General features: G+C 44.8%; 1 protein-coding gene across 1 annotated transcript; it reads right to left on the bottom strand.

The window, feature by feature from the left end:
- Nucleotides 1-32351: 32351 nt before the first annotated feature.
- LOC129344860 (arylacetamide deacetylase-like 4) lies at nucleotides 32352-49653 on the bottom strand. Its single transcript, XM_055001769.1, has 4 exons — nucleotides 49502-49653; nucleotides 42452-42668; nucleotides 39620-39683; nucleotides 32352-33186 (listed from the first exon to the last, which is right to left on the bottom strand). Exons 1-4 carry the CDS (start codon nucleotides 49577-49579, stop codon nucleotides 32412-32414), a joined length of 1134 nt encoding a protein of 377 aa, XP_054857744.1. The 5' UTR covers nucleotides 49580-49653; the 3' UTR covers nucleotides 32352-32411.
- Nucleotides 49654-72089: the final 22436 nt, after the last annotated feature.

Genomic DNA, 72089 nt, shown 5'->3' with positions numbered 1-72089 from the left:
CTGATTTTTTAAAAAAAATCAAAGATGTTGCAGGTTTTCATGTTTCACAACTTTTTGAAGAAAATGAGTCTTCAGAGCATGGCTGCAGTCCATCATTTTGTACTCTGTGTTTGCAATAAGACATTTTGTGTAGCTTGGAACATTCTTAAGGACTGATAGGAATAATCAGAGGGTGTGCAGTGCTTTCAAATATTCTAATCACTTTACACATTTTATCTTTTAACATCTCTGTAAAAGAGATTAGTACAACGTGATAGTATTAAAAAGCTGTGGATTGCCAACCAGATGCACATCGTCATGCTGCTGGTATGCTTTTGTACAAGTTCCAGCACACAGCCTGATTGAAGATAGATCTTTCTAGCTGACTGCAGCTTGTCTCAGTCAAGCAGTTGCACTTCTAGAATAGAAATCTGGCATTTTAACTTTCAGTAATCCTTTGCTAGCTACCCCCCCCATTACATATACTACTCTTCAGAATAAAATAACAATGTGTAAGAGTGAAACAGACATAGAAGTCATACATATTTGTACCAATATAGCTCCCTCCTGAAAACTAGAGCGAACAATAACAAATAAAATGGGTCATCTGTTTCATCAAGCTGTTTCTCAGCTTATAAGAGCAGGTTGCATCTTTCCTTTCCTTTCTTTCCTTTTCCTTTCTTTTTCTTAGAAGCATATTGATTCATAAATCTTTTTTTAAAAATAAATTTTATTCAATGAAAAGATATGAGAATAGAAAGTGCATAAAAAGATTATACAAGATTATATTTGAAGTTGAATTGAGACTTACACAAACTTATAGAAACAGTACATTTGGAATTGGTTTAACACTTATACAGGCACTGCATTTAAAATTACATTGAACTAATGGAAAAAATATATTCAAAATTTCCCAGGACTAAATATAATTGTATATTGGCTCTCCTTCCCCCTCCTTTTGAGTCATAAGTCTTGAACAGCAGAAAAAAAAACTTATTTCCTACCTTTTTTGGATGCAAGGGCTAAAAAGACATAGAGCAGAATCACAAGTGACGAAAGGCACAGATTGGACACTTGTCAGCTTCCCTCAAGTTTTGATGGGAAATGTAGGCATCCTGGTCTTGCTGCTTGGCTCTCCGACTGCTGTCCAATGGACTTTTCAACTGTCACTTGTCCAACATTCCGCCAAGCTGCCTACATTTCCCATCAAAACTTGAGGGAAGCTGACAAGTGTCCAAGCTGTGCCTTTTGTCACTTGTGGTTCTGCCCTGAGACATACCTTGCAATTGCTAAGGTAAATGTAGGATCCTTATTGCTAAGCAAAAGAGCCAGGGTTTCTGGAATATAAGGGGACGGTTGGTTAATTAAGGGTTTAATATAATAATCTCATATATTTTTGAAGAACCTACATTTGAGCTGGGCATGAAAGGACGTATCAATCGTATTAAGGCCACAAGGGCAAACTCTGTCAGAATAGGGCCTATTTAGAAATCTTCCCTGGGTATAATATTCAGTCTGGCAAACAAGAAAGCTCTGCAGTATCGTGGGATGCAGGTTGTATCTAAGGCTCATGATGAACATTTTGGGCAACTCCATCTTATCCCTAAACTTGGTCAGGATTATGCCTGGCCTTGTTTGTTTGTCTTAAACTGCTCACCAACTGTGCCAAGAGTCTTATCTTTTTTTACCAAAACACTGTTCAAGCAATTCTCATTGAGTATTATGAAGTGTCCAGATTGGATCTGGGTTCTCACTCTATGTCCCAGTTCCTGTGGAGGCTGTACTGATTTGGTTTGTTGCTGTGGCACACATGGAGGACTTCGTAGGCATCACAGCACCTAAGCAAAAGAGAGCAGCAGCAAAAGGCCACTGAATTGGCATGAACCAGATCCATATTCCTGGGATCTCCTCAGAAGAGATGGGCACGAACAGCAATACAAACTAAAAAAAGCCACAAACAGCCCAATCAGCTGTTTGCAAACAAGCTGTTGGTGAGGCCCCATTCTAAATGAACAGGTGGTTATTGCAAGCCTTGTTTGTTACTGGTTCGTTGCTGTTCGTCAGGCCAGACAATCTGGCACCTGCAATCAATTCCCTTGGCAACTGGAGGCAGGGACTGCCTGAACTCTGTCTGAACTCCTGCTGTTGCCTTGGAAACCCCAATCTAAGCCCCATTTAGCTTGATAGGCAGGTCTTCCTTTCAAGTGTGGATGTCATGGCCCAGTCTGGGCTCAGTGAGAGCGAGGACTCCTCCTCAGGAGAAGAGGAGCTCCATGTAGCCAGCCCTGACTCAGCAGAGGCTGGTAATCAGGAGCCACAGCTGCTGGCTAATCGGAGCCTACAGCCAGCAGCTGAAGCAGAGCCATCAGTACTCTCCACCCCCAGCACCACAGGGGAAGCTCAGCTAGGGACTTCCACAGGGGAAGCTCAGCCAGGGACTGCCAGCACCACAGGGGAAGCTCAGCCAGGGACTTCCACAGGGGAAGCTCAGTCAGAGACTGCCAGCACCACAGGGGAAGCCCAGGCAGGGCTTCCACCCCCCCAGGTTCGCCGACGCGTAAAGAACGCCGCAGACAAAGGCTGAGGCTGGAACTGCAGGAGAGATGGCACAGTGCTCATCTCCTGAGCCGATGCCAGCTGCTGGAGAGCAACTATGAGTAGCATCAGGATGGAGCCCCAGCAGCTGGCTGAAAACCACGCCTGGCTATAAAAGCCAGTCAGGAGCGATAGCCAGGCGTGGAAGCAATGTGTCTATTGTTTGCAACCACTCTGTGTTCCGTGGACCTTGCCCATGCCTGCTTTTGGACCTGACACTTGGTAACTGACCTTGGACTGTGCTTGACCTTGCTCTTGGACTCTGGACTCACTTCTGGCATTAGCTTGTGCTCTGACCTCTGCTTTGACTTGGCTTTTGGCTCCTGAAACTCCCCTGGACTTGGTGTTGAGGTTTGGACTTGAACCACCCTGCTTGGGCTGGCCCAGCCTGTGACAGAGGAGCTCCAAATTTGTTACAAGGAAGCAAAGAGCAGGGGGGAGGGGGGCTTCCAGCGCTGGTTTTGCAGTCAGTGAAGGAGAGACAGTTGCTGTTGGCATTTTGAGAGAGAGACAGGGAGAGTGCATTGGAGCTTGAATTTTCTTTGTGTGTGGTGGGATAGGGATCTACGTCTTCAAGTTTCAGGGCTGCTGCCAGGCTCTGGGCCAAGCTATTATTTATCACTGGTACCTTTCCTGCTGCCTGCTCAGGTAAGGTTTCTGGGAGTGGTGCGGTAGAGATCTTGATGGCTGGAGGAGGTCTGCTGGACCCCACGAACAATGAACAACGAACATGTTCATGAACAAGTCATGTTTGTCAATGTTCATTATTCATTGTTCGTGGATGGCAACAAACAACGAACACCATGTTTGGTTTTTTTTCCCTGTTAATGCCCATGTCTACTCCTCAGTGCAGCTTTCTCTTAATAATTGCTTTTTCTTTCCAATTTTACCCTAGTCTGCATAACATAAGCCTTTGCAGCAGCTGGGGGCTCAGAGGCTGCAGGAGACCCCTCTCTTCACAAATCCTTTTCATACAACACATTAATTTCTATGTAATTTTCTTAAGCATTCCATTACGAGAAGTATCCAGTTATCTATATCCCACATCATGATTCTATTGATGTTGCCAACTATTATTATATCCCCTTCTGTACAATCAATTTCTGCTTTTGACCCCCCCCCCCCGCCCAAAGATCTTTGCCTTTATTTGGTGCATGACTTCACACATATACCATCTTAAGTAAGCTTCCAGTAATTTACCTGTCCTCTTAGAAATACATGTTATCTCTCCTTGTTTTTCAAGTGTTTTAAATCCACTTCCAGATGCTTATGAAAAGCAATCATCACTCTCCTTTTTTTTTGTTTTTAATTTTCTGCTGCTCCATGGTAAATTGCCTATTAAAAATTGTTTTAAGGTAATTTTCATGTTCAGACTTTAATATGGGTTTCTTGAAGTCATAATATATACGGCTTATCTTTTGGAATGTGTTATGCAACCAGTGTCTTTCTAAAGCACTATGTCATTTTCTTCAAAAATAGCATGCATGAAGTATTTCATAGAATCATGCTATGCTTTGCTGATAAAGGAATGTAAAGCAATTTTCAACTCCCTCCTATCACAAATATATTCAAACCCAAAGATAATCTGCAACCAGCAATGAGGTCGGAAAAGGGCGGGGGGTGTTCAGATGAATATAGCAAATGCTTCTTGCATTTTTAATATTCGTACCTGTGTTTTTTTAAAAGAAAAATCTTTATCTTGTATTCTGAATTTCTTTCCATACTCTTTGAAGCTGACTTTCTAAGTCTTAAGTCTTTCTAAGAGTCTCTCTACACAAGACATGTTTCATGAGAATGTTCAAGGGCAGGGAGATGCAATGTTAGCCAAGAAGCATAGTTTAATTTCACCTTGCTACACAGAGCCGGCAGAGATTGCCTCCCCAAAGGTTCTGTCAATTTCACCTTTGGGAGGTGAAATATTGTATATTTGAATATTTGACACAATATGTTTTGCCAAGCAATCCCCTTTTACCAAAAATGGTTATTCTTTTGATTTGGCTAATGATTGTTCAATCTGTGTTAAATGATTGCTTTATACTTTATGTTGTCTTCATTGGTAAGTAGTTCATAATAATTTAATTGATGTTTTAGATATTTATGAACTGATAGTGATTTTTAGTTTTATTAAACCCATGGATTAATAACTGTGTTATGTTTGTTTGTCCAAATTTATTATATCTGTATTTTACAGGTAGGATAAATAAAATTTATTTTAAAAACAAACAAACAAACAAACCTGCTTTGAATGGTACTGCCAATCTGCTTTAGAGTTCTTGTAAATCAAAAAACATAGACACTGTAATACAGCGGTATAAAAAAGTACCTAAACAAGAGTTATATATGCCGTGTTTTTGAAGAATAATACAAAATCTGCCCTGCCCTGATCTCATCTGAAAGCCTGATCTCATTTGATTTCGGAAACTAAGCAGGGCCACCCTTGTAGCAATTGGAAGGGAGCTCTCCAAAGAAGATGATGCAGAGGCACCTCTGATAGTCTCTTGCCTGGAAAACCCCAGCAGGGATCTCCATATGTGAGCTATGATTGGCACTCTTCCCTGCCAATATAAAATATGCAAGTTCAAATTATTTTGCTTAAGTATTATATGAATAATTTTCTACTAAAACAGGAATCCAGTAATTTTATCCTACTAATACATATTAAAAATTCACTCCTAATAATTGAAGACTGTAGAAAAAGGCAGGGAATACAAAAGCACAGAGCATTTGAATTTTTTCAAAAGGTTGTTTTCAAACAAACAGCCGTAACTTTTGTTTGAGTTGCTGCCAGCCAACGACTTGCCAAAACCCTGATCAAATCCACCCAGACTCCAAACATGGCCAGCATTACTATGGCCTTCATTCAGCTTGGTAGTGGAGAGTGCCCTCAAGTCTTAACTGACTTATGGCAACCCCTGGTGGGGTTTTCAAGGCAAGATACCAACAGAGGTGGTTTGCCATTGCTTGCCGCTGCAGCCGTGGTCTTCATTGGGGAGCTGTAGATGTAGCTAGACCAATCGTCTGACCCAGTATAAAGCAGCTTCACGTGTTCAAATATTAATAGTGGCAGGTTTTATATAAGCACTTCTTTGAAACAATTTGAAACCAAACCATTGTGCTGGAAATGAAGTATCCAACAAAATAGGAAACAATATAATATTAATAAAATTATTCTCAACATTAACAACAACAATAACAACATTTGATTTATATACTGCCCTTCACAGCTTGTTAATACCCACTCAAAGTGATTTACAATGTATGTAATTATTCTCCTCACGATCACCCTATGAGGTGAGTGCAGCTGAGAGAGCTCTGGAAAAGCTGTGACTAAGGTTGCCAGTCCCCTGCTGGTGGCAGGGGATCCCCTGCTCCCACCCTCCACCCCCTCCCCCGCTTACCTGGTCAGTAGGGGAGGCACAGTCCTCCCAGAGGAACACTCCTGGGTGGCACAGCGCACTCTTGCAGACCAATATGGCTGGATCTGACCTGGTCCAGGTCTGATCTGGGCCAGATCAGGCCCAAATCAGGCTGGACTGGGCCAGTGCAGAGTGGGGAGGGTGCTCCCGCGCTCCCCAGTGGCTTGATCTGGGCTTATTTGGGCCCAATCTGGGCCGATTTGAGCCTGAATCATTCCTGATTTGGCCTCCCTGCAGAGTGCATGAGTGTGCCCAGGGTAGCTGCAGCCCATGTGATGACATCACTTCCAGAAAGTGACATCATCGTATGAGCCTGGGAGCGCGCGTGTGAAGAACAACAGACCAGGTTGGTGCCAGGTCCCCTAGCTCCCACCGGGACGGCAGAGGGACCTGGCAAATCTAGCTAACCCAAGGTTACCCAGCTGGCTTCAAACGGAGAAGTGGGGATTCAAACTTGGTTCTCCATATTAGAGTCCTATTGCTCTTAACTAGTACACTAAACTGGCTCTCTGAGATGAGTGCTCTCAGATGGGAATGCTTGGCCAACTGCCAAGAAGTACTTTAGTTATACAGAAGAGCACTGAGAACCATGATGTTTTACCAGTCCTGCAACCAGAAGAAGATTATTGGAGAGTTGTGCAAGGTTTTAATGTTACCAACAAAACAACTCTGTCTTCAGATGTGGGGCAACATGGGAATGTGATTCTGAGAGGGAAGTTTAATGAAAATCTCAGGTTTCCATCTGATGAAGAAGGGCAAAATTTTATTGGAGCTCCTACAGCCCAATTTACTGTCATTAGAGTGCATTCAATGCTCCTACGTAAGGTTTCCCTCACCTCATATTCACTGATTGTAGGCCGATAAAGTATTTTTGCAAGATTTAGAATTATGGCAATATATTTGGTTTCAAAGCAACAACAAAACCTCCATTACACTTACTAGTCTTCAGAAGAAAATAGCAGAGTGTAAGGGTGAAATGGAACATGGAGAAGTCATTCATATCTGTGCCAATATATCCCCCATCCAAAAACAAGTATCAACAATAACTAATGAAATGACTAATCTGTTCCGTCAAACAGTTTCTCAACCTATAAGATAGGGTTACATCTAAGGCTCACTAACTCTTTGGGCAACTCCATTCTGTCTCCAGACTGGCCAGTGTTACGTCTGACCTGAACGGCACGTTAATTATGCCAAAAGGTACTGAGCCTCATCCCTCTTTTCCAACATGCTTCTCAAGCAATTCACATACTATGGAGCACACTGATCAGGTCTGCGTCCCAACCCATGGCACAATTCCTGTGGATGCAGTGCTGATTTGGTTTGTGGCTGTTGCACATATGGCAAAGAGGCTTCAGTCTCCCCCCACGCTCCATTTTCCTGACCTGAAATTATCCTGGGAGGGCAGGATTTGGCCTGTTAGGGGGAAAAAGTGTACTTCTGGGACCACTGCAGGTTGAGAAAATGATGCTGAAGGGAGGCTGTACACTCTTCTTCATCTGCCTCCCAAACTTTGCTATTTGTGACCCCACACTGGGATTTTTGGGGGGCAAACTTTTAAAATGATTTATGTGGTTGTTTATATTATTTCCCTAGACACTAAGACCCAGATGGGGCCATTTGGAGCTGAAACATAAACTGTAAATATATAAACGAAACAGCCACCAGATATCTGAAATCTACCTGAAGTCAAACATGAAAGTCAAACAGCAAGAATTGAAAATCATATTTGATATTTGACGCTTGATATTTAAATGAAATTGTTCTAATTTAAGGCGAGCCATGTTCCTCACCAATTTACTTCTGTAGATTCAATCCTGGGGAAAATAATCAAATCATATGTAATTCCATGTTGAGAGATCTTAGTAATAAAATCATATCATCCCTAGGAACATCAAACACAGGTGAAAAGATCAAGATGGGTAGCTGTGTCAGTCTGTCTGTAGCAGTAGAAAAGAGCAAAAGTCCAGTACCACCTTTAAGACTAACAAAATTTATGGTAGGTTAGGAAATTTCATGAGTCACAGCTCATTTCTTCAGATACAACTAGAATGTCACTCACAAAAGCTCCTACCCCTCCACAAATTTTGTTAATTTATTGAATTATACCAAATTAATATGGTAAATTTCAGTTCAAGAATACCGAATCTGATTCGGTGTACCCTTTTCAGTTCGGTAATCCTGAATTTCACTGAATCAGGTGGAATGTAGTTTTTAAAAGGGATTACCAAACCCAAATTGCAGTTTCCTAGGAGCTGGTGTACTAGATCATCTTCAGCTAAAAGCAGGAAAAAAAGATGGTTTTGAGGATTGAGAATGGTTTTGCTAGAAACTTCAAAGGTACTGCTGGTAAATACTTGCAACCTTAAACACATCTGGAATAGGATCAATACTACTCATCCATTTCTTGTACTTCCTCTTGTATTTGCACTTTCTCTTCATATGTTCAGAAATGTTCATATTCTTCACAGCTTCATTTGAATCATCCATCTTCAACTGGAAATACTTAAAACCAGAACAAGATGGGAATAGGATGGTTTTGCTGATAGGAAGATAAATTCAAGCTCAATGAACTGATCAGAATCTAAATTTGTGTCCTTCTTGGTCAACAGAGTTTGAAAAGCTGTAGCAACGATTGTTCCTATCTTGCTTTACTGCAAGTGTAACATAAGGGTCCACACCATAAGTCCTTACTTCTTTCACTAAATATGCTATGGCTTTTTCACTGTCAATGGACAGTAATCTGTGCTGATTACGGGTACTCTAAAACAGAGCAGTGTCTGAAAGACCATGCCGAAGTTTTCAAATGTTTCTTAGCAAACCTTTTGAAATGAAGTAACATGGGATTGAGATCACACATGCAAATGCCCTGCAGTGCCTTTGTCACTGCAGAAGTGAAAATGACAAAATATTGAGATTCTGAAGTTCTCTGTCACTGTGCAAGATGTACAATTGTGCCAAGCTGAGTTGTTCTAGAATATCTAGAACGTGGTTAGAAGAACTGTACCATAAACCTCATTGTGTATAAGAATTCTGTATATTATTAGCCTAGTTCCAGCATTTAGTTAAGATATTTCAGCTATTCTTTAGGTAATTTTATTGCAAAAATATTTGTAAAATGGATAAATGATATTGTTTCCTATCTATTCCCCGCATGTCGCTGATTTATAGAGCAGACACTACACCGATCTCCATTTAGCTCAAATTCATGTGCTAAAATTGTGGGCTCGCACCATGTATTGGCTGTTTTCTCATAGCTGTTTGTATGAGAAATTAGAGATGCTGGGAAATGTTTTGTGTTCATTTATTTAAACTACTTATAAGTCCTCTTTCCCCCTTGATATAAGTTTAATAATGGATATTGTACTTGCACGTCCTCTTCATATGTTTTCCTTCTAAAATCTGAAATACAGGATTTTATCTCAGAATGATCTAGAGAGCCATACCAGGATGTATGCTGGTTTATGGAGCTTTGTACTGGTTTCTTCACTCGTTTTGGGTGTTATGGGTATTAAATGTTTAGCATGAGCCTCCCTTTGCTGTTTTTCATTAGTCATGCTTTCTTATCTCATTACATACTGTTCCTCCTTTGATTAGGTTATGTTTCTCCTACTCTGTTCTTCTTTTAAATCTAGGAGTGGTTCTTTCCCCCACTGTATATGGAGTGCAGTCTCTTTGATTGCTTAACATTTCAAACTGGCCTCTTTTCATAACATCTCCCCAGTCCTATCATTCCATTGCTTTGTATCTTTAAATATGAATATATCTGCTGAGGATGCGCCCTTCATGCCTCTGACAACGTGAACTGACCCATGAAAGTTTATGCTGGAATAAGTTCTATCAGTCTTAACGGTACCACTGGACTGTCTCTCCCTGTATGTTCCCCAGAGGACGTTACACTCTGCAGGTCAATGTCAACTGGTGGTTTCTGGCCCCAAGGATGTTCGCTTGGCTGTAATCAGGGCACAGCCTTTTTGGCTATGGCTCTGGCCTGGTAGAATGCTCTCCCTGTTGAGAACCAGGGCCGATTCCAGACGACTAACCTGAAGACACTGCATGCCGCCATGTTCTGGATCGCCATGATCGTCGCACCAAACTCGCACGAGAAAACGCGATATTTTGCGTTTTCCCCGTCGCGATCCGGAACATGGCGGCATGCAGCGCCTTCAGGTTAGTCGTCTGGAATCGGCCCAGGCCTTGTAGGACTTATTAAAAAAACTCATGTTGTTTCTTCGTATTCAGGTGCTTATCATCATCAGCTGCAGGCATTTCTCTCTTACAATCATAGAACCATAGGGTTGGAAGGGACCTCCAGGGTCATCTAGACCAACCCCCTGCACAATGCAGGAGATTCACAACTATTTCCTCCCGCAATCAGATCCTTGCAAGTAATCAAGAGGTAGTGCTTCCAGCCAATCACCTTTGGAGACAGAGGAGCTCCAGAGGAGCTGTGTCAAGCTGTGTGCACTCAGACTACTCCATGCACTGCTCCAAATTTATGTGAATAACTTTTTGTGTCAGAAAAAAGGCAGGAAGGGGGAGAAAGAGCCCCCTCTTCTACCTATGCCACCCCTCATCAGCAAAATCAGCTTTGATGGCTTCGTGGAGGTGACATGTGACTCTGATCAGACTGGTGAACCTGGAGGAAACTTGTAAATAAACATAGCATGTAGCTTCGCCCTTGGACTCCTACACTCCAGCTCCCTGCTTCTACTTCCTCCACCTCCTCCGGGAACCCCCTAAATAGTAGTAGCAGTAATTAGGGGAGAGAAGTCAGCATAGTATAGCCCGATCTGATTAAATTTTGCAAGCTTTCAACTTGAATATTTTCCAGAGTAAAATGCACTGCATTTTACCCACTGCAAAGGAGTAGTGCGCATGCCAAGTTCACAAGGAGGACTGCTGAGCCCTTGCCCCATGTCCTGGGAATGTGATTTAGGGCAGATCCTGCAGTTTTGGAACAAAGGGGGGAAGTTTAACAGCAGTAGGCAAACTGTCTTATCTGCCAAGAGAGGAAGGCCTCTTTTGCGTTCACATGGTCCTGGATTCTAAACCCTGGCCTCTGCCTGAAACCTTTCAGCTGCTCTCCCCCGTTTTTGAAACTATTCCAGCCTATTAAAGAGTTCTGGAGGGAGTGACAGTATCATGAGGTAGCCCCATCTCATCAGATCTTGGAAGCTAAGCAAGGTCAGTACTTGGATGGGAGAGCATCAAGGAAGACTCTGCAGAGGAAAGCAACAGCAAACCTGCACATTTCCTTTGAAAGCCCCTTGCTGGGAGTTGCCATATGTCAGTTGTGAATTGATGGCACTTTACACACACACACACACACACCACTAATTACTAATTAAGGTATGCCTTCAATGGATTCCCGGCTTGAAGACATGTCTCATAGCAATTGGATAATTGATTAATCATATGCAATCACACACACATGCTCCATTTTTTAAAATTGAATTGTTTTCAAAGATTGCAGGGCTGGGAAGGGGGAAAAAGTGCAAAGGGAGACTTCCTTACTTTGTGACCGGACACAAAGGAGTGCACCAAAGAAGGATGGCTGAAAGGTAAAAATATTTTATTGGTAGTCAATCACTGGCCAGTGGCCTGTGCTCTCATACACCTTGCAACCATTCCCTTGCCAGAAATCAGTGAACAGTGTCTTTGCCAAAAAGGCACCTACTTTGTTGTTGGGGGGGGGGGGGTTGTAAAATTGAGCCCTTTTGTCCATTCTGTTTGAAACTTAGGAGGTCTTTCAATTGGTGGTGGTGGTAGTGGTTAGACATGAGCACGATCCAAAAATAAATCCTGATCAAGCCAATCGTGGATGTGGGCTGCTGCCAAATGCAGGTTCCCGATTCTAACCGATCACATCTCGTTTCCGGTCCAAAATCGGAAATCGGAAATCGGGGAGGCCAGCACCCAGAGCAACCGTAGTCAGGCTGTTGGGTGCGCGTGCGCTCCTGAGTCCAGCTGGCTTGTCCATGCGCCCCTTGTCCTGGGGAAAGACGAATGGCACAGGTGGCCTCTCAGCCTCCCACGCTGCCTTTTGCCTTCAAAGACTCCTTGAGACTAAAGCATGGATAGATACTATCAAATTTTGGTTACATCTACATTTTAAGAATAATGAGGATAGTCTCATCTCTTACATGCTGATGGAGTCTCAGAGCAGAACCACAAGTGACAAAAAGCACAGATTGGACACTTGTCAGCTTCCCTCAAGTTTTGATGGGAAATGTAGGCAGCTTGGCGGAATGTTGGACAAGTGACAGTTGAAAAGTCCCTTGGACAGCAGTCAGAGAGCGAAGCTGCGAGACCAGGATGCCTACATTTCCCATCAAAACTTGAGGGAAGCTGACAAGTGTCCAATCTGTGCCTTTTGTCACTTGTGGTTCTGCTCTCAGTCATCCATGTGGCTTAACAACATAGAAATTAACTCAATAGGGATTAATATTGAAGATTTGTTTTCCCTCACAGAAAAATCAGCTTATGCACAGAACAGACAAAGACTCCTTGACATCGAGATTCAGAATCTCAGGAGTCTTGCAATAGGCAGATGCTCACCCCTAGGTTTGGGGTTTTTACCCCATGGGTATAGGGCAGAATATCTCACTTGTTTAGTGGCCCCACATTATCGCAGAGTTTACTCGTTAGCTCAGTTTAACGTGCTACCTTCTGCGATACTCTATGGGAGATTCCATAAAATGCCATATGCTAACAGGTTATGCACTTGTGCTCAGCGAGACATAGAAACCCTGGAACATGTCTTTCTGTATTGTACTCATTACTGTGATATACGTCCCACACGCAACAATCTGCTGTTGAGAGAGCAAATTGGAAAATCTGATAAATGTAAAGTTATCTTCCTATTGGCTACTCAGAACCAAAAAGCGATCGAAACTGTAGCTAAGTTTTTGTATCTTGCATCTATGAGGCGAGTTGTGTATCTGTAGACTGAGTCCTGCTTGTGTCGAGTATTTTTGTTAACATGGATGTAATGCCAATAAAGGTTGCTGAACTGAATAATCATATGCCAACACACACACATGCTCCATTTTTTAAAATTGAATTGTTTTCAAAGATTGCAGGGCTGGGATGGAGGGAAAAGTGCAAAGGGAGACTTCCTTACTTTGTGACCGGACACAAAGGAGTGCACCAAAGAAGGATGGCTGAAAGGTAAAAATATTTTATTGGTAGTCAATCACTGGCCAGTGGCCTGTGCTCTCATACACCTTGCAACCATTCCCTTGCCAGAAATCAGTGAAGAGAAGAGTGTCTTTGCCAAAAAGGCACCTACTTTGTTGGGGGGGGGTTGTAAAATCGAGCCCTTTTGTCCATTCTGTTTGAAACTTAGGAGGTCTTTCAACTGGTGGTGGTGGTAGTGGTGGTGGTGGTAGTGGTGGTGATGTTCTGTACAAATCTGGTGCCATTATCTTTACAAGCAGCTGCCCCAGACTCTCAAATTGGCTTCTTCCGAAATGAAGGGTCCTAGAATTGTAGAACCTAAAAACAAGCAAGCAAACAAATCCCAAACGGATTTGTACCAGTAATGTCCCATCTTCAAATCTGCAATCATAGCAAGGTTTTCCTCTGAATCCCAGATCTGAAATTCTAATAATTTTTTTTTTCTTGGAGCACACACCCAACAAGAATAGCAATATACTTTGAGATAGGAGGGAAGCAAAACTAAAACTGGAGTTGTTGGGGTTGAAATGGCAGGGCTGAGAAATTTGAAGTCTTACCTTGAGCAATGCGGGTATCAGTCCGAACACCTGCAGGACTATGGGAGTGGGAGATATTTGTAAGGTAGGATCTTTGGGGAAAGGCTAAGCATTTCCCACTTTGCCCTTCATCCCACCACATTGCCTCAGCTTTACAAGGCACGAGAGCTTTGTTACACAAAGAGAGTTGACAACCTCTTTCACCTGATGCAATTTTTGAATTATTTCCCAACTAGCTGTCTGTTATGATGGGGTTTGGTAGCCAGGGGTCTATCTAGTCCTATCTCCTGATCATTATTATTTTCATCTGTTTACAGCATGGGACTCACATTGGGACAGAGGTTCCTTCCATGTATGCATTGTTGTGTTCCGGCAAAAGGGAAGGGCACACACTTTGGAATTCACAATTCTTCTGGTTATTGTTGATGGGGAAACTATGTAGGCTACCTCCCTGGGGGAGTGGGGGGGGGGGGTGAAAGACATAAGATTGCTAGCTCCGGGTTGGGAAACTCCTGGAAGTTTGGAGGTGGAGTCTGGAGAGGGTGGGGTTTGGGGAGGGGCCTCAGCAGGGTATAATGCCATAGAGTCCACCCTCTAAAGCAGCCATTTTATCCAGAGCAACTTATCTCTGTTGCCTGGAGATCAGGTGTAATTCTGGGAGATCTCCAGCCACTACCTGGAGGTTACACAAGAGCAGGGTACAAACGAAGTCAAAGAACCAATAAATATATAAAGTATAAATGTAATGAAGTCACATATAATCAAAGTAATAAACAACAGTCAAAGCAATAATGTAATGTAGGCAAGTACAACTGGGTGCTATATCAGGAGCACTTTTACCAGGTAAGTAAAATGTATAGTATATATATATCAGTAACAAGGTAAAGTCCATGCAGTGATGGAATATTTAATTCCACAGGTGGAGTAGATGTAGAAGAGGATGCATGAGGCAGAGCCACAACGCCCTACAAGCAGCACTGGCTTGTTCTGCTGTTTCGTCACCAGGACCTCTTCAGGGGCGAGATGTCTCCACCTATCTATAAAATAATGCATGTAATAAATAAATAAGTATCCTAAAAAGGAAATACCTTGTCCATTCTCGGATAAAAAATTATAGACATAGCTTACCCAGAAAATTCACAAGGTAACTATAGTCACCATTAAAGCTGAGCACCATTCAAACTTTAAATCAACGCAGTCAAAATGGCAATTTTCAAGCATACTCACTAGCTAAGAGGCAGGATTAAATACATAGCCTCATTAGAGATATCCTCCCATCATTTAAAGAAACCAACAGTTATAAGTAATTAAAGCCAGTCCATGCAAATCAAATACAGAATACAGATACTCTCCACACAGTAGCAAGCATATTCAAATTCAAATTTATTATTCTTACAGTCAAATGACCAGCAAGAAAAAGATCACATACACAAACCACAGTTCCTATCTACATAAAAAGAAAGGGAGAACAGATTTAGTTAAAACTATTATCATACTCTGCAGATAATAAATCCTGAAAGATAAAACTATCTTCAGTCTCTCCTTTTGTTAAAACCTTCCACTTTTTTATGACCAAAAAACAATATTTTGCTACTGTCAAGGACACAGTTTTCTTTGTATCTTCCAGCAAATATTTCAGTAGCACAGTACCTGCAGATTCCAAAATGATTATCCAAAGATTTAAACTTGGAGAGTAATGGATTTACTAACTGCTGCCTCTCTTCGGAATACAACCTACAATGTAAGAGAATATGAGCAACGGTTTCAACTTTCTTCTCTGGGCATATGCAACATCTTTGATGAACAGGCCGTAGCAAGCATATGTGCAACTTTATACAAGGCATTAGAGCCCAAAATATACATACAAAAGTCTATAAATAACAAGAGAGATCCTGCTTGCTATTCAGCCCCGTGGGTTTCAACGTATTTAACGAGAAAATCCATCGCACCTCTTTTCTAAGTAATGTGGTCTACAGAGATCACATATGGATACCCTGGCCAGAGAACAAGACTGTAAATTGGAAGTCAATTGGCAGCCATCCTGGGATGAAGAAAAGAAGCAGAAGGAATTAAGTCTAAGACCGGACTTCCGTAATACACTTTTATGTAGGGCTGTCCTTGGAAGACAATAAAGAAACTATGATTAGTGCAGAGTACAGCAGCTAGACTGGCCCATAGAAAGGATTAGGAGGCCATCTGGTGATCATTGCAGGAAGTCCAAGTCCCAGAATTCCACACTGGCTGCTGGTGATCTGAGTCAGCATTCTACTAGACTGGAGGAGGAAGAAAGGATATTGTTCCCAACATTTTTAAAATGGTGCTTCCACTTATGGCCCATTTATTCATCAGCAAGAGGACAGGGCACTAGCTAGTTACCTTAAGGTATGCCCCCCAATCATATTCAAGTATGAATCATGTGCTTTTCTAAAAACAAATCTGCTGGATTCTTGAAGCTTGGGCTCAAAAGCACACTGCATTTGGAAGTCAAACCAAAAGTAACTTCAGTTTGTTTCAAAACAATTTTTTTTAAATAACAACATTTGATTTATATACTGCCCTTCAGGACACCTTAATGCCACACTCAAAGTGGTTTACAATGTATGTTATTATAAGTTTATTATAAGTGACCAAGGTTACCTAGCTGGTTTCGAGTGGAGGAGTGGGGAATCAAATCCGGTTCTCCACATTAGAGTCCTGCTGCCACTACACCAAATTGGTTTTTGAAATGCAAAATTCCCTCCTTCAAAATAATACTGAGTTGGATCTAATTAGCTTTTCCACTGCTGAGAAAGGGAGGAGAAAATTCCTCTTCATTACCAAAGAGGCTATGCTGGGGGTCATGGGACCTGCATGGGCAAAAACTATGTGGTTTGTATCTTGTATGTTTAAAGGTAAGTGGTAGTAAAAGAAATAACAACACAAATAATTGTATTAATATACCTCTCTTCTAGACAGATTAGTGCCCCACTCAAAGCGGAGAACAAAGTTGGTGTTGTTATCCCTACAATATAGCTGGGAAGCTGGGGCTGAGAGGAGTGGCTTACCCAAGGCCACATCCTGAGCTCATGGTAGTAGTGAGAGTTGAACCAGCAGAGTGCTGAGTCGCAGCCCAACTGCTTAGCCACTATGCTACAGCATAGTGATAAAACTGACCACCTCTCTAAAGTCTTATATAAAAACCCAATCTGGAGAGTCTGAGTACAAGTGTCCTCTCACTTTATTATAATCTTATCTGAAGGAAGATGTTCCTAGCAATTGGAGGGAAGGAAGGAGATACAGATGATACTGAATATGTATGCTATAAAAACATTTTAATTTGATGGATGCTTAAAGGGTACAAAGGGGGCAGGAAAAAGCAGATAATGACAATGACAATGACAACTGTACTTGCATAATGCTCTTCTAGACAGATTAGTGCCCCATTCAGAATGGTAAACAAAGACAGTGTTGTTATTATCCCTGCAATACAGCAGGGGCTGAGAAGAGTGGCCACTGTGCTACAACAGTTCTCCATTAAAAGATGAATGTATGAAATACAACAGATTACTAGCTGTGATTTGGTTGCCTGTTTCTTGAGTGTTTTGTAAATAGTGAGGTTGGGATTGCTATAATTATCCTGTTTCCGGGTTTCCATGTCCTCAATACACTCTTTCTCAATCCTGCTTTCTTCTGATCTCCTTGGAAAGATTGCTGTCCAAGTGCATTAGCACACTGTCTAGAAGAAAAAGTGTGCATTTTCCTGCCCTGCAAAGGTCTTTCCCATGTTGGTGCATTTTCCCCATCATCCATTTGAAGGTGCCATCTTCCCTATTCCCATCCCCTCCCTCTGCTGTGCCACCAGAAGGTTTTTTTGAGAGCTTATAAATCAAGGCTGCTCTGACCGGGATAGCCCAGGAGAGCCTGATCTCATCAGATTTCAGAAGCTAAGCAGGGTTGGTTTTGGTTAGTAATTGGATGGGAGACCTCCAAGGAAGACCAGAGTTGCAGAGGCAGGCAATGGCAATCACCTCTGTTACTCTTTTGCCATGAAAACCCCAGCAGGGGTCACCATAAGTCAGCTATGACTCGAGTGTACTCTTCACTAGACATGAGCACGAACAGCAATACGAACGAAAAAACCCATGAACAGCCCATTCGTCTTGTTTGTGAACAAGCCGTTCGTGAGTCCCCATGCAAAACGAGCAGGTGGTCGTCGCAAGCCTCGTTCGTTGCGTTCGGCAGCCGTTTGTCAAGCCAGACACTCTGGTACCTTTCAATCAATTCCCCTGGCAACGGCAGGGACTGAACTCTGTCTGAACTCCTTCTGGCTTTCCTTCTGGCTTTAATCCTTCAGCTTCTGGCAGATAGTCCAATTTTTGCCACTCAGAAGAGAAATAGACAGCAAGAGAGGGACCCATGGATCATAACTTTCCCAGGGTGCAATCTCTCTGAAACTTGGGGGTCTTCAGAGGACACTGAGGACTATATCCCCTGCAAATTTGGTGTGTATTGGACATTCGGAAGGTGAGTTTTGTAACCTCTCAAAGTAGCTTCCAACAGGCAGTTTTTGCCACTGTGAAGAGAAAATGACAGCAAAGGGGGCGGCACCAGCTCCCCCGGTGCAAGAATCTCTCCATCCCACTGGCACCAGGAAGGAGCAGCCCCCTGGTGCTGGCTCTGCCCACTGTCAGAGGGACAAGGGGAGTCTCTCCTCGTCCCTCTGACAACGGGCAGAAGCAGTTCCGCAGCAGTGGCAGCTCTGCCCGCTATCAGAGGGATGAGATTCTCCTCGTCTCTCTGACAGTGGGCAGAAGGTGCCCTGTGGTGGCACTAGCTCTGCCTGCTGTCAGAGGGACGAGGGGAGTCTCTCCTCATCCCTCTGACAGCAGGCAGAAGTGGCCCCGTGGCGGCACTGGCTCTGCCTACTGTCAGAGGGACGAGGCGAGCCTCCTTATTCCTCTGACAGTGGACAGAAGCGGCCCTGTGGCACCAGCTCTGCCCGTTGTCAGAGGGATGAGGAGAGTCTCTCCGTCCCTCTCGCACCTGGCAGCAGCAACCCGGCTGCGCTGGGGTGGGGCAGGGGGGTGAGGGCTGGGGGTCGTGGGGTGTTTAAAGGGCCCTGACCCTTGCACGTGGCAGGAAAGGGCCCTTTAAACTATCAGCTGGCAGGCGGCAAGGGGGAATCCCCCCCTGCCCCCTGCCAGCTGATAGTTTAAAGGGATCTTTAAAGGGCCACGAACACGAACACCAAACATGTTCAGTAAGGGGACATGTTCGCTTCTGTTCGTTGTTCATTGTTCATGGATGGCAACGAACAACGAACAGGGTTTTCATATTTTCCCCCCCGTTTGTGCCCATGTCTAGTCTTCACCACCACAAAAACAACAGTTAGTTGTTACAGAAGTATAATAGTGTCAAAAGGCAAAATTCCAAAAGGATTGACAAGTGAAGCCTCATTGCCAGGGGAGAAAGCCACCACCAGCCTCTCTTAACTAAACCTTCAGCTGTGGAGCCAAGAGGCAAATTCCGAACCCTACCAGGTTTTAAATAGGAATTCAGCCCTGTGAAGTAGGCATTCAGCAGGTTGAGTCCAGAAACAAACTAACAGGGTAGCATGCGGCAAAATGGGAACAGAACTGGATTTGGATTGAAGCCACAACTCTCAATAACCCCACACCAAATTAAGAAAAGCAAGTAAAGAAAACTGCAACCGCTATCAAAATAAACATAGGAGCATATGGAGAAGCACAAAACAACACTTTTAAGTTAGGCTGTATTCACTAGCAGTTCCTGAACTTGTTCCACATATTACCTTCAGCGAGTTTCAGGGGCCAAAAAGAGCTTTGGCTCTTAATTCCAGAGGTCACAAAGACAAAAGCACAAAATCTACTAGCACAGAAATCCCCCAATGGCAGAACATTCAAGAACAGGAGCAGTTCCCTCTTCTCAAGAGACTAGGGGCCAAACTACAAGTGAGGAATGACACTTGAATGGCAAGTGTGTTCCACCCTGTTCACTTGCCTTCCACTCAATCCACTTGCCGTTCAAGTGTCATTCGTCACTTGTAGCTTGGCCCCAAGCTACAATTGGTGAATTACACTTGCCTGGCAAGTGAACAGACTCACGTGTATTCCTCCCTGTTCACTTGCCATTCAATTGCGCTCCACTTGATCAATTCATCACTTGTAGCTTGGCACTAGAGAAACAATTCTTTTTTTTTTTCAAGACCAGGGGCTTGCAGTTGGCCTAGACTGTTAACCAATCAGAAGGCCCAAAATCTCTGACAATAGGTTCTGCTGTGGCATGTCTTCACAGGTAAAGGAGGGGGGTAGAACTCATTCCCCCACCCCCATAAGGCTACATGTTAATAAGCTAGGAGGCCAGTGACAGCCTCTGTCAAGCTTTGTCCTTGAAAGCTGTTTCACTTTTGCACTTTATAAACTATTCATTGAATTTATACTGAACAGATGTGAATTATTGTTCTCCACAGGGAATTCTTATCCTATTTTCCTGTTTCTGTTTATCCTTGGAGGCCTCATTGGATACATGATGGTTTCCTGATAGAGCCATATTTTACCCAGGGCATATTTGGAAAGCGGGGAGGAAGATGTGGTATAACAACTTTGGGATAACCAAAACTCACCTGAGTGGGGAGTTATGGGAATGGAAGATTCTGGAGATGGGGTACCTGTAAAGGGTCTGGAATGAGTCAGCATGAGTCAGCAGTAGGGGTGTGCAAGGAAAAAACTTTCGGCTTTCTTGTTTCGGGATTACCCGAAACAAGATTCTCTACCGTTAAAGCCGAAAGCCGAAACAAGAATCTCTTTCGGGATTCGGGATTCGGGATTCTTTCGGCATTATTTCGGCATTCTTTCGGGTTTTTTTTTTGGGAAAATGCCTCCGTCTTTCAGGACGCCTGGAGGAGGCATTTTCCCCCCTAATAAGCCCAAAATTGGTGGGGACCTTCCTCTAACCCTTCTCTAACAACCACCCAAGTTTCAGACAGATTGGACTTTGGGGGGCCATGTTATGGCCCCCCAAAGCAGGTCCCCCCATCCTCCCATAAGAAAGCGAAGGAGCAGCATATTGTTAGCATGCTGCTGCTGATCTTTCTTCATTATTTCCTATGGGGAAAAAATGAAGAGGCAGGCTTCCTTTGCCAGGGGTGGCATTTTGCATGCAAAATGCCCCCCAGCCCTCAGGGGCCCTTCTCCCACCCCTCCTCCCACCCCCCACCAAGGCTCAGCCTGCTCCCACTTGGGGGGGCCATTTCATGGCCTCCCCAAGTAGGTGCTCTAATCTCTACCACTGACAGCTGGGGGAGGCTTGTGTTGCCAGGGGTGGCATTTTGCATGCAAAATGCCCCCCAACCCTCTGGGGCCCTTCTCCCACCCCTCCTCCCACCCCCCACCAAGGCTCAGCCTGCTCCCACTTGGGGGGGCATTTCATGGCCTCCCCAAGTAGATGCTCTGCTCTCATCTCTACCACTGACAGCTGGGGGAGGCTTGTGTTGCCAGGGGTGGCATTTTGCATGCAAAATGCCCCCCAGCCCTCTGGGGCCCTTCTCCCACCCTTCCTCCCACCCCCCACCAAGGCTCAGACTGCTCCCACTTGGGGGGGGGGGCATTTCATGGCTTCCCCAAGTAGGTCCTCTCAGCCCCTAAAGTCCACCCCTTACAGCCCCACACAAACCCAATTCCCCCCCCAGCTGCCACACACAGACCCAAATCCCCACATTAGCCCCTCACAGACCCAAATCCACCCCCACCTGCCCTACACCCATAACCCCAGGAACAGGCTGGCAAAGGCCAGCCCTCTCCCTTTGTTCCCTATGCTGGGAACTTCTAAACTCTCTTTCCCTGGGCAATTCTGCACAGCCCAGGGGTGCCACAATGGTGGGCACACTTCTGAGTGCCAGCTGGTCCCTGTGAAAGAGCACCTGAACCACAGACACCCTCCCTCAAATTCCCCCACCACCTACAGAGATGGCTGGCCAGCCAGCCCCATTGTTCCCTATGATGGGAACCAACTGCACAACAAAGAATAAAACAAGAACAACACAAAATAAAGTTTTAAAAAAATTATATTCTCCCTTCCAAAGTACAAGTAGGCAAAGCATTATGACACATTACACCAGCAGTCCCCCACACAGAAAAATTAAAACAAAACTCACTTAACATCAGAGAATCACAAAGCATGATTCCTGTCAAAAACACTTTATTTCTTGAACAGCTTTAGGTTACACAGCAGGGGGGAACACCAAAGGGCATGGCAGCACTATCTTACACAAAAATAACACAACTCGCTTCACATTAAAGAATCACCCCAAAAAATTGCTGTCAAAAGCACTTTATTTCTGTAACTGCTTTAGGAAGGCACCACAGAGCAGGAAAGCAGTGTACTACACAAAAATAACACAACTCACTTCACATCAGAGAATCACACAAACACAATTGCTGTCAAAAACGGTGAAGTGGGTTGTATTATTTTTTGCAGTACATTGCTATCATGCCCTGTTGTGCCCTCCTACTGTGTAACCTAAAGCTGTTCAAAAAATAAAGTGTTTTTGCCAGGAATTGTGTTTTTGTGATTCTCTGATGTTAAGTGAGTTGTGTTATTTTTGTGTAAGATAGTGCTGCCATGCCCTTTGGTGTTCCCCCCTGCTGTGTAACCTAAAGCTGTTCAAGAAATAAAGTGTTTTTAACAGGAATTGTGCTTTGTGATTCTCTGATGTTAAGTGAGTTGTGTTATTTTTGTGTAAGATAGTGCTGCCATGCCCTTTGGTGTTCCCCCCTGCTGTGTAACCTAAAGCTGTTCAAGAAATAAAGTGTTTTTGACAGGAATCATGCTTTGTGATTCTCTGATGTTAAGTGAGTTTTGTTTTAATTTTTCTGTGTGGGGGACTGCTGGTGTAATGTGTCATAATGCTTTGCCTACTTGTACTTTGGAAGGGAGAAAATAATTTTTTTAAAACTTTATTTTGTGTTGTTCTTGTTTTATTCTTTGTTGTGCAGTTGGTTCCCATCATAGGGAACAATGGGGCTGGCTGGCCAGCCATCTCTGTAGGTGGTGGGGGAATTTGAGGGAGGGTGTCTGTGGTTCAGGTGCTCTTTCACAGGGACCAGCTGGCACTCAGAAGTGTGCCCACCATTGTGGCACCCCTGGGCTGTGCAGAATTGCCCAGGGAAAGAGAGTTTAGAAGTTCCCAGCATAGGGAACAAAGGGAGAGGGCTGGCCTTTGCCAGCCTGTTCCTGGGGTTATGGGTGTGGGGCAGGTGGGGGTGGATTTGGGTCTGTGAGGGGCTAATGTGGGGATTTGGGTCTGTGTGTGGCAGCTGGGGGGGGGAATTGGGTTTGTGTGGGGCTGTAAGGGGTGGACTTTAGGGGCTGAGAGGACCTACTTGGGGAGGCCATGAAATGGCCCCCCCCAAGTGGGAGCAGTCTGAGCCTTGGTGGGGGGTGGGAGGAAGGGTGGGAGAAGGGCCCCAGAGGGCTGGGGGGCATTTTGCATGCAAAATGCCACCCCTGGCAACACAAGCCTCCCCCAGCTGTCAGTGGTAGAGATGAGAGCAGAGCACCTACTTGGGGAGGCCATGAAATGCCCCCCCAAGTGGGAGCAGGCTGAGCCTTGGTTGGGGGTGGGAGGAGGGGTGGGAGAAGGGCCCCAGAGGGTTGGGGGGCATTTTGCATGCAAAATGCCACCCCTGGCAACACAAGCCTCCCCCAGCTGTCAGTGGTAGAGATTAGAGCACCTACTTGGGGAGGCCATGAAATGGCCCCCCCAAGTGGAAGCAGGCTGAGCCTTGGTGGGGGGTGGGAGGAGGGGTGGGAGAAGGGCCCCTGAGGGCTGGGGGGCATTTTGCATGCAAAATGCCACCCCTGGCAAAGGAAGCCTGCCTCTTCATTTTTTCCCCATAGGAAATAATGAAGAAAGATCAGCAGCAGCATGCTAACAATATGCTGCTCCTTCGCTTTCTTATGGGAGGATGGGGGGACCTGCTTTGGGGGGCCATAACATGGCCCCCCAAAGTCCAATCTGCCTGAAACTTGGGTGGTTGTTAGAGAAGGGTTAGAGGAAGGTCCCCACCAATTTTGGGCTTATTCGGTGGGAAAATGCCTCCTCCAGACGTCCTGGAAGACGGAGGCATTTTCCCATAGAAAAGCTGAAAGAAAGCCGAAAGAATCCCGAAACGTTTCGGCTTTTTTCTTTCGGCTACCCGAAACGTTTCGGCATTCCCCGAAACGTTTCGGCATTCCCCGAAAGAAGCCGAAACACTTTTGTTTCGGCATTCTTTCGGCATTCTGAATGCCGAAACGCACATCCCTAGTCAGCAGCGTGATGTGGTTGCTAAAAAGGCAAATGCAATTTTGGACTGTATCAACAGAAGCATAGCGTCCAGATCACGCAAAGTGATGGTATCACTCTACTCTGCTCTGGTTAGACTTCACCTAGAATATTATGTACAGTTTTGGGCACCACAACTTAAGAAGGATGTTGACAAGCTGAAACATGTCCAGAGGAGGGCAATGAAGATGTTGAAGAGTCTGGAGACCAAGTCCTATGAGGAAAGGTTGAAGGAACTCAGTATGTTTAGCCTGGAGAAGAGATGATTGAGAGGTGATAAGATAATCATCTTCAAGTACTTGAAGGGCTGTCATATACAGCATGGCGCGGAGTTGTTTTCCACTGCCTCAGAAGGTTGAACCAGAAGCAATGGGTTGAAATTAAACCAAAAGAGTTTTTGGCTAAACGTTAGGAAGAACTTCTTGACAGTCAGAGCAGTCCTTCACTGGAAAAGGCTTCCTTGGGAGGTAGTGGACTCTCATTATTTGGAGGTTTTCAAACAGAGATTAGATGGCCATCTGACAGCAATGCTTATTCTGTGAACTTAGGCAGATCATGAGAAGGAGGGCAGGAAGGGTTACATCAGTGCTTAGTTCTCATGCCTCTTCTTACATGCGCAGGGTAAAGGCTGATCACACAACCTTGGGGTCACGTCAGTTTGGCTAGGGATCCTGATGGAGTTTTGCCATCTTCTGGGCATGGAGTAAGTGCCACTGTGTGTGTGAGGGGGGAGGTATTTGGGAATTTCCTACATTTTGCAGGAGGTTGGACTAGATGACCCTAGAGGTTCCTTCCAACTCTGTGATTCTATGATTCTATGAGAGATGATAGACATTCTGGAGATCATGAGCACCAATGTAATGGGAAAAGATGACTGCCCTCTGATGCATGGCCCAGCCCAAATAACTCTGAGGAGCATAGGATGCCAAATAAATCGGCAACCAATCCACTTGATCACTGGCAGCAGCCAAGTCCCTTCCCCAGCACCCAATCAGCCCTGCCTACATAAACCCTTTCATGTTTGACAGTTCAATAAAGTATGCATTGCCCCACAACTCTCTCCCTGTCTGTTTGCCTGCCTATGGATGATGGCAACTTCATGCCCCCCCCTTGCCCCAACTCCTCCTCCCTATCTGTCACTTCCCTGTAGGGCTATCCCTTCACACATCCCAAAGGATGGCCTCTTGCTCAGATGGGAAGCCATGTAGAGCCACGTGCCAGACAAAACAGTGAATCTCTGGGGCCTGTGACTGACTAGGCCAACCTTCTCCCCCCTTTTCTGTATATGTGTGTGTGGGGGGGGGAGTCAGACACTGGGCTTTAGCTTGCCCCTCCCCCATGCCCCTGTAAGATTCAGGAGCCCCAGGCATGCTCTCCCAGTGCCTTTCCAGTGAGCCATGGCGATCTGCATGATATTCTCTGTCTGGCCCCATGTGGCTGGTGGTGACATCAGACTTGCAGAGGGGTATCCAGCCCTCATGGTATGTCTCTTGGGAACCACCTCTCTTGACTCCGAGGCTTAGGGGCTAGTCCTGAGTGCCCAAAGTTCTTGTTCAAGCCTGGCCAAGGACTTCTTAGTCTTGCCGCCTTTCTGTTTTTACTTTTCTGGGAGAGGGGTGTGTGTGTCTTGGAGCAGGGGCAAGGGGCATTTGCAAGTCAGTGGTGCTTTGGCTGCATGGGAGTTAGAAGGAAAATTCACCATTGCAAGAGAGAGAGAGAGATGTAGACATGACCTCTTCTTTTGAGAGCCCAAGACAAGAGACAGAAACTCTTCCAATGGAGACAGGAAGAGAAGATGATTCTGGAAGTGCTCCCACCTTAGACAAAGAGAAGCACCTTGCTTATTAGGAAAGTAACACAGATGCACAGAGACACATGCAGCACCCTCGAATATCCAAGTCATGGTGAGTTGCCTATTATAACGAACATGACTTAATACGGCAGAAGGACATTGGCCATGAAATGAGCATTGAAAAATGGTAGTTTATTTATATTGACGGCAGTAGTTAAAATACACACCTTTCTTCTCAGTCAAAAAGTGACAGGCGCCCATCCCCCCTTTCTGGGGCGGCCTTAGTCCCTCGTCCCATCCCCCATGCCCCTCCCCTCTACTTCAGCCCTCATTGGCTGGGGCTGTCCTCCAATAGGAATGGAAAGGGGTGTGTCGTTTTTGGAGGGGGTGGAGTTGATTCCCTGGGATTGTTATAGGAGGCATTGTGTTGGGGGATGGGGAAAAATGGCGTCCTTGCTTTTTTATACCTTGGGATAGGTGCTTGTGAACTTGGTGCTTTTGCAAACAGTGTTGGAGAGAGAGGGAAAACGTATTTTATTGAGAGAAAAAATATTATCTGTGCCACTGTGTTTTATTTTTTACAGGAATGGGTCTGGCTGGTGTAAAAAGCAGGGGATGTTTTTTTTTTCCAGGCTCCCCTGGACATTTCAAATCCCACCCCCACCCCTTGATGGAAGAAAGCAGCCCGCTTGCCAGGCTGCCTTCAAGAAGGTTCTCTGCCTGCTCACAGCTCCCTGCTTTTATATTCAGTGGAGAAGCGGCAGAGCAAAACAGAGAACCTTATTTTTCCACCCCACGAATTTGTCCCCCCCCACTGGAAATAAAAAAGAGAGAGCTAGAAAGAGCCCTCCCCCTTCCAGGTCCCAGCAGCAGAGAGAAAGTTTTGCTTCCCTTTCCCCATTTCTATCTCAGAGCAAAAACGTTAAAAATCAGAGAGAGGAGAGCCCACTCCACCCCCTGTAAAGTCAGGGTGGTAGGAAAAAATGGATCTTTCCCCTGTTAGCAGCGTTCAGCATAATCCCCTGGGTGTAGCAGAATCGCTCTGGGGCTGGAATGACAGGCCCCTGAGTGGAATGATGGCCCCTGGGAGTAGCAGAAGGGCTCTTGGACTGGAATGACAGGTGCTTGAGTGGAATGACGCTCTCTGGAAATATCAGAAGGGCTCTGGGACAGGAGTGACAGACCCTTGAGTGGAATGATGGCCCCTGGGAGTAGCAGAAGGGCTCTTGGACTGAAATGACAGGCCACTGAGTGGAATGATGGCCCCTGAAATAGCAGAAGGGTTCTGGGACTGGAACGACAGGCATCTGAGTGAAATGATAGGCCCTTGAGTGTAGCAGAAGTGCTCTGCGACTGAAATAACTGGAATAACTCAGTCTGTGACTGAGTGGAATGACGGCCCCTGGGAGTAGCAGAAGGGCTCTGGGATTGGAATGACAGGCCCTTGAGTGGAATGACAGCCCTTGAGAGTAGCTGTCCTACTCCCAGGGGCCTGTCATTCCAGTCTCAAAATGCTTCTGCTACACCCATGGGTCATCATTGCATTCATGGGCCTGTCATTTCAGTCCCAGTATGCTTCTCCTTCACCCAGGGGCCATCATTCCACTCAGGCTCCTGTCTTTCCAGTCCCAGAGCCCTTCTGCTACACCCAGGGGTTGTCATTGCACTCAGGGGTCTGTCATTCCAGTCCCTGCACAGTCTATTTTGGCACAGAGGCCTTCCTGTAAAATCTATTCCAAACTTTCTTTGCAACTTTTTTTTTGCTGTAATGTATTTCAGTGGAGCCCATGCAAGTAAATTGGCATTCCTGGTTCCCATTATTTCCAATGGGCCTTCCAGGCTCTTCCATTATTTCCAATGGGCAATCCTGTCATTCCTTTTAGTACATCCCATCCCATTCCTGCTTGTTTAGGAATAAACGCTTTTGAATCCAATGGGCCCTACTGCTGTCCATAAGAGCCAGTAAAACATATGGAGCCTGCTTCTAAGTATAGGAGTGTGCATCCGGTTTGGTTGCCAGGCTCCAGGTGGTGAGATAAAGAGAATAGCCGTTTCCGTAATGAAAGCTGAGCAGCACAGAGGGGAAACCCCCACGGAAACCAAACAAAACATCAATCAGTTAATAAACTTTGAAAGTTCTTAAAGTGCCAGTGCAATATACAGTGCAAACTCTTAACATGAAAAGTATCAAATTCATTCAAATTACATTCATGTACAGTAGCATAAACATTCAGATAAACTCTACAGTAGTAGTTGTAAACATTCAGATAAACTCTACAGTAGTAGTTATAGCAGCATAGACAGAAAGTGTCCAGAAGTATGCACAGACTACAGAGGTAAACCCCTCCTAATGACGATGTTCTTGCTGTCCTTTATTCCATATTCTTCCAACAGGGATATATAAGAAGCTAAGACCTTTTTCCTCCACGCTCAATCTGGGGCCGGCTGCAAATCACAGATTTCGTGCCCACTTCATCAGGAGCGTGATTTCTATCGTGAAAAAGATTATATCAATTTCTCCCCTCAATATATCAACCTAACCCAATTCTCACTGTTCATTACGGAAACGGCCATTCTCTTTATCTCCTCACTGTGATTATGGCTTCTTTCAAAGAAGTTTTGGCTTTCTCTACAGAAGATAGGGAAGAAATTTTGGCAGGCATGTCCTCTGTTATGAAAGATTCGGAGAGTTCTCCTAAGGATGATTGGGACTCTTTAAAATTTCTCAAATGCAAAAAGGTTAAATTTGAACTGCATGCGGCCACCCTGTTTGATTATTTACAGGCTCTACGAATACCACGAGGCTTGAGGATCCAAAAGCCCCCAGGCATGTTTGGGTTTGATGAAGGTTTTAAATCAGACTGGGCAGCTATTCTAAATAAGTGCAGCTTGGATTTGATGTTGCTTATAGTTAGAAGGAGTAAGAAGGAGTGCGCAGAGCTTACCAAAGATATAGAGAAGATGACAGAGGCGATCCAGACGCCTTTACCTTCCTCAGAATTTGAGGCACGACTTAAGGAAATAGAACAGGAAGTCAAAGCGTTTGAAGCCCGTACCAGGGAAATTAAAATCAAGAAATATAAGAGGGACACCCTTGATTATGCCAACAATAGGGTATATTATTGGTGGGACAACTCGAATACTAACAAAGATACTCAACGCAGGGTGACCTGGGCAGAACCGATTAGATCCTTTTCGGACTTAGAGACATCGGGACTCTCTGATAGTTCAGGGGATGAGGGTCCGAGTGGACGTCATCTCCGGAGTAGAACTATATATTCCAACAGCAGGCAGCCTTTTTTGGGCAAAGGCAAGAGGAGAGGTTTCCACAAACCGAGATAAATAATTTAGTTATCAATTTATCAGGACGCCCGCTCTCCCCTGCAGAGGAATCTGTCCTTAATAAGGGTCTGGGATATGTTCCTACACCTACTTACTATCCCTTCCAAACGCGTTTGGATCTGTTTAAACTGATTCGCCAAATCAAACTTAAGGCGTTTTTTAGCAAAGTAGGAAATGACAGGTCCAACTCGGAGCTCACTGTGCCCAAACGACTTATACAGAAATCTACTTTCATGCCCCCGGTATCTGACCACAGAATTGATACATTCGAATTTATGGTAATGAGAGATGTGGCTAGATTAGAGAAAGAACCTTTACGATCTCGGAAGAATCTCACTGGGGCGGAGTTCAGAGCAATTAGGACATTGAAAGAGGATAATACCATTGTCATTAAACAAGCCGACAAAGGGGGAGGAGTGGTTGTTTTGGATAGGGAAGTGTATCTAGGAGAAGCTAGGAGACAACTGGCAGATGCATCCAGCTATGTGAGAATACCATCAGATCCAACAGACCACATTAGAAACATCATTAAGGTGGTCCTTAATGAAGCACGGGAGTCGGGAGAAATAGATGAGATGCTTTTTAAATCTCTGTGGATTAAGAATCCCCGGACTCCTTTATTTTACATTCTACCCAAAATACACAAAAAAGTGGACCCTCCCCCTGGTCGGCCAATTATTTCAGGTTGTGGATCCATTTTGGAGCCATTGGCAATATTGATTGACTCTGTACTTCGTCCAGCAGTGCTTAATATACGTCCCCTTCTGCAGGACACTAGAGATTTCATTAAACGTATAGAAGGCAGGCATCTAGAAGAAGGGGCTGGATTCCTCACCATGGATGTGTGCTCCTTGTACACAATCATCCCGCATGAATCAGCTAGAATGGTGGTGGAGGATGCGCTGATTAGGGAGCAGGGCTATGGGCATTCTAGGGCTTTTCTGTTACAATTGCTGGACTTGGTACTTGAGAAAAACTATTTCCGCTTTGAGAAAGATTTCTATTTTCAATTGAGAGGGGTAGCGATGGGCAGCTCTGTGGCACCCAGTATAGCCAACTTATTCATGGGCAGCTGGGAGAATCAGTTTATTCTACATCCTTCAAACCCATATAGAGAACATATTGTCCATTATTTCCGTTTCATAGATGACCTCTATTTCATCTATAGGAATATGGAGGGAGTGGAAGAATTTTGTGAGTGGCTGAATAGTCAGGATCCCAATGTCAAGTTCACGTGGCAACATAATGAACAACAAATTAACTATTTGGATGTGGTTACATACAGGAGTGGGGACCATTTGGTTAAAATTAAGACCTACACTAAGGAGACAGATAAAAATTCATATTTGGATTTCCAATCCTTTCACCCCCGGCACCTAAGGGAGAACATCCCCTTTGGGCAGCTGCTCAGGATCAAACGGAATTCGTCCTGTGCAGTGGATTTTGACAGAGATGGCAGATCCCTCTGTAGGCAGTTTTTGAGGAGGAATTACCCAGAGAAAGTGGTGGAGCGTGCTTGGCAGAGAGCAAGAGTGAGAGAGAGAAGATCCCTGTTTGAATCAGAAAGAAAAGCACGGGAAGATAGGATAGTCTGGGCTTTGGATTTCTCTCCCAGGGCTAATCAGATAAGGAAGATCATCTCCCACCATTGGAATATTATAGAGAGCATCAAAGGCTGTGAATTGAAACCAAGGGTAGGCTTCCGTAAAACTAAGAATCTCAAGGATGTATTAGTTAGGGCTGATGTTTGCAGTGAGACCAACTTATGCCGCCTCCCTAAGGGGAATTTCAAATGCGGGCACTGCCAGATTTGTGATCTGTTTGTGGAGGGTAAAGAGATCTCCATCAGGGGATTTAAGCATAGTTTTGGCCATTTTGCCAATTGCCAGAGTAAAGGAGTGGTTTATGCTCTGGAATGCCCCTGCAACTTGTTTTACATCGGTTGCACGCTCAGACCTGTCAGGGTCAGGATATTGGAGCACATGGCACGAGTTCGGAACAATGTCATAGAAGCACCACTGACTCAGCACTTTAAGGAGCAAAAGCACCAAGCTAATAGCCTTAAGATTGTTATTTTAGAAGTGGCTGCCAAGGGCGAACGAGAGGGAATACAATCGTGGCTTCTCCAACGGGAGGCTTACTGGATATTCAAATTTGACTGTGTGAAACCAAAGGGCTTGAATAATGAGCTGTTACTGAACTGTTACCTGTAAGTTGCACATCATAGTTGACTTGTATTTTGTAAGCCTGTACCTTTAAGTTGTGAGTCTCCAATCAAAGAGTAGAGATAAAAAGGTCTAATGAGGGGACTATGTACGCGTTAAAGAACAGGCAGCAGCCAGACTCCAGGTTGACTAATTAGCAATCTTGATTGTGAATAAGAATAATGGATGGGATATGTGAGTATGGAAATGAATTGGGAACAGTGAGAATTGGGTTAGGTTGATATATTGAGGGGAGAAATTGATATAATCTTTTTCACGATAGAAATCACGCTCCTGATGAAGTGGGCACGAAATCTGTGATTTGCAGCCGGCCCCAGATTGAGCGTGGAGGAAAAAGGTCTTAGCTTCTTATATATCCCTGTTGGAAGAATATGGAATAAAGGACAGCAAGAACATCGTCATTAGGAGGGGTTTACCTCTGTAGTCTGTGCATACTTCTGGACACTTTCTGTCTATGCTGCTATAACTACTACTGTAGAGTTTATCTGAATGTTTACAACTACTACTGTAGAGTTTATCTGAATGTTTATGCTACTGTACATGAATGTAATTTGAATGAATTTGATACTTTTCATGTTAAGAGTTTGCACTGTATATTGCACTGGCACTTTAAGAACTTTCAAAGTTTATTAACTGATTGATGTTTTGTTTGGTTTCCGTGGGGGTTTCCCCTCTGTGCTGCTCAGGCTCCAGGTGGTGGCTGGAGATCTTCTGGAATTATAATTGGTCCCCAGGCCAGAGAGGTCAGTTCTTCTTTAAAAATGGCTACCTTGGAGGGTGGACTCAATGTCATGGGCCCTGCAGAGGGGTTAAATGCCATAGTAGGGTAAAATCTCCAAGAATTTCCCATTGAAGCTGGCAACTCTAGCAACTGGTGACTGCATCTGTTTAAGAGCATTTGCCTTGCATGCAGAGGCCCAAGAGTTAAAAACAAAACAAAACAAAACAAAACAGGAGGGGTGTCATGCAGTATTGCATGTTGTGTTTATTCACTGATAGTTTTATGTAAAGATTTCCATTTTAGAACTTTTTAATGAAACTTGCTATGCTTTCCCATGCAGGTTTTGCATCTTTGAATGAAAAGGGCATCTTATCGCCTTCAAACATGATTCCATGGAATCCGTTTTTTAGGTGAAGCCAAGTCACTGGCACGCCATTGTCTTCTAGCCGTTTCTTGTACAACAGCCCATCATCCCTAAGAACGTCATACTCGCAAGTCAAAAGCAAAGTCTCGGGGACCTGGCGTATGATGCCATCTTCAACTAAAAGAGGGGAAAAATCTGCCTGGAATGTTATCTTGCAGACTTCGTAAAGTTTCTTGGAAAATGGAGCAGGCTCCAGTGGCACGTAGCCTCTGACCTTAAACTCATCTGGAATGTGATGAGCACTAATCCACTTCCTATACCTCACTCTCAGCTCATCGGGAACATGGGCGCCATTTATAATGCTATCGAAATCTACAGTATCTTCGGTTATATATTTGACACCAAGTTTAACAGCCCGTTTTCTGTACAACATGGGGATAGATTTGTTTTGCTGATAGGAAGGCAAACTGAAGTCCAACGATTGGAGGAGTGGATAGATCAAAACCTGAGCTCTGGGCTTTACGACATCCTTCATAGCCACCAGAATGTGACAAACTGCTGCGGCCATTGTTCCTCCACTGCTGTCACCTGCAAGGATAATGCGGTTGGGGTCCACTCCATAATTTTCTGCTTCTTTTTGAATATGTTCTAGGACTGTGATGCAGTCGATTTTCTGGGCTGGGAATGGGTGCGCTGGAGCTAAACGGTATCTGAAAGATCAACCACAGCAGGAGTTTTGAAATGTTGTTATAGCAGTTCTGATGAAATGAGTTTTATGAAAGATATTGAGTTGGGACAGGGCTAAACTGGCCGTTTCTGCTAGGGTTGCCAACTCCAATTTGGGGGATTCCTGGGGATTTCAAGGTTAACCCTAGGGAAGGTGGAGATTAAAAAAGGATGGGTCCTCTCCATGGTATTAAGCAATAGAGACCACCCTCCAACACAGTCATATTCTCCAGGGGAAATGATCTCTGTCGCCTGGTGTTCAGTTGTGATTTCAAGAGCTCTCCAGGACCCTCCTGGAGATTAAACCTAATAGAGAGGCATCCATGGGTATGGACACTATTCAACTCAAAGGGTCTTCAGCCCTCCCGTGGTCAATACTGAAAGCTCAGTCAACAAGAGTTCAAATAGAATTTTAGTAATGTGTAATGTATCTGTGAAATCAAAGATTTTGTGTGTGTGTGTGTGTGTTATGTGCCATCAAGTCACTTCCGACGTATGGCAAACCTATGAATGAAAGAAATATCCTATCATTAACAGACTTACTCAGATCTTGAAAACTGGAGGATGTGGCTTTTATTGAGTCAAGCCATCTCATTTTAGGTCTTCCTCTTTTCCTACTGCCTTCTACTTTTCCTAGCATTATTGACTTTTCCAGAGAATCTTGTCTTCTCATAATATGTCCAAAGTATGATAGCCTCAGTTTTGTCATTTTAGCTTCTAGGGAGAATTCAGGCTTGATTTGATCTAGTATCCACGTATTTTTCTTTTTGGCCATCCATGGTATCCGCAAACCTCTCCTCCAGCACTACATTTCAAATGAATCAAAGTGCTCATGTGCATTACATACTTATGAACTCTACCCAAATATTCCCCTCCAATTATTCTGATTTCTCTTAAATATCCCGCATGACAGTCATAAATACAATAAATACACCAATCAAAAATAGCATAAATAAGCTTCTCATGAACTTACTTATTGTATTTATGATTGATGTATTTATTGTATTTATGACTATCATGCGGGATATTTGAAAGAAATTGGAATAATTGGAGGGGAATATATGAGTAGAGAGTATTTATTTCACATGAGCACTTGGATTTCACGGATACATTACACATTACTAAAATTCTATTTGAACTCTTCTTGACTGAGCTTTCAATATTGACCACGAGAGGGTTGGAGACCCTTTGCATTGAATAATACCCTCCCAGAGGTTGGCAACCCTAACCTACTGAATCCCTCCCTCTGCTACAGACCCCCCCCCCCCATGTTGTTACTCATGGACCTCCAGGAGCTCAATGGGCTGCCGTGGTAATGGGGAGGCAGAAAGTTCTGTTTCATTGACAGAAAAATTAGTCTGAATGTCAGCTTTTGGTTTGAACCCCCCACCCTTCAATATAAAGGTAAATTAATAAAAAATCATGGCTAGTATTGATCCCAGCTACTGCTCTGGACACCACAACTCCCATAATTATTCCCAATATAAAAGTAAACTTCAAAAAATCATGGCTACTCCTTTAAGCTTCTTGGCCTAGAGCGGAGTGAGCCAGCTGCTTGGCCCCGCTCTCCTCTGCACCTGGGGTACTTTAAGAATACTGCCCAGGAGTCTTGTGCTGCCAGATAGGGAGGGAGAGAGTGAAGAAGAACAAGCTCCTGCCTGGTGGAGTGAGTGAGCCAGATGCTCGGCCCGGCCCTCCTCTGTGCCTGGAGCACTTTAAGAACGTTGCCCAGGAGCCTTGTGCTGCCAGAGAGGGAGGGAAAGAGCGAAGAACACACTCCTGCCTCCTTGTGGTGAGTGAGAGCCAAACTACAAGTGACGTCTTACACAGGTTGGACACTAGTCGGCTTCCCTCAAGTTTTGATGGGAAATGTAGGCATCCTGGTCTTGCAGCTGTAATGGAGAGCCAAGCTGTAAAACCAGGACACCTACATTTCCCATCAAAACTTGAGGGAAGCTGACAAGTGTCCAACCTGTGTAAGGCGTCACTTGTAGTTTGGCTCTGAGCCAGCTGCTCAGCCTTGCCCTCCTCTGCACTTGGGAAAGTATCAGAACATTTAAGAGTTTCTAAGATGCTGGTGCGAGTGGGAGCGCTTGCAACCGCTCTTGCCAGTTTACGTTTTTAATCGCCCTCCTGTTTACCAGTCATTGCCACACAAGTTGAGGATGTATTTTTGCATGCCGGTTGTGTTGAAATTGTCATCTGTACCAGTCTCTGGAGAATTTAATTGGGCCTGTATTTAACAGAGCCTAACAGACCTGAAGTGCCTATAGAACTTAAATAGGCCTGAAATGCCTATTAATCAGAGAGAGAGATCAGGTGGTTAGGATGTTTAATGATTAATTGTATGCCTGGGAATTTTAAACTGTAATTATTTAAGAGCTGGTAGCTTGGGCAGATAGAGCGAGCCAAAGGGTGGTGGGTGAAGGATTGACCAGTATGGCGTCAGGGATCACAGTCCTCTGGGGGCGAGGGAGGTATGGCGGTGGGACTCAGGCCAAGATGAGAAGGACGCGGAGATATGGTAGAGTTCAGTGTCCTTCCAACCTGTGTCCCATCCTGAGAAATGCTGTGTGTGGAGTTAGGAAATTTAGCCCCCCTTGGACACTGATGTTGTGCAACACTAGGTCCATAAATAATAAAACGAGAACACTGCATGATTATTTTGCAGCGAAGGATATGGACCTGGTGTGCGTGACCGAGACCTGAGTAAGGGAGGGCAAAACAGTTGCCTTGAAAGAACTGATCCCCCTTGGATTTTCGGTCCTCCATCAGTCCTGAACGGGTGGCCTGAGGGGAGGGGTGGTGATCCTTGTCCGAGAGTCTTTCTCCTTCAGACTGCTCCCTGCCCCAGAGATCTCCGGTATTGATTGTGTGGGCCTAGTGTGGGGTGCCGAGGAGATTTTGGCTATCTGTGTGGTGTACCGACCACGTAGCGCACCAGCAGATACCCTGTTGCGTCTGTTGGAGGTGGTAGGGGGTGGAGCAGAGTCCGTTGAAATTAAATCCCACAAAGACGGAGGTTCTGCATGTGGGCCTGGGGGCCATGGGTACAGGACTCTGGCTCCCCGCCCTTGATGGAGTGCTACTTGCACCCGTTTCAAGAGTTAGGAGCCTGGGGGTGATCCTGGATGTCTCCCTGACTATGGAGGCACAGGTTGCAGTAGTTGCTCAGTCTTCATTTTTCTATCTAAGACAGGTCTGGCAGCTTGTCCCCTACCTATCAACCCATGACTCAACTGCAGTGATCCAAGCGAAAGTCACCTCTCGACTAGACTACTGCAACTCGCTCTACAAACGGCTTCCCTTGGGCCTGATCCGGAGGCTACCGCTGGTCCAAAATGCAGCTGCACAAGTAATTGCAAGGGTTCCGATTAGGGAACAGTTGGTGTAGTGGTGAAGAGTGACAGGACTCTAATCTGGAGAGCTGGGTTTGATTCCCCACTCCTCCACTTGAAGCCAGCTGGGTGACCTTGGGTCAGTCACAGCTCTCAGAGCTCTCTCAGCCCCACCCACCTCATAGGGTGTTTGTCATTGTGGGGATAATGATAACATACTTTGTAAACTGCTCTGAGTGGGCATTAAGTTGTCCTGAAGGGTGGTATATAAATCGAATGTTGTTGTTGTTGTTGTTATTAAATATAACACCTATACTATGCCAGCTGCACTGGTTACCAGTTGAGTACCAGGTCCGGTTCAAGGTTTTGGTGTTGACCTATAAAGCCCTATGCAGACTGGGCCCAGCATATCTGCAGGACCGCCTCTCCCCATATGTACCCCAGAGGATGCTTCGTTCAACAAATAAACAACTGTTGGTGGTCCCTGGTTCAAGGGAGGCCCACCTGGCCTCGACCTGGTGGAACTCTCTGTCTGAGGAAACCAGGGCCCACACTAAAGATCTGCCCACCACCCTACATATGAGCCTACATATGAGCCACGGCTTGAAAAACCAGTATTTTATCGTCGCCATCTGAAGAGAAGCTGTATTGTATTTATTGCATAAAGCTGTTTTAATGCTATTTGTATAATGTTTTATCTGTTTTTAATTCTTATTTATGTAAATTGAAATGTTTTACTCCATCCTGAGCCCGCTTGGTGGGGAGGGCGGACTAAAAATATAAATCAATCAATCAGTCAATCAATCAATTAATTAAATAGTTAGCAGTCATACTTTGGACCCTGCTCTTGACCTAGCTAGACCTGCCTTGCTGGAAATGTCAGCAGAAAAATGACACCCAGCCTCAAATTTGAATGAATGAAGCAGTTACTATTTTTCCAGAACATATGTCTTGGCTTGTCTGTGATTCCTTGAAAAAGAAAAACTAGAAATGGGATCAATGATCTAGATGACCCGTCAGAAAGAATAAATCACAGCCTCACCTTCAGTTCTTCTTACAAAACACTGTGGCCCAACTTCTGCATTTTCTACTCCAGCAGGGTGACTTATATAAGGAATATTTATGAATGCACTCATTTTGAATAAATTATTTATGGCATAGCACTTCAATCATCCCTGCTAGAATTTTGGATGTATATGGACTTGTGTAATAACTATGCAATTTTTTAACAAAATACTTACAACTTATGTATTACTCTGCACATGCACTTTATTGTAACTTAATAGCTAGGCATACTACTATCAGAGCTGGCATTTTAGTGCAATACTTATGTTTGCCTGTTGATTATACTGTTGGCAGAAGCACTTTAAGAAAGATTTCTCAGGAGGTAGATAGAATGATGGGAAAAAACCCCTATCCTACTGTCATTATTAAGAATATGCAGTCTACATGTGATATATGATTTTAAAAGGATTGTTTTGTGATAGCCAAATTAAATTATCTTTACTCATATCTAGTTCCTTTATTGTTATGCTTAGTTAGGTTGCTGGAAATGTCAGCAGAAAAATGAGATTATAGCAATTTGCGTTGTCCCCATGATATAATTATAGCACAACTAAACCACTGGGTTTGGCTATGAAATAATACAACATCCATTGACTGTGAGTGGGAGGACATTTTTGCTGCATTTCCCCCTGGCTGCTTATTGTAATGGGGCTGTGTTTGACAGAAATTGGAATTTTTCACAAAATATGCCTTTCCTGTTTGGGGAGCTCATTGTAGATTAAGTCAGAATTTTGCAAAGATGATAATATTCACAACGCTGTATTCAGGAATAGAGAATCCCTAAATAAAGTGGCATGGTTACATAGCAAGGGGCCAGCAATGGAAAGCTGGCCTGGCCAGCCCAGACCTCCTGGGTCACGTCTTAATGGGGAGCGGAGAGGTGGGGGTGCTGCGATGAGTGGGCTGACTTCCGGCACAGCACCACTCCCTCTCCTTCCTCACCCTTCCCTTCCTCCTCATCTCCTCCCTCCTCTTCAGCCAGGTGCCCAGTATTTTCAGGACATTTCCCCTGGACAGTCCAAAGAAATCCCAGACTGTTCACGTAAAAACCAGACACCTGACAACCCTACTTATCTCTTGGAGTTGCTATGAGTTGGATGTGACTCAGCGGCTTCTACACACATATTCCGGAATAAGTTTAGCAGATTTACGCCAGATATTAGTATATAAATGTGAGTTAACAGACAAGTACACAATGTTAAGCAACTGAAATGATAGTGAAACCATTTAATCTATATTATTTCTTTTCAACTGGAAGATGGTAGGAACTCCGTGTTTGATTTGCATTTTTGTAAGGGCTCTAAGATGGAACTTTTAAAAACAGCTGTTGAAGTTTTGATGGCTTCCATAGTCTGTTGACTCTCATGGGCTTATGCATGTTACTTATAGTGGCTTACAGATGTTACTTGCTGTTTTAATAATTAGATTTTCCCCCCTGATATCCACACAGTTTTTAATCTATCTGCCTTCAGTTCCTGTTGCCTGGAAGAAAAACAGGCTTATAATGTTCTGAATAAAGAAACAAATACAAGCCAAGCCAATGTTTCTGATGCACACACACTTTCCTAAATATAAATAACAACAACAACAATAATAATAACAATAACAACAACAACAACAACAACAACAACAACAGCATTCAATTTATATACCACCTTTCAGGAAAACTTAATGCCCACTCAGAGCAGTTTACAAAGTGTGTTATTATTATCCTCACAACAATCATTGCGTGAGGTGGAAGAGGCTGAAAGTGCTCTGAAAGAGCTGTGACTGACCCAAGGTCTGCCAGCTGGTTTCAAGGGGAAGAGGGGGGAATCAAACCCGGCTTTCCAGATTAAAGTCCTGTCACTCTTAACCACACGAAGATTCCAATTTTTTGCGGTAATTTTCAGGCATTCTTTCACTTTGGCACAACACAAAATGTCTGCTTAAGTGCATTTCTGATATGGCATTTCAGCCTTAGCAAAAAAACGGAGCACTGCTTAAATGGTGACTATGGAATAAACTCACATACTCAATGTCTATAACAATCGATTCACTCTCTCGGGCAATTGTCCTGCACACATATGAGTAACATTCTGCAAAACAAAAATCATTCAGTATACTGTGTCTTTATACAATATATTATTTTCTCTGTCATTTTCATAGGAATTTCATTATGAGAATTATCTAGTTATCTATGTCCCAGTTCATAATTCTATTAATGTTGCCAACTATAATTGGATCCCCTTCTATATAATTAATTTCTGCTTTACGCCGCCCCAAAAAACTCTCCTTGTTTTTCATACATTTTAAATCCACTTCCAGATGCTTATCTCCTTGTTTGGTTTGTTTCTGATGCTCCATTGGTAAATTAGCCATTATCAATTGTTTTAAGATAATTTTCATGTTTGGACTTTAATATGGGTTTCTTGAAACCATAATATATATGGCTTATCTTTTGGAATGTTTTATGCACCCGCATCTGTCAAAGGGACTATGTTGTTTTCTTAAAAAATAATATGCAGCAAGTTTTTCATAACACATAAAGAAAATAATCATGCCCCACTTTACCAAAAAAGAAAGATTTTCAACTATCCCCTAATCACAAACATAGTCACACTCCAAGATATCAGCAACCTGCAATGAAGTTGGAAAAACAGGTTGGGGGTGGCATTTCAGATGAATCCTATAGCATTTTTTGCATTTTTATTATTTATATCTTGGGGGCCTTATTAAAAAAAAACATTTAAGAATCCTGAATTTCTTTCAACACTCTTCAAAGGCAACTTTCTAAGTCAATGTCTTTCTAAAACTATCAAAGTCCATGGACATAGACGTGCGCAACTCTAATTCGGATGGTACCACAAAGTGTTTTTTTGCAAACTAAACCAAAAACACAGGCACTGAAATGCAGCAGTGTAAAAAAAAATCAAAATAAGAGTTATTCTCATAAATGCAGAGCTGTATCTTGGGTTGCCAGAACCCGGGGCATCTCAATTCTGGCAGCGCCCCTGCCTCCACATGCACGCATGCGCAAAGCACATGTGTGCTCCCAGGAGTGTGTGATGATGTCACTCGCATGATGTCATCATGCAGGGCACCCGCGGGCACATGCCGCCTGCACTGCTGCTGGAGGGCTGGGAGTACGCAGCAAGCCGGCCGCCCCGTCAGCTCTGCAGGTGCATGGCACAGGCAGCCTCCCAGCCCTCCCATGCTGCTGCCCATGCTGCCCACTCAGCTAGGATGAGGAGCAAAGCAGGGGGAAATGCCTGCCCCTCCTTCACTCTGCCAGGATCAGGTGCAGAGGAGGTAGCCATGTCCATCCCCCCTGCCTTCATCCGGCCAGGATCAGTGACGGAGGAGGACTGAAGGCCCACCTGACCACCCTCACCTTTCTAGAGCCCATTGTATTTTTTCCCACAGCGGATTTTGTTGCTAGTCCTATGATATAATTCCCTTACTGTCTATCCGACGATGCATTTTTATCCTGGTGCGCCTGCGTGGGGGCGCACAAGGTTAAAAGGATGCCGTGGAAGGCTGCCGGAGTCAGGCGAGTCTGCCCGGCCTCCTGCTACTGGCCTATGTAGCCCAGCTGGAGGAGGAGGGTGGCGCAGGAAAACTGAAGCACCTGCAAGCCCTGGTGCAGCCCAGGCAATGGGGCGAAGAGCCCAGAGCCCTCTCAGCCCCACCCCCACTGGAGCCATGCCACTCTCGGTGGAGCTGGGGGGACACAGCGGAGGTGAAGCACCAGGCACCCCCTCAGCCCCACCGGAGCCACACCGTGCTGCTTTCAGCAGGGCCGGGGGCACAGCAGAGGTGAAGCGCCCAGTGCCCTCTCAGCCCCATCCCCACCGGAGCCGCACCACTCTCAGTGGGGCCGGGGGGACACAGCGGAGGTGAAGCGCTAGGCACCCCCTCAGCCCCACTGGAGCCGCACCGTGCCACACTGCTCTTGGCAGGGCCGGGGTGATGTGGCGGAGGTGAAGTGCCAGGCACCCCCTCAGCCCCACCGGAGCTGCGCCGTGTCACTCTCGGCAAGGCTGGGGCAACATGGTGTAGGTGAAGTGCCGGGCACCCCTTCAACCCCACTGGAGCCATGCTGCTCTCAGCTTTCCCCAGACACATCCTTGCCCCTCTACCTGCCAGTCCTCCCAGACCCCTCCTGCCTCTGAGACCTCAGCAGACCCCACTTGCCCCCTACCTACCAATCCTCCCCAGACCCCTCCTGCCTCTCAGCTATCCCCAGACCCCCCTTGCCCCTCCACCTGCCAGCCCTCCCCAGCCCCAGCTTTCTAGAGCCTGTTGTATTTATTTGCACAATGGGCTTTGTTTCTAGTTCTTAATAATTCAGGACTTAACAAATGTTTCTTCATTCAAACAAGGAAAATTAATCCTGGAAAAGTAAAGTGAGAAACAGCGAGGGCATATTCGAGGTTTGCCAGGTCCCCACTTCTCCAAACCAGGGGGTGCATGCCTACCTGATGGCCTGCTTCTCCCTTTCTGGCCACTTCCCCTCTCACTGGACAGGTGAGAGGCAGCGGCTGGTGGCTGCTGGGAGTAGGGGATCATCCACCATACTGAAGGACCTGACAGCCCTGGCATGCTATGTCTCTAAATGATTCAAGAATTCAAGTTGTGAATAGATTCACCCCCTCCCTCCACCAAGTCCTTTTATCTTCCTACAGGCCTGATGCTTTCAATCACCATGAAGAAGAAATGAAATGTCTTGGCTAACTTTTCTCTTTTCTGTACTATAAATATCTTTTCTAGGGAAGGATATTGGATCCTGTCTGCATGGCTGCTCCGGGCTTCCTCTGCTCTTATCTTCTACAAATAGGTATTTCAAAAGTATGAAATGTCTTACTAGTTGTCCCAAACATGCAAAGGCCTCCATGGAAGAAAATTACACATCTTCTTTTCTCAGAGGATGAACTTTTTGGCTCATAAATTCGTACAGGAACGTGACCAAACTGTGCATCCCGGATATGCAGTGTTGGGTCTTTCTTTAATACAAGTAGAGATATCAAGTTTCGAACAAACGTCATTTGTTTACAGATTCCCAATGTCTCCAAAATAGAACCCTGTTTTACAAAGAGAGAGAAACAGAGAGAGCACAAACTAGTACTAGGTGAGCAACATGGCACTGGAAAGAAACTGCCTCTATTTCGTGTTTTTGCTTTTTCTTTTACATTAATGACAGGTGCAAAAAACTCAGGATAAGCTTATGTTTTCTTTTTGTATAAGGAGAATGCAAATTCAAAGTGGGGGTTTGAGGGTCAAACATCATGAATGATAAATCTGAAATCTTTTGTGTAGAGACAGGTCTGATGCCTACAGACAATTTGGAGTGAGATAGTTTTGTGAGCCAAGCCATTTCCATATGCCCTTAAAGGGATGGCTCACTCACCGAACGCTGGCAGCTTTCCCCCAGGAAACCTGGCATCTCCATTTGCAAAATGGTTGTGTCCTATTTGGCTTCTGTTTTTCTGGCACCTTTTCTGGGAACGCCTTTTCTAGGGGTGCCCAAAAAACAGAAGCCAAATGGCCTGCAAACTTTTTGCAAACGAAGACGTTGCCAGCATTCCGTGAGTGGGCAGTCCCTTTAGGTCAAACAGAAAGCAGCAGTTTAACCAACCTTTAATCTGCCGTTCCTTTCTCTTGCACAGGCTCCATCCATTTCCCCCCAACTGGGTTTCCCCAGTATCATACTTTCTATACCATGAATCAAAAAAGTAGATGAAAGGTCTATATTGCTTCTCCTGGGAAGAAAAAGTGGCATTGAATACCCTGCAGATCAAGAAATAGTTTAAAGTAGAATAGATGCCAAATTTTTATTTCTAAATTGAATTGAACACTGAGCACACTAATAAAATATCTCTAGGAAGTTTATGACATATTAAGTAAATTTCAACTGTCACCTGGCTTTCAAACTGAACTGGTCAGTGAGCATTCAGAAGCATCTATTGAAAGATGTAGAGTGTTGCCAGAATGAGATCCTGGTGGAAGCTAGTTAAAGCTGCTCAGTATAATGAGTCCTCTAGATTCTGGTCGATTGTCTCCTCTTCTTTAAGAACTAGAGGTAGTTTTTATCATGTTATTACTGCTCTAACTTGAGTATTGCATTTTTCATCATTGTATTCTAAGATGGAAAACTATGACAATTCGGATTTCTCAGTGTCTCTTGATCTCCCAGAATGGCAACCAGTCCTATGTTCAGAGTAGAGATGGCCACGAACAGCAATACGAACAAAAAAAAGCCATGAACAGCCCAATCTTCTGTTTGCGAACAAGCTGTTCGTGAGGCCCCATTCTAAACGAACAGGTGGTCGTTGCAAGCCTCGTTCATTGCTGTTCGTTGCTGTTCGTCAAGCCAGACAGTCTGGCACCTGCAATCAGTTCCCTTGGCAACTTAGGCAGGGATTGTCTGAACTCGATCTGAACTCCTGCTGTTGCCCTGGAAACCCCAATCTAAGCCCAATTTAGCTTGATAGGCGTGTCTTCCTTCCAAGTGCGGAGCTCCAACAGATTGCTGTGGTTAATTAAAAATATACTGATTCTACTGCCCGAGTACAGTGTAATAGTGAGGGTCACTTAACTGCCCCCTTCTCTGTCGTTGGGTTGGTTCGGCAGGGGTGCCTTCTAGCACCATCTTTATTTAGCTTGTATTTGTTTGATTTGCCAAGTTTTTTTAATTGATCCTTTACTGCACACACCTAAATTACTGGACATTTCAATACCTCTCTTACTATATGCAGACAACTCTGTCTTACTTTCCCAAACCCAGATCAGCTTTCTTCGGGCCTTGAAAAGGTTCCATAGTTACTGTCTGTATGAGGAACTATCAAGTTTACTAAAACTAAAATTATTAAGTTTGCAGCTCACTCTTTGATTAAAATAGAGACATGGATCGTTAACAGGCGGAAGATCTTGTAGGTTTCCTCTTTTTGGTATTTGGGCATTTTATTTCAGTCTAATTTGTCCTGGAGATGTTATAAACAACTGGTCACTCAGAAATCTATTGATACTTTGATGGCAATTTTGCATTTCTTTTTTTCTAATGGGGCACAGTACATCCCAGTGGCTATTAGAGTTTTCAGCTCAGAGGTAATTTCTCAACTTTTGTATAGTGCCTCTATATGAATTTCTGATGTAGATGTCTCTATAAATAGAATACAGTCCTTGTTCCTTTGGGCAATTGGAGGGTCCCCTAGGTGCATTTCATCATTAGCCCTTCGTTATGGATTTGGTCTTAGCTCTATAGAAACCTGGGCAGCTGTTTTCTCCAGGGGCACTGATCTCTGTCACCTAGAGATTTGTTGCAATTCCAGGAGATCTCCAGCCACCACCTGGAGGCTGGCAACCCTAGACCAAACTGATTAATGCTAGAGATAAGATTTATACCAATTTTGATGCTAGGAGGACATGTTCTTTGCTTGCTTTTGGCCTTCCATCTAAGAGTAAACTCCTTTCCTATTTAGGATTCTTGGTTAGCCCAAAGTTATGTAGGACCTTTATGCACACATGATTTAACTGCCCCTTTTCAATGGTATTGTTTGATCATCTGCTTGGGATCCCCTTTTCAGATCAGATATATCCTTGCCCCCTACAGTTGGTGGACTCTCTTATACGTATTCTTCTGCAATACTCTTATGTGCTCCAATTTAGACTAAAATGAATTATGCCTTGTTTTGATAAATGGGACATGTTTCCTTTAGTGACATAAGAGCAAAAGGTTCAATTCCTCTTAGAGGATTCTGATTTCAAATGCACTTATTTTGTTGCTTGATTTCTAAAGGCCTCACAGAAGTGTCAAAGGGAGGTGTTTTTAGACATGGGTTCTGTGTAACTTTTCTTTTAGACTTATTGTTCAAGACCTAGGTCCAAAAACAGGAGAAGAGAAAGAAGGAAGAGGAGGAAGAGCTGCTCTTCCTTAGACTAACCTGTCATGGCTACTCTTGGGAAGTCTTGCCTCACTTACCCAGAGTTTACAATAGGTGACTTCTACGGATGTGCAGGGGAAAAAATCGGGAAATCCAGTTCGGTAATACCTAACTAGGAAAAAAATTTATAATCTCTGTGTACCAAATTGATTCTCTAGTTTGGTTTGAGAATATAGAGAAAAATTGTTGAAATTTGGCCATTGTTTCTTATGGGAAACTTAATTCGGGGCTATCCAGTGGTTGGGGGCAGGGGTCATTTTTGACCAAAGTTTTTTGATCAAATTAGCAGAGAACCTACTAATGAGTATTCTCTAAAATCCTCCTAAAAATTGGATGCCGGGAGCCAAATTTATGGCCCCCAAAGAAGGTGCCCTCAGCCACTACATTATTCCCTAAGGGGAAGATTTTCTGGGGGCTATCCAGGGGGTTGAGGTGACATTTTGCAAGAAAAATCCATACTACAGACTGTCCTCTAAAGACTTCCAAATTTTCAGAAAGATTGAACACTGGGGTCCAATTCTGGGGGCTCCGGAACAAGGAGCTTGCAGCCAATCCATTTTGTTCCTACTGCGGAGAAAAAAGTCCAAGCTGACTCCCACTGCAGAAACACATGGACCAAGGCTGACATGGCCAAAGGCACACTCCCAAATGCAAGCCCATCCCTGGAGAAGCCCAATAGAAACCAGTCCTCTGGGCTGAACTCCCCCTCCCCCCTACAAGTGTCGCTCTTTGAGAGCCTCAAAGTGAGGGCTGCCTCCTTCTCTACCAAACACTCGAGCATGCGACCCTCTGGCAGGCATGTTCTGGCCTGCCTCTGGTGCAGTTGGTGAGTTGCTTTCACACTGTGCAAGAAGTGATTTGCGAGTCACTGGCATTTCTAGAGAAGACGCTGGAACTCATGAGTTGCGGGTCCTCTGCAGATTCCTCAGAAGAACCCAGACCAAGCTCATTCTTGACCATGAGGTGCAGGTTGTGGGATGTGCAGTAAATGCGCTTGAGGCCCACTTGCGTAACCACTGCCTTCATATTTGTGTGCCATCAGTCACCATGTATCCAACAGTGCCACTGCTGTCACCTACAGAGTCCAGTAATTCCCTCTCAATGATGACAGTGACGCTGGCCGCCATATTTGCCACGTCGCGGGCATTGAGGACCTCGACATGGAGCAGAACTTTGTAGTAGCCAGCCTGGCAGTCCTCCATCTGGTCCTGCTGAATGCTGGTCCACCCCCACCCTGGCATTTCTAGAGAAGACGCTGGAACTCATGAGTTGCGGGTCCTCTGCAGTAAATGTGCAGTAAATGCGCTTGAGGGATGTGCAGTAAATGCGCTTGAGGCCCACTTGCGTAACCACTGCCTTCATATTTGTGTGCCATCAGTCACCATGTATCCAACAGTGCCACTGCTGTCACCTACAGAGTCCAGTAATTCCCTCTCAATGATGACAGTGACGCTGGCCGCCATATTTGCCACGTCGCGGGCATTGAGGACCTCGACATGGAGCAGAACTTTGTAGTAGCCAGCCTGGCAGTCCTCCATCTGGTCCTGCTGAATGCTGGTCCACCCCCACCCTGGCATTTCTAGAGAAGACGCTGGAACTCATGAGTTGCGGGTCCTCTGCAGATTCCTCAGAAGAACCCAGACCAAGCCATATTTGCCACGTCGCGGGCATTGAGGACCTCGACATGGAGCAGAACTTTGTAGTAGCCAGCCTGGCAGTCCTCCATCTGGTCCTGCTGAATGCTGGTCCACCCCCACCCTGGCATTTCTAGAGAAGACGCTGGAACTCATGAGTTGCGGGTCCTCTGCAGTAAATGTGCAGTAAATGCGCTTGAGGGATGTGCAGTAAATGCGCTTGAGGCCCACTTGCGTAACCACTGCCTTCATATTTGTGTGCCATCAGTCACCATGTATCCAACAGTGCCACTGCTGTCACCTACAGAGTCCAGTAATTCCCTCTCAATGATGACAGTGACGCTGGCCGCCATATTTGCCACGTCGCGGGCATTGAGGACCTCGACATGGAGCAGAACTTTGTAGTAGCCAGCCTGGCAGTCCTCCATCTGGTCCTGCTGAATGCTGGTCCACCCCCACCCTGGCATTTCTAGAGAAGACGCTGGAACTCATGAGTTGCGGGTCCTCTGCAGATTCCTCAGAAGAACCCAGACCAAGCTCATTCTTGACCATGAGGTGCAGGTTGTGGGATGTGCAGTAAATGCGCTTGAGGCCCACTTGCGTAACCACTGCCTTCATATTTGTGTGCCATCAGTCACCATGTATCCAACAGTGCCACTGCTGTCACCTACAGAGTCCAGTAATTCCCTCTCAATGATGACAGTGACGCTGGCCGCCATATTTGCCACGTCGCGGGCATTGAGGACCTCGACATGGAGCAGAACTTTGTAGTAGCCAGCCTGGCAGTCCTCCATCTGGTCCTGCTGAATGCTGGTCCACCCCCACCCTGAAGGTCATTGGATTGTCACCAGTGCACAGTAAGCGAAAGGTACACATGCTGTGTCTGAGAGCAGGTCCAGATGACTGATGGAAGTGCACAGTTATCCCAGTGGTGCGAGACAACTGTGCCTTCATGTGCACCTTGGCAGCCTTGTGAAGAGTTGGCACCATGGTCCTGCTCAGTGTACCAAGGACAGTCTACTTGGTTCGGCCCTCAGAAGCCAAAGCCCTCTACTATGGAAAAAGGCTGCCTGGTGATCATCTCTGCACTTTTCTGAGTGACGAGCTTAGATGCCCTCTGGACACACACACACACACACCCCGCTGCCCTTGGCATACCAGTGCCATGTGCACCAAACATATCTGGCAGAAATATTTGGCAGTCCTTCCCTACGGAAGACTTGGGGGTGGGGGAGTGCCAGAGGTGGTCGCAGGATGCTTCTAGCCATGTGGTGCCAGTCTCTCTCCTCACAGGAAATAAGCAGTTTTTAAAATTCAAACTAAAAAAAACTTTTCCCTTTCCCCCAACCCTATCTCTCCCAGATACCAGGCCAATCATCTCCCCCCAAAGACAGAAAGCACCCAGCGAGTCTACAACTCTCAAACTGGGCAGCAGCAGAAGTCCTCCAGGTGCAGCAGCAGTCAAGGCCTCAGCAGGCAGGAATCCACTGGACAGCAGGAATCCACTCCAGCAGCAGGGCAGAGTCAGGTTGGAGAGAGTCAACAGCCAGGGCCAGACGAACAATCACCCCATACGAAATAGAGGCTGCTCTCAGACAAGCCTGCCAATTTAACTTCTTGCAGGGCACTCTCGTAGAGAATCCCATTGGCCAGAGAAGGAGCAATCCTGCAAGGATTGGCCACTTACTCCCCTCTCCCTTCCCCATTCCCCCTCCCTTCTGTTTCTACCTCCCTCCTCCCTCCTTTCTTTGAAAATGGGTGGGAAATACTGTTTCTTAGCCGTTCCTTAGCAATGGAACACCAGCTGCAGTTACCGACGTTTACCAAATTAAACTTAATTAATTGGTAAATTTCGGCCGTTTCCAGACGGCTTACCTGGCTCCGGAATGTTGCGCCATGTTGCGGGGAAAACAGCCTCATGGCAAATTCAGGCTGTTTGAACTACAGCCTGTCCATACATTTTATGAATCTGTTCTGTTATCACAAAAATAAAATGGAGGAGGACAGCTCTACCAACACTCCTTGAAGGAAAAGCAGTGTCAAAAGGTGGTTTAATCCCACTTTTTCTATCTGTGGGCCAAGCTACACATGACGAATGACACTTGAACGGCAAGTGGATTGAGTGGAGGGCAAGTGAACAGGGAGAAATACACTTGCTGTTCAAGTGTCATTTGTCATGTGTAGCTTGGCCCTCAGAAGTAATATGGATGTCACTGAATGTTTATTTTAATTTTCTGGGTTTTTTTCTATGAACATTCCCCCCCCCCCCCGCCCTCTGCATTATATATTGCTAGATAACCCTGAGAATGGAACTCCTTAGTTAAAGTTTGAGGTACTTACCACACAAAACGTAGCATTTACCATAAGCCCAAAGAATGATAGTTTGAATGGTTCATTGCAATCTGGAGGGATATCCATTCTTCGGAAATTCTGATATATCCCTCCAAGAAAAAGAAGAGTCAGGCACAAGAGCAAGAAAAGAGACAGTTCCATTTTTGTACCCACAAAGTTATTCAGCTTCTTAAGTACATGAAATGCCAGTTATATATACTATTGCCCCACCCTTGCCTGACCCGTGTAGGAGTTTTATCTTATTGACCCATGTAGGAATTTTATCTTAACCTGTGTACGAGTTTCATCTTCTGATACTTATCTAAATAGAGAGCATAATTTTTTAGACCAATCTTTTAGACCATATCTAGGTCTGGATTTTAGCCATTTGATTACTGAGTGGGTTATGTTTTGAAGGAAAGGCCAAATGATACAGAGCACAGGCCAACTATATTTCCCCTAAACTTGCTGCCTAATATTTTTTGAGATCCTATGGACTGTGTCTGAGACATTGTGCATAAAAAAGAGTATGCTCTGTGAATTAGTTTAGGTCACTGTAAACGTAACAGGTCTGTTACATTCCTCTTATGTTATCATACAAGTAACAGCATGCAGGACTATATGGACACTTCCCATTGCATATGGGACTTGATTGTAATGCTACCCCACAGTTGTGTGTTCAACTAGATTTTATCAGTAGCTATCTTAAAGCAAAAGAGAGCCAGTTTGGTGTTGTAGTTAAGAGTGCCGGGACTCTAATCTGTAGAACCAGGTTGGATTCCCCACTCCTCCACTTGAAGGCAGCTGGGTGACCTTGGGTCAATCACAGCTCTCTGGAGCTCTCTCAGCCCCACCCACCTCACAGGGTGTTTGTTGTTGTGGGGATAATAATAACATACTTTGTAAACCGCTCTGAGTGAGTGTTAAGTTGCCTTGAAGGGCTGTATATAAATTTAATGTTTTTGTTGTTGTTGTTATTAATAACAATAACAGTCCCCTAACTTTTAAATCAGGTTACTGATAACAAGCAACCTTCAATGGCTACCAGCAGTTGAAGCCAGCCAGACCTGGCTCCAGTAACCATGGAGGGGAGCAAAATCCCTCACGGGAGGTAGACACACTTAATTCTGTGCAAACATTTTATGATTTAAAGTGCAAAAAGTGCTTCTATATTTCATACAAAACTCTGTCACAGTATACATATACAGTATTACAATAATACTACATACATAAACAAATTCAATACAAATGTAGCAGAAATGACTCCGGAGAAATAAAGAACAAAAAGCTTAATAGAAGAGAAAATTTATGTTCTATTCCTTCTTTTGTCTTTTCTTAATGTTGTGTGACTGGACAGCTGGAAAGATGGCAGTATAACAATCCCACGCTCAATCTGGGGCCGGCTATTGATGACACAGATTTCATATATCACTTCCTCAGGAGTGTGACAGGCACAATGCAACGTTCCTACAATCGGGAGAATGGTGGCGGTTTCTTCTCAGGCACATGTATGCAGGAAGAAATTGTTATTTCATGAACTATACTACTTACTATACAACTTATTCATTTTTTTCCACTTTGTATAGCTGCCTGCATACCTATTTGAGATCAAAATCACAAAGCAAAAAAGCAGAGGGAACCTACAATAAAGAATTTATGCAAATATCTTACAAAAAGTATATTAAGAAACAGTTCTAAAAGTGCAAAGTGCTACACAATTTTATAAGAACAACCTCATGTACAATATATGTATATATCAAATTATCAAATATAGAAACAATCCAATATAAATCAGTCAACAGTTAATAAACAATATAATAACAGTTATTCTTTAAGTTAACAACAATTATTAAGTTTACACCAAGCTTTAGACCTCTCTATGTCAATTACAAAAAGAAAAGCGAGGAAAGCAGCATCGGCATTCTTTCATGTCCAGCAATGAAGACAAGGGAAGTATCCACAACCTAGGAGTGAACCAAATGTAATCTTAGTATCGTTTTCTTTTCTTTTTCTTTTGCAGGTGCTGCTAAAGGGTTGCAAAGACCCATGATTAGCGACTCGACAAGGAGCCATCTAATGACTGATTTAATGATCTATTAAATTCATAATTATAGTATATTGTACTTTAGAAAAATTCTTGTAAGGCACTGTCACTTTATATTAATTGTAGTGGTCACTTTTCTATTGTTATTTATTGATATTTTTTGTACATAAGCATATTACACTTTACTTATTGTATTTATTATGACTGATATTATCTGCTGACCTTATTGTCATATGGGTGACTATGTATGCCTCTGAGCTCTCAAGGCAGCCTATATATTTGGATTATATATGTATAAATATATTTATGTATCTTAATTTTTGGCTGTTTTTAATTTATGGTCTTAAACGGTATGAACTATCTGATGTAATTTTAACTTTGTGTGCAAATTGTGATCTGCCCTGAGCCTGCTGTCATGGGGAGGGCAGAACACAAATCTAATAAATTAAATTAAAATTAATTATTTAAGGATAATGAAGATATGAGACTGTTCACACATTTTTCCTTCAGTTTATTTGATCTGCTTTATTTGTGCTTTAGGTAGTTTGTCATGGTGCTCTTGGAGCTCCTCTATTGGATATTTTCTGTGATTCTCTCTTTGGGTTTCTGGATGGCAGTGGTGGCTGGTACTCATTGGGGTTGGTGAGGCAGAGGGTAGGGCAGTCAACAGTAGGCAGAGCTAGACACAATGGGAAGCGGAGACAACTAGTTTTGATGGGGTCCAACAATACCTAGTATTGAGCAATTATATTTTTTAAAAAATTAAGCACTGCAATACAGCTGTTAACATTTTGCAATAGTGGGAAGAATTCCCAATGCAGGAAAAACAGTTTGTCCTCCTCCACTGCCATATAGGAAAGGTAGTGACAACCAAAGGGGGCAGAGGGTGCAAAGCCAAGCCCCTTCTGCACTCCTCCCTTTTCCATTGGGCCACAATTCCCTGCTTCCGCCACTGCCCTTTGCTCCAGCCTTGCCTCTTGACTGCAATATAGCCCACCGGTAATTCATTGAGTCTCCTTGTAAGATACATACCTATAAATCTCCCAGCTTTCCACTTTTTACTAACAGAAATTGGCTTCTTCCTCCTGCTGATTTTAAAGTGGCAGAGCTATTATCTTGAGTGAGATGAGCATGTATTAAAAAAAAACCTCTTCTTTCTCTGTTATTGGAGTGATTTTGCAAAGGGGGGACATAGAGCCTTTAAAGAGACAGTACCTTAGTTCATTGGGCCTTTAATAGCCCTGACATGTCCCTGGTTACTCCATCCCCCACCCTTGTCCCTGTAGGGTTGCCAACTCTGGCTGGGGAGGATTTTAGGTAATTTTGAATGGTGCCTTGCAGGGGTGGTGTACAGGGAGGGTTCTGGGAAGGGTGCAACTCAGACAAGGTTGTCATGTTATTTTGTGATGTTACTTCTCAATCAAAAGTCAAGAAGTTGCAACTCGTCCCCTTCCTATACAGTCCATTCCTCCCAGCCAAATTCAAATTTTAAAATTCACAAATATGCTAACCAGTTGGGCAGCTTTAAGCCCACTGGTATAGATGTACAGAATGCTGATTTTAAAAAAAATTCAAAGATGTTGCAAGCTTTCATGTTTCACAACACTCCTCTTTCGAGAAAATGAATCTTCAGAGCGTGGCTGTAGTCCATCATTTTATATTCTGCAGTTGCAATAAGACATTTTGTGTAGCTTGGAACATTCTTAAGAACTAATAGGAATGATCAAAGGGTGTGCAGTGCTTTCAAGTATTCTAATTACTATACACATTTTATCTTTTAACATCTCTGTAAAAGAGATTGGTTCAATGTGATCTTATTAAAAAGCCATAGATTGGCAAAGGCACATGGTCATGCTGCTGGTATGTTTTCTCACAAGTTCCAGCACACAGCCCTCATTGAATATAGATCTTGCTAGCTGACTGCAGCTTGTCTCCGTCAAGCAGTTGATATTCTATTCTAGAAGGGCAAAGCCTGACAATTCTAAACCAGAGGAAGAAATCTGGCATTTTAACTTTCAGTAATCCTTTGCTAGCCACCCCCCATTACACATATTACTCTTCAGAATAAAATAACAAAGTGTAACGGTGAAACAGAACATGTAGAAGTCATACATATTTGTACCAATATAGCTCCCTCTTGAAAACAATAATGAATAAAATGGGTCATCAGTTTCATCAAACTGTTTCTCATTTTATAAGAGCAGGTTGCATCTTCCCTTCCCTTCCCTTCCCTTTCGAAGCTCATTGATTCATAAATCTTGAGCAGCGGACGGCAAATGCTTCTTGCATTTTTTGTATCTGTATCGTCATTTTTTTAAAAAAGAAAAAATCTTTAAGTATCTCGTAGTCTGAATTTCTTTCAATATTCTTCCAAGCTGACTTTCTAAGTATTGAATCTTTCTTAGAGTCCCTCTACACAAGACATCTTCCATGAGGATGCTCACGTGTAGGGAGACACAATGTTAGCTAGGAAGCATAGTTTAATTTCATCTCTCTACACAGAGCTGGCGGAGATTGCTCCTCACAGGGTCTGTTAATTTCATTTTTGCCTCCCTGAAGGCTCTGTCAATTTCACCTCCCCTTTGGGAGGCACACTATTATCCTCTAGCTGATTTTTAAAAATGAAATCAGCTCATCCCTAGGAACATCAAACTCACAGGTGAAAAGATCAAGATGGGTAGGCGTGTTAGTCTGTCTATAGCAGTAAAAAAAGAGCAAGAGTCCAGTAGCATCTATAAGATTAACAAAATTTGTGGTAGGGTATGAGCTTTCATGAGTCACACTTCTTCAGATACAATGAGAATATGACTCGCAAAAGATCATACCCTATCACAAACTTTGTTAGTCTTATAGGTGCTAGTGGACTCTTGCTCTCTTCTACTGCTACAGGTGAAAAGGAAAATCTTAAAGAGCTGGTGTGCAAAAAATGGGAATTTGGTTCTGCCTATTTAACTCCTTTCAGGGCAGTTGAAAAAAGGCACTCTCTTTCTAGAGACTCTCATTGGCTAGAGAAGGAGAGGGTCTGTGAGGACTGGCCACTCACTTTCCCTTCTTTCATCCTTCCCCCTCCCATCTGGGAAAAAAAGGGCAGGATACACAGTTTCTTTGCTATTCCTTAGCAAAGCAACAGACCAGCTGTGGTTACCAAATTTTACTGAATTAAACCAAATTAATTCAGTAAACTTCATTTCAAGAATACTGAATCTGATTTGGTGTTCAGTTTGGCAATCCTGAATTTCACTGAATTGGGTGGAATGTGGTTTTTAAAAGGGATTACCAAACCCAAATTGCACTTTCCTAGGAGCTGGTGTACAAGATCATCTTCAGCTAAAAGTGGGGGGGAAACGATCTCAAAAGATGGTTTTGAGGATTGAGAATGTTTTTGTTAGAAACTTTACAAGTACTGCTGGTAAATACTTGCAACCTTAAACACATCTGGAATAGGATCAGCAGCACTACTCATCTATTTCTTGTACTTCCACTTGTACTTGCACTTTCTCCTCATATGTTCGGAAATGTTCAAATTCTTTATAGCTTCATCAAGATCATCCATTTTCAACTGGAAATACTTAAAACCAGAATCAGGTGAGAACAGAATGGTTTTACCGATAGGAAGATAAATTCAAGCTGAATGAACTGATCAGAATCTGAGCTGGTGTCTTTGTGAGATCCTTCTTGGTCAACAGAGTTTGAAAAGCTGTAGCAACCATTCCTCTACTGCCATCGTACAAGTATAACATAGTTGCGGTACACACCATAAGTCCTTACTTCCTTCATTAAATATGCTATGGCTTTTGCACCTTCCATTATCTGTGCTGGATATGGGGGTACTCTTAAACAGAGGGGCTGCTTCCTTGTTCACATGTGGGAGCACTCATCAGTTCTTGGGATTTCCCAAGGATCCCAGTTTACAAGCTTGCATTCTAATTCATATGTACTCCAGGTCTCCGGAGAGCTTGAGGTCAAGATTAGAGATGGGCACGAACTGAAATATATATATTTATGTATCTTAATTTTTGGCTGTTTTTAATTTATGGACTTAAACGGTATGAACTATCTGATGTAATTTTAACTTTGTGTGCAAATTGTGATCGGCCCTGAGCCTGCTGTCGTGGGGAGGGTGGAATACAAATCTAATAAATAAAATAAAATTAAAATTAATTATTTATGGATAATGAAGATATGAGACTGTTCACACATTTTTCCTTCAGTTTATTTGATCTGCTTTATTTGTGCTTTAGTTAGTTTGTCATGGTGCTCTTGGAGCTCTTCTACTGGATATTTTCTGTGATTCTCTCTTTGGATTTCTGGAAGGCAGTGGTGGCTGGTACTCATTGCGGTTGGTGAGGCAGAGGGTAGGGCAGTCAACAGTAGGCAGAGCTAGACACAATGGGAAGCGGAGACAACTAGTTTTGATGTGGTCCAACAATACCTAGTTTTGAGTAATTATATATTTTTTAAAAAATTAAGCACTGCAATACAGCTGTTAACATTTTGCAATAGTGGGAAGAATTCCCAATGCAGGAAAAACAGTTTGTCCTCCTCCACTGCCATATAGGAAAGGTAGTGACAACCACAGGGGGCAGAGGGTGCAAAGCCAAGCCCCTTCTGCACTCCTCCCTTTTCCATTGGGCCACAATTCCCTGCTTCCGCCACTGCCCTTTGCTCCAGCCTTGCCTCTTGACTGCAATATAGCCCGCCGGTCATTCAGCAAATCTCCTTGTAAGATACATACCCATAAATTGACTCCCAGCTTTCCACTTTTTACTAACAGAAAATGGCTTCTTCCTCCTGCTGATTTTAAAGTGGCAGAGCTATTATCTTGAGTAAGATGAGGATGTATTAAAAAAAACCACTCTTCTTTCTCTGTTATTGGACTGATTTTGCAAAGGGGGAACATAGAGCCTTTAAAGAGACAGTACCTTAGTTCATTGGGCCTTTAATAGCCCTGACATGTCCCTGGTTACTCCATCCCCCGCCCTTGTCCCTGTAGGGTTGCCAACTCTGGCTGGGGAGGATTTTAGGTAATTTTGAATGGTGCCTTGTAGGGGTGGTGTACAGGGAGGGTTCTGGGAAGGGTGCAACTCAGACAAGGTTGTCATGTTATTTTGTGATGTTACTTCTCAGTCAAAAGTCAAGAATGGTTGTTGTGGGTTTTCCGGGCTGTATTGCCGTGGTCTTGGCATTGTAGTTCCTGACGTTTCGCCAGCAGCTGTGGCAGACTCTGTCTTTTGGTGCTACACCTCTGAAGATGCCAGCCACAGCTGCTGGTGAAACGTCAGGAACTACAATGCCTAGACCACGGCAATACAGCCTGGAAAACCCACAACAGCCATCGTTCTCCGGCCGTGAAAGCCTTCGACAATACAAAAGTCAAGAAGTTGCAACTCGTCCCCTTCCTATACAGTCCATTCCTTCCAGCCAAATTCAAATTTTGAAATTCACAAATATGCTAACCGGTTGGGCAGCTTTAATTCCACTGGCACAGATGTATAGAATGCTGATTTTAAAAAAAATTCAAAGATGTTGCAAGCTTTCATGTTTCACAACACTCCTCTTTCGAGAAAATGAATCTTCAGAGCGTGGCTGTAGTCCATCATTTTATACTCTGCAGTTGCAATAAGACATTTTGTGTAGCTTGGAACATTCTTAAGAACTAATAGGAATGATCAAAGGGTGTGCAGTGCTTTCAAGTATTCTAATTACTATACACGTTTTATCTTTTAACGTCTCTGTAAAAGGGATTGGTTCAATGTGATCTTATTAAAAAGCCATAGATTGGCAAAGGCACATGGTCATGCTGCTGGTATGTTTTCTCACAAGTTCCAGCACACAGCCCTCATTGAATATAGATCTTGCTAGCTGACTGCAGCTTGTCTCCGTCACCAGAAAACAAGAGAGTACCACGGTAAAATGCAGGAAAAATAACAAACACGCTGTGATAAACTAACTAGCACCAAAGGAGTCAAATCCAATTTACTTGATATGTTCAAAAACAGTTAGATGCCAATAAATTCAGTATGTGCATACATATGTGCAATATGTGCATACATGTGCCCGCAGATCAAAATTCTTCGCTTCTCACGGCAGGACACAGCACCTAGGAAACATCAATTAGCAAACTCTTAAAAACACCTAAAAGTATGAACATAGGACTGATAAGCGGAGGATCTCCACCTGCGTACCCCCTGAGTGGCCTGCGCTGAATACCCCATTGCTGCCGCAGTGGATGCCGCCCCAATCCTAAATGAATGGGTTCCGAATTTAACCCCCACCAGTTCCAATTTTGCCAGTGCCCGCTCAGTCACTGCCCAAAATTGGTAGCATGTCAGAGGGGAACCATCCTCATGACAAAATAAAACCCCTGTGTCAGCCCTCCTAACTTGCAAGTATCTACGTAGGGCGCGAACCGGACACAACTCCTGGTCAGCACAGGACCCTAGAGTAACGGTCACCCCCTTTTGTTGCTGATCCATTTTGGATTTCCTAATTCAAAGGGAAACCACTTTTCCCCCAAATTCCATGTCCCCAACCATAAGAGTCCGATCAGACCTGTCAGCCTTGGACTGGGCCACCAACTCGCTAATGCGTGACACCCCAAAAAAGGCTGTAAGAGCCGCTGCATGAAATAACCTAACCTCGAACCCTGAGCTACACACCGAAGCCCAGGTAGATATCAGCCCCTTCAAAACCGAAGGCGATATAGGTTCCCTAGGATCCACCCATGGGCCAACCTCGTGCGACCAACCTTCTAACATTTTCCTGACTCGAAAGTCTCCTGTGGCCTCCGAGAACCCCCGAGCCTTGCTGATAAAAGCCAACGCTGCTAGCTGGCCCCTAATGGACCTAACCACCAGCCCATGCCCCTTCTGATACACACAAAAGCGTATCAGATGCTCAAGAGGTATGGGCCAAGTCTGCTGCAGTCCCTCACTCGTCCTAAACACCAGAAATTGCCCTACCGCTCTGTCATAGCTGTGCCACGTGCTGGGATCCACCGTGAGCCTTATGGCCCCGAAGGCTTCGGTCTCCCAAGAAGCCATAAGTCCGAGGGCATCTGTGCTGGTACCTGGTCCGCCTCAGGAGCAAGCTGCCAAAACTGCCCCATCTGTTGGCGAGACAAAGTGTCTGCCACACCGTTGCTAACCCCTAGAACATGTTTAGCTTTAAACCAAATGTTCCTCTGTAGACACAGCAACGTAAAGGCACGGACCAGTCTCATTACCCACTCAGATTTAGAGGTCAAGGAGTTGACCACCTGCACCACCGGTATGTTGTCACACCAAAAGTGAACAACATGGTTGGCCGACTCTTCCCCCCCCACAGGCGCACTGCCACTAAAATGGGAAAAACTCTAGAAAGGTCAGGTCTTTATCCAAACCCATGGCATGCCACTCGGGGGGCCACTGCTTGGCGCACCAATGCCTATGGAAATACACTACAAAACCTGTAGATCCAGATGCATCCGATGTGACCTGGAGGTCCGCCTCTAAAAGCAGGTCCTCCCTCCAAAAGGTGACCCCATTATAGCCCTCCAGGAAGTTGGACCATACATCCATAAGCATAAGAACATAAGCAAAGCCATGTTGGATCAGGCCAGTGGCCCATCCAGTCCAACATTCTGTCACACACAGTGGCTAGAAATCCAGTGCCATCTAAAGGACTGTCAGTGAGGCCAGGACACCAGAAGCCCTCCCACTGCCTTCCTTCCAGCACCAAGACAACAGAGCACCACCTCCCCACAAAGAGAATACCATCTATCTCCTGTGGCTAATAGCCACTGATGGACCTCTGCTCCATATATTTGTCCAGTCCCCTCTTGAAGCTGGCAATGCTTGTAGCTGCCACCACCTCCTGTGGCAACGAATTCCATGTGTTTATCACCCTTTGTGTAAAGTAGTATTTTCTTCTATCTGTTCTAACCCGACTGCTCAATAATTTCATAGAGTGCCCACGAGTTCTTGTATTGTGAGAAAGGGAGAAAAACACATCTTTCTCGACCTTCTCTAACCCGTGCATTATCTTGTAAACCTCTATCATGTCTCCCCTCAGTCGTCTTTTCTCCAGGCTAAAGAGCCCCAAGCGCCTCAATCTTTCCTCATAGGGAAAGTGTTCCAACCCTTTAATCATTTTAGTTGCCCTTCTCTGTACTTTTTCCAGTGCTATGATATCTTTTTTAAGGTGTGGCGACCAGAACTGTACACAGTACTCCAAATGAGGCCTCACCATCGATTTATACAGAGGCATTATGATACCGGCTGATTTGTTTTCAATCCCTTTCCTAATAACCCCTAGCATAGCATTAGCTTTTTTTATGGCAGTCGCACACTGTGCTGACGTTTTTAGTGAGTTATCTATCATGACTCCAAGATCTCTCTCTTGGTCAGTCTCCGCCAGTTCAGACCCCATCAACTTGTATTTATATTTTGGATTTTTGGTTCCAATGTGCATTACTTTGCACTTGGCTACATTGAACCTCATTTGCCACATGGATGCCCACTCTTCTAGCCTCGACAGATCCCTTTGGAGTGCCTCACAATCCTCTCTGGCTTTCACCACCCTGAACAATTTCGTGTCATCTGCAAATTTAGCCACTTCACTGCTTAATCCCAATTCCAAATCATTAATAAACAAGTTAAAAAGCATTGGACCCAATACCGACCCCTGTGGCACCCCACTGCTCACCACCCTCCACTGTGAGAAGTGCCCGTTTATGCTCACTCTCTGTTTCCTATTAATTAGCCAGTTTTCGATCCACAAGAGGACTTGGCCCTTTATCCCATAGCTACTGAGCTTACTTAGGAGCCTTTGATGAGGAACTTTGTCAAAAGCTTTCTGGAAGTCAAGATAAACAATATCTATCGGGTCTCCCTTGTCCACTTGTTTGTTCACTCCCTCAAAGAACTCTAACAGATTGGTGAGACAAGATCTTCCCTTACAGAACCCATGCTGAGTTTTCCTCATCAGCTTTTGGTCATCAATGTGCCCACTAATTTTATTTTTGATAATAGTTTCCGCCAACTTACCCGGTATTGACGTCAGGCTGACTGGCCTGTAATTTCCCGGATCTCCCCTGGAACCTTTTTTAAAGATGGGGACAACATTAGCTACCTTCCAGTCCTCAGGAACAGATGCAGAGTTTAATGACAGATTACATATTTTTGTGAGGAGATCTACAAGTTCACACTTGAGTTCTTTCAGAACTCTTGGATGTATGCCATCTGGGCCCGGTGATTTATCAGTTTTTAAATTATCTAGCAGTCGCATAACCTCCTCTCTCGTCACCTCAATGTGACTCAGGTCTTTCAAAACCCCTCCCAAAGTCAGTGCTTCCGGAGTGGGCATGCACTTCTTATCTTCCACAGTGAAGACAGAAGCAAAGAACGCATTCAGCTTCTCGGCCATTTCCCTATCACCCTTTAGTAATCCTTTTACGCCTTGGTCATCCAAGGGCCCCACGGCCTCCCTAGCTGGTTTCCTACTTCTAATATATTTAAAGAATTGTTTATTGTTTTTCTTTATGTTCTTTGCAATATGCTCCTCATATTCCCTTTTTGCCTGTCTGATCACAGACTTGCACTTTTTTTGCCACAGCTTATGCTCCTTTTTATCAACCTCACTCCGACTAGTTTTCCACTGCCTAAAAGAATCCTTTTTACCTTTTACAGCTTCTATTACATTGCTTGTTAACCATGCTGGCCTTTTCCTAAAACTATTTGTGCCTTTCCTAACCAGCGGTATATATTTAATTTGAGCTTCCAGGATTGTAGTTTTAAATAGTCTCCAAGATTCCCCAAGTGTTTTGACCTTTTTTACTTTCCCTTTCAGTTTCTTCTTCACGTACCCCCTCATCTCAGAAAAGTTACCCCTTTTGAAGTTAAACATGGCTGTGTTGGTCTTATTTGGCAATTTCCTATTTATACATATGTTGTACTCAATAACATTATGGTCACTGTTCCCAAGTGGTGCAATCACATTTACATCTCTCACCAGGTCTTCAGCATTACTGAGGACCAAATCCAGGATCACCTCTCCCCTAGTAGGTTCTGTAACCATCTGTTCCATAGCACAGTCATTGAGACAGTCTAGAAACTCACTTTCTCTCCCCCGATTCGAACACCCATTGGCCCAGTCAATGTGTGGGTAGTTAAAATCACCCATTACAACACAGTTTTTTTGTTTAGCAGCCATCTTTAATCCTGTCATCATTTTATAATCCTCCTCTATTTTCTGATCTGGAGGGCGATAACAAACTCCCACAGTTAAGTTTCCATTTGGGCCCGTAATTTCAACCCATAGCATTTCCAGAAGCGAATCTAATTCAGTTACCTTCTCAATCTTACTGGAATGTATACCTTCTCTGACATATAGAGCCACCCCACCACCAACCCTTCCCTCCCTATCCTTCCGATATAATTTATATCCAGGAATCACCGTGTCCCACTGATTTTCCTCATCCCACCAAGTTTCTGATATGCCCACAATGTCTATGGATTCGCCCAACACTAAACATTCCAGCTCCCCAATTTTACCTCGGACACTTCTAGCATTTGTATATAAACACCTGTAACTTCCCCGGCACACTTTGCCTCGAGACGTAGTTAGGTCATCTGCACTGTTTGTCTCCATCTCAGTTGACAACTCTAATCTATCTCCCTGTAGAAGTGTTATACCTAGCCCTTCATCTCTCTGAGATGAACCATCCTGAACCAGAGACACTTTATCTCTTGTCGGCTTTCCCCTAGCATTTAGTTTAAAAACTGCTCTGCCACCTTTTTGATTTTAAGTGCCAGCAGCCGGGTTCCTTCTCGGGACAAGTGGAGACCGTCTCTCTTGTACAGCTCCTGCTTGTCCCAAAAAGAATCCCAGTGCCTAACAAACTTGAACCCTTCCTCCCTACACCATCGTCTCATCCACGCATTGAGACTCCTGATCTGCGTTTGTCTCTCTGGCCCTGCGCGTGGAACAGGTAGCACTTCTGAGAAGGCTACCTTGGAGGTCCTGGCCTTGAGTCTCCTGCCTAACAGCCTAAATTTTTGTTCCAAGACCTCACGACTGCATTTCCCAACATCGTTGGTTCCAACATGGACCACGACCGCTGACTCTTCCCCAGCACTATCTACCAGCCTATCTATAACACGCGTAATGTCCGCTACCTTCGCACCAGGCAGGCAAGTCACCATACGGTCAGAACGCGGTTGTGCCACCCAGCTATCTACTTGTCTAAGGATCGAATCACCAACTACCAAGAGCCTCCCTCCCGCCCCACCCAGGGATGGTTCCTTGATGCGAAAGGAAACCTGCTCACCAACTGAAGAAGAGGTCCCTTCTGAGGGCATGTTCCCCTTATCCTCAATAGGGTGCCCTGATTCCACAAGATCCTCATTCTCCTTGACAACAAGAACGCTGCCATTTCTAGAGTGGGACACATCTGTCCTGTCCCTGAGAATCTTGTCCTCGTGCCTATCTAACTGTCTCCACTTCTCCAGGTCAGCCACCTTGGCCTCAAGGGTACGTACTCGTTCCCTGAGAACCAGGAGCTCCTTGCAGCGAGCACACATCCAGGACTTCTGACCAGAAGGCAGATAGTCATACATGTGACACTCAGTGCAATACACTGGAAAGCCCCCAACCCCCTGCTGGCATTCTGACTTCATTATTCTGTTTTAGGAATAACACACTAAGAGGAAAGAAAACGGCTATGATCCCCCGGCTAAGAGCCACAGGCCAAGAGCCCTTTAGCTCTCGCCCTTCGGCTCGCGCCAAAGGCTCGCGCCCCTGCCCAGCAGTTGCCTTTTCAATGCAAAAGGTCACTTCCTGCTAAGCACAGGAGGTGAGCACAAAGGGGGTGTGTGGCTTGTACTCCAGCAACCCCCAGCAGCCTTACAAACACACTCACCCTCAAACACAATCAAGCCCAAACACACTCAGCCTCAAAACTACACTCAAATCAACACAAAACTACACACAAAAAGCCCCAAAGCTAGAGAGGACCACCCTTAGCTTCTCAGCTTAACCCACCACAGCCAAGAAAGGCAAAAAGCCCTTACCTCCTCTAGCAGCTGCAGACCATGTGCTCCTGAGCCCAGGTGACTCTGCTCCAAATCCTCTTGCATCTCCCTAGAAATCCTAAGGCAATGATGCGGAGCCCGCAAGGCCAACATGGCATCACAAAGCTGCCGCAAAAAAGCCCGTCCCAGAGCAACCGCCTTACACGCAAAGTTCAGGTGGCCCACGAGCTGCTGGAGCTCTACCAGGGACACCTTACGCTGCGCCCTAAATTCCTGAAGCCTAACCTTGAGGTCTGAAACCTTGTCCAGGGGAATACAGAAACACTGCTGCAGAGTGTCTATCTCGATACCCAAAAACGTTAATACCGGAGCGGGGGCCTCCATTTTCACCCCCGCCAAAGGAACACCCAGATCCTCGGCCAGTTGCGTGAAAATGCTTAGCAACTGGGCACACCGCCCAGTCCCAGCCTCCCTAGAGAACATAAAATCATCCAAATAATGACAGGAATTGCAGCTACGCGCTCTGCGTTGCAGTTCCCACTCCAAAAAAGAGCTGAAACACTCAAACGTTGCACATGAAATGGAACAACCCATGGGCAGGGCATGATCCATATAATACTTCCCCTCAAAATAAAAGCCTAGCAACTCAAAATCACCGGGGTGCACCGGGAGAAGGCGAAAGGCCGACTTAATGTCGCATTTTGCCAACTCCACCCCCAGGCCACAGCGGCGTACCACCTTGACCGCCTGATCAAAAGATGTGTAATGAACCGAGCACAAGTGCTCCGGAATAGCATCGTTCACAGACTCACCTCTAGGAAAGGAGAGGTGATGGATCAGGCGGAAATCGCCAGCCACCTTCTTAGGCACCACGCCTAATGGGGAAACCCTCAAATTGGGAACTGGGGAGGAGGTGTCAAAGGGGCCCAGCACTCGGCCCTCAGCGCATTCCGTAACTATCTTACTCTTCACTACGTCCTCCATCCCCACCACCGAACTCAAGTTTGAACACATATAAGGAGAACGTATTCCCTGAACTGGAATTCTAAAACCAACAGAAAAACCCTGCAACAAGAACAACGCATCCTGCTTATGCAGATAAGCATGTAAAAGTCGCCTAAGGACCCTCAGCTTTATTGGGCTGGGGCCTTTTACCAGGAGCCTGTTGCTTGCCTGCTCCACTGCCTCTGAATCCCCGGCCTCCCTATTAACAGCATCCCTAGCTGTCCCTCTTACAGGCCTAGATCGATCCCTACCAACAACATCCCCAGCAGGGACACCTCCGCCCCGCTCTAATGCAGACAGCCTCCTCAAAATCTCCTGCTGGCCAACAGCCTCGTTCTCATCCTCCGAAAAGGACCTTGCAATAACAGGCCGCTTAGCTGGGGTCTTAGCAGCAGGCCTTTTGCCCTTTGAAGGGCCACTCCCTTTTTTAGGAGGCATCACAGACCCACTGCCTTTAACAAAATAGCCTCAGAGCTCCCAAAATGGCCGCCCGTATAAAGCACAGTGCAGCCACAAGATGGCGCCGGCCAACCCACACTCACAGGAAAAGGATTGAAGGGCCAACTGAGACCCCCTCCACGGATTTTCCCCAAGCAAAATTCCCCGTCAGGCCACCAACCAGCCCTCCTCCCTTCAAAACAACACTAGGTGGAGGGGTGGAGGTGGGGTGGGGGGTGAAATACAGCCCCCGCCCCTGGCTGATGCAGCAGTAAGAGGGAATGGGAGGGGAGGGAGAGTGGCAAAACCACCAACCCAAAACCCTTAAGTGGTAAAAGGCAGCGCCCCCGGGAACCCGTTGGCGAAACCACTCCGCCCCACACAAACGGCGGGAAGAAACCGCTCAGCCGCGGCCCGCCCAAGGCACCCAGCCCCCAAGGACCGAGCCCCCCCCAAAGCCCAACCAGTCCGGCCCGACGGCCTCCACTAAGTGTGGGTGCCGCCACAAGCCGCGGCTCCAACGCCGCCACCTGATGCCGACACCTCGCTCTCAGCGCAGCGGAAGGCCACGCTGACACTCGCCCTGCACGCCGCTGCCCAAAGCTGCTGCCACTGCCACCAACACTTCACTGCCGCTGCGAGCCCACTGCCGCTCGAAGTCGCCGCAGCTGCCGCCGCCATGCGCCGCCACCTCCCGCAGCTCAGAGGGACACGTCCGTCTCCTCTGAGCTTTTGCAGCAACTGGTGCTGCATGGGCAGAGCCGCCGAAACGGCTCCTGGCTCCGCCCACCGCAGCGATGCCCGGATGCCCGGGAAAAGCCTGCTCTCCCTCCTTCCAGGGGAGCAATGGCCGACCCCCTCCTCCACAGCCAGAGCTGGACGGAGGTAGGGTCGAATTCCTCTACCGCTGTCCTACAAGGATAACATAGTTGGGGTACACACCGTAAATCCTTGCTTCCTTCATTAAATATGCTATGGCTTTTGCACCCTCCATTATCTGTGCTGGATATGGAAGTACTCTTAAACAGAGCAGTGTCCGAAAGACCATGCAGAAGTTTTCAAATGTTTTGTACCTTTTGAAATGAAGTAATATCAGATTGAAATCATACACACACATACCCCTTGAACTGCCTGTGTCACTGCAAAAGTGAAAATGTGAAAATATTGAGATTCTGAAGTTTTCTGTCACTGTGCAAGACATTCAACTGTGCCAAGCTGAGTTGCCGAGTTGTTCTAGAATATCTAGAACATAATTAGAAGAACTGTAACATAAATCTCATTGTATGTAAGAATTCCATATAACATTAGCCTGGTTTCAAGATATTTCAGCTATTCTTTAGAAGATCATTTTTAATGCAAAATATTTGTAGAATGGATAAATGATGTTCATTCCTGTCTATTCACTGCATGTTGCTGATTTGTAGAGCAGACACTACACCGATCTCCATTAAGCTCAAATTCATGTGCTGCAAATGTGGGCTCACACCATGTATTGGCTGTTTTCTCCTAGTTGTTTGTATGAGAAATTAGAGATGCTGGGAATTGTTTTGTGTTCATTTATTTAAACTACTTATAAGTCCACCTTTTCCCTACATATAAGTTTGATAATGAAGGGATATTGTACTTGCACTTCCTCTTCATATGTTTTCCTTCTAAAATCTGAAATACAGGATTTTATCTCAGAATGGTCTAGAGACCCAGACCAGGGCCGTTTTCACACTGTCTATAAATAGCGCGAGACTCACAGAAGGCTGCCGGCTTTCTCACGCGATTTATGATGTCATCTGTTTACAAAACACCACAAACAGTGATTTATGGCGTTTTGTAATCGGATGGTGTTAAAAATTGCACGAGGAAGCCGGTAGCCTTCCGTGAGTTTCGCGGCTACTTATAGACAGTGTGAAAACAGCCCAGGATATATGCTAGTTTATGGGTGTTTCGTACTGGTTTCTTCATTCATTATGGGCGTTACGTGTATTAAATGTTTAGCATGAGCCACCCTTTGCTGTTTTTAATTAGTCCTGCTTTCGTATCTCATTACATACTGTTCCTTCTTTGATTTGATTATGTTTCTCCTACTTGGTTCTTCTTTTACAGCTAGGAGTGGTTCATTTCCCCACACTTTATGGACTCTTTGATTGCTTAACATTTCAAACTGGCCTCTTTTCATAACATCTCCCTAGTCCTATCATTCCATTGCTTTGTATCTTTACATATGAATATATCCCAAATCATGGTTGGCTGGCTCTATCAGTAATGGATGTGTTATTCTCGATGAGAACAATTCTTTAGATCAACTTGTTGAGATGGACTGACGCCCAGAGAGACCTTCACCCATGTCAATTAAATTTGTCTCTTGGAATATAGCAGGGTGGAGGAATAAGGCCAAAGACCAGGACTTCATAGAATACCTTAAAACCTTTGATATTGTCCTTCTCCAGGAGACTTGGGCCCAAACTCCTTTATTTCTTGAGGGATTTAGATCCTACTCCCTTCCAGCATCTAGGACTAGTAGTAGTGGACGCCCTCATGCAGGCCTAACCATCCTTGTCTCCTCTAGTCTTGATTTAAACTCTACTAATCTCCCAGGCTGCCCTCCTATTGCTCAAGCCATTATGATAAATTGCGGAAGTTCTCCTTTAATAATACTAAATATTTATATTCCACCTTCCTCTGATAGATCTATTTTGTCCTCCTATTGGAGCAGTCTGGCTGCCTATCTTGAACAGCTAGAACAAGAATTCCCCTGTGTAGAAATAATCTTAGCTGGAGATTTTAATGCAAGAGTTGGTAATAACCGGGCTTTTTTTCAGCAGGAATGTGGGGGAATGGAGTTCCGGAACCTCTTGAAAATGGTCACATGGCTGGTGCCCTGCCCCCTGCTCTCCAGACAGAGGGGAGTTGGAGCGGCTCAGAGGGCAATCTAAACTCCCCTCTGTCTGGAGATCGGGGGGCAGGGCCACTAGCCATGTGACCATTTTCTCCGAGGGCAACCCACTGAGTTCCACCACCTCATTTCCCAGAAAAAAAGCCCTGGGTAATAATATTTCGAATATATCTGCTGAGGATGCGCCCTTCATCCCTCTGGCAAAGTGAGCTGACCCATGAAAGTTTATGCTGGAATAGGTTCTGTCAGTCTTAAAGGTGCCATTGGACCATCTCTCCCTGTATGTTCCCCAGAGGGTGTTACACTCTGCAGATCAACATCTGCTGATGGTCCCTGGCCCCAAGGATGTTTGCTTGGCCTCAACTAGGACCACAGCCTTTTCGACTCTGGCTCCAACCTGGTGGAACGCTCTTCCAGTTGAGACCAGGGCCCCGCAGGACTTATTACAGTTCCACCAGGCCTGTAAAATGGAGATGTTCCACCAAGCCTATGACAGTAATTGAGGAGGTGGTGAACTATCCTGCTGGCCCTTTACCTATTTTGTTCTGCTTAGAGGAGAAATAAGTCACCAGGTTTCCTACAACTCAGGGAGGACCTCCCAGTTCTGAGAACCTGGGAGTACCAGGATGAATGGGTTCTGGTTCGTGCTTAATTTTGGTTCGTATTTCGGTTTGTGCCCATCTCTAATCTTGACCTCAAGCTCTCCGGAGACCTGGAGTACATATGAATTAGAATGCAAGCTTGTAAACTGGGATCCTTGGGAAATCTCAACAACTGATGAGTGCTCCCACATGTGAACAAGGAGGCAGCCCCTCCTGTGGAAAAGGCGCAGTCAGAGATGATCTCATCAGCCACTACCTGATTCACGATGTAGATTGATAATAACAATTGCCCTAATAAATAGAAGGCTATGCAAAGCATACACCCAGAAAAAAATCTCATCATCCATTCCAGACCAAGTCATTAATCCCAGATGGACCTTAGGTACAATCATCTTCAAGTACTTGAAGGGCTGTCACATACAGTATGGCATGGAATTGTTTTCCACTGCCCAAGAAGGTCGAACCAGAACCAATGGGCTGAAATTAAATCAAAAGAGTTTTTGGCTAAATATTAGGAAGAACTTCTTGACAGTTAGAGCAGTCCTTCACTGGAAAAGGCTTCCTTGGGAGGTAGTGGACTCTCATTATTTGGAGGTTTTCAAGCAGAGATTAGATGGCCACCTGACAGCAATGCTTATTCTGTGAACTTAGGCAGATCATGACAGGGAGAGTAGGAAGGGTTACATCAGGGCTTAGTTCTCATGCCTCTTCTTACATGCGCAGGGTAAAGGCTGATCACACAACCTTGGGGTCAGGTCAGTTTGGCTAGGGATCCTGATGGAGTTTTGCCATCTTCTGGGCATGGAGTAAGTGACTGTGTGTGTGAGGGGGGAGGTATTTGGGAATTTCCTACATTTTGCAGGGGGTTGGACTAGATGACCCTAGAGGTTCCTTCCAACTCTGTGATTCTATGATTCTATGAGAGATGATAGACATTCTGGAGATCATGAGCACCAATGTAATGGGAAAAGATGACTGCCCCCTGATGCATGCCCCTGCCCAAATGGCTCTGAGGAGCATAAGATGCCAACTAAAGCAGCAACCAATCCATTTGCCCCCGGCAGTGGCCAAGCCCCCTCCTCAGCACCCAATCAGCCCTGCCTACATAAACCCTTTCACATTTGGCAGTTAAATAAAGTATGCATTGCACCACAACTATCTCTCTGTCTGTTTTCCTGCCTGAGGATGATGACAACTTCATGCCCCTCTTTGCCCCAATTCCACCTCCCTATCTATCATTTCCCTGTAGGGCTATCCCTTCACACATCCCAAAGGATGGCCTCTTGCTCAGATGGGAAGCCATGTAGAGCCACATGCCAGACAAAAAAGTGAATCTCTGGGGCTCCTCACTAACTAGGCCAACCTTCTCCCCCTTTTTCTGTATATGTGTGTGTGTGTGGGCCCAGACACTGGGCTTTAGCTTGCCCCTCCCCCATGCCCCTGTAAGATTCAGGAGCCCCAGGCATGCTCTCCCAGTGCCTTTCCAGTGAGCCATGGCGATCTGCATGATATTCTCTGTCTGGCCCCATGTGGCTGGTGGTGACATCAGACTTGCAGAGGGGTATTCAGCCCTCATGGTATGTCTCTTGGGAACCGCCTCTCTTGACTCCGAGACTTAGGGGCTAGTCCTGAGTGCCCAAAGTTCTTGTTCAAGCCTGGCCAAGGACTTCTTAGTCTTGCCGCCTTTCTGTTTTTACTTTTCTGGGAGAGGGGTGTGTGTGTCTTGGAGCAGGGGCAAGGGGCATTTGCAAGTCAGTGGTGCTTTGGCTGCATGGGAGTTAGAAGGAAAATTTCGCATTGCAAAACAGAGAGAGAGATGTAGATGTGACCTCTCTTTTAGAGAGCACAAGGCAAGAGACAGAAACTCTCCCAATGGAGACAGGAAGAGAGGAGGATTCTGGAGGTGCTCCCACCTTAGACAAAGAGAAGCACCTTGCTAACTAGGAAGGTAACATGGATGTACAGAGACACATGCAGCACCCTCGAATATCCAAGTCATCATGAGTTGCCTATTATAACAAACATGACTTGTAAATAGCATACTAAATATGGCAGAAGGACATTGACCATGAATTGGGCTTTGAACAATGCTAGTTTTTTTTATACTGACGGCTGTTCATTTTCTGTTAATTTACAGCTGGTACCAGAGGGCCAAGCTACACATGACGAATGACACTTGAACAGCAAGTGTATTTCTCCCTGTTCACTTGCCCTCCACTCAATCCACTTGCCGTTCAAGTGTCATTCGTCATGTGTAGCTTGGCCCTTAGTTTGACCCATTGCCAGGGGCATAAATTCCATGCTCTCACACCTATGAACTATGTCATTAATATATAGGGTAGAAGCCAAGATGCAACCTTGTTTTGCCCCCTTTTGTACTGGTATATTATCAGTTAACACACCTTCCTTTCCAACTTTAACCTTAACAATAGTGTGACTATGCAGGTGACTGATCAAGTAGACCCACCTGTGATCAATATTAAGTTTTATCAGCTTCCTCAGTAATTTATCCCTGTCAAGAGTATCAAAGCCGAGGCCATGTCTATAAAGGCCACATAAAGCACTTTTGTTGGGCCTCTAATTGCATCCACAGCCAACGAATATAATGTTTGACAATGTTCAATTGTAGAGTGTCCTTTTTTAAACCCTATCTGCAGCGGATGAATTAAGTTGTTCTCAGTAACACAATCCTCTAATTTGTCGAAGGCTTTCACGGCCGGAGACCGATGGTTGTTGTGGGTTTTCCGGGCTGTATTGCCGTGGTCTTGGCATTGTAGTTCCTGACGTTTCGCCAGCAGCTGTGGCTGGCATCTTCAGAGGTGTAGCACCAAAAGACAGAGATCTCTCAGTGTCACAGTGTGGACAAGATCTTGGCAGGTCATTTGTATCTACTCAGGAGGGGTGGGGTTGAGCTGAGTCATCCTGTAAGGGTTTCCCAGGGTGTGGAATGCTAATGGCGGGAGGCTTCACTGTATCCTGAGGAGTTCTTTTGCATATGGATTGGTGCTTAATGTGCTAATCTTCTCTGCAGGGCTATTGTTGGGTGTCGAGTGTTTTGTTAGCCTGGTGTTTTTCAGAACTGGAAACCATGCTCTGTTCATTCTTAAGACCTTGCTTTGCGGAGCAAACTTTCAGTTAGTTCACAAGGTCTACAGGAAACCTTCAGCGAAGCAAACTTTCAGTTAAGTCACAAGGTCTACAGGAAACCAACTCACACTGATCGGTACTTACACAAAAACTCCAATCACCACCCCCGACAGAAAAGAGGCATAATGAAAACATTAGTGGATCACGCAAGACGGATATGTGAGCCGCACTTTCTCAATGAGGAAATTAATCATCTAAACCACGCACTTCAGGCAAATGGCTACTCCAGAAATGAAATCCGAAGAGCAATCAAACCCAGGATGAATCAAACAACCAAGGAAAAACAGTCTCCTACAGGAAAAGTGTTTTTGCCATATATCAAAGGAATTACTGATCAGATGGGAAAGCTTATGAAAAAGCATAACCTTCAAGCAGTGTTCAGACCCACCCGAAAAATACAACAGATGCTACGATCAGCAAAAGACAGTAGAGACCCCCTCACCTCTGCAGGAGTATACCGTAT

This window comes from Eublepharis macularius, chromosome 17 (assembly GCF_028583425.1).
Source record: "Eublepharis macularius isolate TG4126 chromosome 17, MPM_Emac_v1.0, whole genome shotgun sequence".
Classification (NCBI taxonomy): domain Eukaryota; kingdom Metazoa; phylum Chordata; class Lepidosauria; order Squamata; family Eublepharidae; genus Eublepharis; species Eublepharis macularius.
Note: the sequence above shows the minus strand (reverse complement) of the source record. Positions and strands in the feature narration are given on the sequence as shown.

Bases quoted from the DNA above. Each gene is read 5' to 3' on its own strand.
- LOC129344860 (XM_055001769.1), bottom strand. From the start codon at position 49,579: ATGGATATCCCTCCAGATTGCAATGAACCATTCAAACTATCATTCTTT. The intron at 39,684-42,451 runs GTAAGACATTTC...TTTGTTTTGCAG, and splicing joins TTGCATGTTTGGGACAACTA to AATGTTACTCATATGTGTGC. The intron at 33,187-39,619 runs GTATGTGAGTTT...TTGATCTTTCAG, and splicing joins TCGATTGTTATAGACATTGA to ATACCGTTTAGCTCCAGCGC.